Below are 72,089 nucleotides of genomic sequence, written 5' to 3'. Positions count from 1 at the left end.
ATTTTGTGATCATTTTGCTATCGATTGTTGTCTATCTCAATTATGTCAATTTGGATCAATTTGTCATTGTTCCTTGTCAATTGGCGCATTTATCAATCAAATCATTTATCACATTGGTCCTTTATCAATTCAAAATCATGATGGACATTAATTATCTTCAATCAGGACCTAATTGTCATCCTCGCATTGCTAATTCATCTTCTAGGGTTTCATGATTTAATCATTTAACCTTATTTGTCATTTTCTTCCTTTAGTATTAATAAATTACTTATTTATCCTAAGTCTTTTCATTACAATTAAATCTTTATTTAATTGGCTAATTATTCCTCTTTTGTGAATTAATTAATAAGTGACAAATTATTAATTAATTTACCTAGTTTCTCCTAATTCCTATTTTCCTAATTTTCATCAATTTTCTAATCCCTAAATTCCTAATTTTCCATTTTTCTAATTTTCTAATTTTCCAAATTCCAAATTTCAATTCTCTCCTATTTTTCTCCTAATTTCATGGGAATGACATAGAAATTTGTCATAATTTGTCATAATTGACAATCAATCAATTCTTGACATAGAAATGTGTCATAATTTGTCATAAATTATCATCAATCAATCAAATTTTGCATAGAAGGTGCATAATTTGTCATAATTTGTCATAATTGACATGTTTGATTTGCAATTTCCATTCAAATTGAATCATGCTAATTTGGTCTTTTTCTCCAATTTCTCTATAAATTGGATGAATTTCTTCAATCAAATCCCTAGCCGCTAATGAGATTATCGAATTTCTAGTCAATCACGCTTCGAGTACTTTTGAGCAATTTTCTTACCTACTTGCTTTCAATCATGTATGTGCACTTGTAGGTGAGATCCACAACCAAACTATTTGAAGAGGAAAGAAGAACAACGGAGCCGCATGAAGAAGCATTCAAATCAACATCTGGTTTGCACAATCTTTAATTTTGTATGCTTTGTTTTTATGTCTCTATTGAATGTGTTTAGGATAGATCATTGCAATTTGCTTTCGTGATTGAGCTAATGTCTAGTATTTTATCTTGCTTATGATGATTTTCGAATTCCTAACGTACATTAATTGGTGAACCCGATGTGAACACTAACCATCTAATCCCTTTATTGTGTTTTTTAGTGCTTTTGAGTTGATTCGCAGGCCAAAAAACCCAAAAACAGGGTCGTGCAGGGTTTTCTGGAGACTTTTGTGCCTGTGTAAGACAACTTGCGCCTGTGTTGAGCATTCTGTGCTTGTGTTAATGACATTCTGCACCTGTGTCATGGGTTTTGTGCCTGTGTCATGACTTCTGTGCCTGTGTCAAGTCCAGAACAAAGGTAAAAATGTAGTGTTTTACTTGAAAATTGTCTTGTTTTTGCATTCTGTTTTCATTTTTTTGGTTTTTGGTACTAATTATCTATGCAGAATCTTGGCATATGCATGGAAAAGACAACAAATCAAAATACTAACATGTTTTATGCAGAATAGATAGTCAAAGAATGAACACCTCAAACTTCTAACTTGGGTTTTGCAGGTTGCCTTGGAGAAACAACGAAACTTTGTGTTTGCAATTAATTTTTAGGCACCTAGTGATTTCTAAATAGGTTGGAATGAACATCTGTTTGCTTTGATTGTTGAGTGTGACATTGGAGTAGGAGAGTATGCTCTCATCCTTCTTAGGGTGATCAGAAATCTAGATCTTCGATACCATGCTCGTGTTTTTGATTGTGTGTCACCTTTAGAGGGCCTGCCTTCCCGACCACTTTGCTTTTGCAAGCAAGTGATAATCGTGAGAAGGGAATGACCCAAAGTGAGTATGGCTAGAATACCTTGGCATTCTAACTCACTATAAAAAAATACCTGATGGGCAAAAGCTTTGAAGGAAGTGTTACGTGGGAATTGCAGTTACTTGGGAAGTGATGACCCTTGAACTCTTTCTCATATCAACATCTAAGTAGGGCCTCTTGGTCTAAATCATGCTTGCACAACTACATTTGTTTGGTATCTTGATGGGCTTAATGTCTCAATCACACTTGCGTGACATCAAGGAGTAACACTTAACAGAAATCCTTACTAAACACCTTGTTTTTAGAGGCCAAAAACCCTTCTAGTTTCTTGAGATGGACAAGTTCGGATACTTGGAAGAGATACTAAGTTCGCCATGGGGAGATTTCCATGGGGACTGATGCTTGGCTGCCTTGAGAAGTGAGTGTCGTGGAGGGGAGCCCATGGGGTCAAGCATCTATGTATTCTCCTTGAATCCCATAATGAGTCTACCTCTCAAGTACCTAATGTCCTTGCCTACCATAAGAAATGTGGGAATGCGCATGATTGTCTTGAGTCTAAGTTGAACTATCTTGTATTCTTTGCTTGTCAAAAGTTGAATTGTATCTCATTTTAAAAACAAGGCAAATTGATTTAAAACAGTGTCAAACATAAGAGCATTTCATCCAAAAAAATTCAAAAACACCTTCAAACATGGTTGTCAAATATTTTTCAAAGTCTTGTCTCAACATTCATGTCACTTAGATTTAGGTTCATCTTAGGTTTGCATTTTGCAAAGTCATTGTTAACTATCAAGGTTAAGTTTCATCTGAGTCATACTCCTTTGCATATCAATAAGAGTCATCCATTTGCATGTGTCCTCTTGCATTAAAGTCATACCATTGTCATACTTTGCATACCTTAAGTCTCTTCATTAAGCTTAAGTCATTATCGTATCATATTAGGATCACTTGCATAGTAATTGTCCCTTTGCATATAGTGTCAAAACTAGGTTTTGTCATACTTGAGCAATCCAAATCTTTGATAAACCCTAAGTCATTGTTAAGAAGTCTAGACCTTGTCAAACCTTTTGTCTTTTTGTCATCAATGTCATTTCATCAAACCTAGATTAGTATCCAAGCATATAGGGGAGACATTGTCATTTTGTCCTTTTGTCACTTGGTCCTTTTGTCCTTTGAGGTCTAGACATCATTTCAATTTCCTAAGGGTCTCTTTTTAGATTTGCATTCCAAAAAGTTTGTCAAAATCTCAAAAAACAACCAAAAACATAGATTGCATTCTCATTTATTTAGTTTGCATTTAGTTGCATATCATATATTATCCTTGAAAAATTCCAAAAAAAAAAATATTGCATTTGCATAGTGACATGTCTATTGAAACAAGGTTCCAAGCACCAATGATGCAACAAAGTTTGACATATCAACCGACAATGCAATCACACTTCTATCCAACCCAACAACAAGGCAATATCGATCAAACTTTTTATGATGAAACAAGTCTCCAAATACAAAATTTAGAGGAGAAACTAGCTCAAGAAAATGAGATATTGGAACAAAGAGTGAAAAACATTCAGAAGAATAGATCACAAACGTCCAAAATGTTTCAAAAATTTCCAGGTCAAAATCCAAATATTGAGCAAATTGATGTAAGATCTCTTATTGAACGATTAGACATACTAGCTCTCCTCTCACAAATAGAGATGATGAAACAATTTCAAGAAAAGAGACAACATCAATTTCAACATTATGTGCCTCCACAACAAGAACAAGAAGGTGTTTACTATCAATCAGATTTTCAACCAACACAATCAATGGTCCAATTTCAACAATATGTCCAACCAACTATACAATGTCAACAAATAGTTCAACCAATGGTGGAATATCAACAAGTTCAATCAACATATCAATATCAACAACCAAAACCAAACATTCAAAAACAAAGGTTGCAGCCCACACCAAGCCAAGTTTCAAACATGTCGGAACAATTGAACCAAGTCCAATATCAAAACATGACATCAAACCAAAAACAAGTTCAAATTCCAGATACAACTATGTCAAAACCTCAAAAGAAAGGTGGCTTTATTGCAAGGCTCTTAAGGAACCTACCAAGTGAGTTCTTTGAAGAAGATAAAGATAATACACTTATGTCTAGCAATGCCTCATTCCCCCACAAACAAATTGACTCTCCAGTGGCATCTATCCCTACACCTTTAGAAGTTTCACAAGAACCTTCCATATTGTCCTCATCAAACAATACACCCAAGGATGCAATTACCCAAGGGCTATCCATAATTGATTGCCAAGATAATACAATTCATGATGCACATCCTTGTCATGTTTCAGAAATACAAGACCCAATGCCACCATGCACTTTATTGCCATTACCTATTTTAGAGGACCCCATTCGAAGTCCCTCTTCCTCATGTTCAAGCATTGATTCCCTCCCAGAATCCATCACAAATGTTCAAAGTGCATTTCCTTCATGCCAAAATATTGATTCCTTGTCAGAATCCTCCATGCATATCCAAAGTCCAACCCCATGTCAAGAGGATAATTTAGAGCATGAAGAAATGTGTCTTAAAATAGATCAAGATCTTGAAACCTTATCATCTCATCCAATTGTTGACCAGGATCCCATTTCCCTAGACACTCACAATGATTCCCCTATTCTTGTCCATCCTATCCAAAGTCCTATTGACACTCCATTCCTCGAGCAAGATCGAGATATCCCAATCCATCTAATCCCAAATGATCCCCTTCCATTTCAAGAACACAATATCCTTTCAAATCCCATTGACATTCCACTTCCTGAGAAAGATCAAGATATCCTTTCCATCCTTTATGATGATCCCATCGAAAGTCAAGAGCAAAGAACCTTTAAAGAGGATTCCAATGATCTTCCTCCTTGTAAAGATCAAATTATTCCTTCAGATCCTCCACAAGATCCACTTGTTCCACCATCTCCTTGTCCTAATGCTCCATATACACTCCAAGATCCCATTTCTTTGGATGATCCTGTTATTCCTCCCACTCCATCTTATGAGGAGCTTGTCATTGATCCATGTCCACTACACAATCCTAGTCCCCCTCATGATCCTAATCTCCCTCATGATTCTAACATGTCAATGCAACATGTTCATGAACCCTCGACATGTAGAATGGGTTCTTCCACTTTGGTGCAATCTGATCCACTTCAAGATCTCATTATTTCCATCATATCACCTCCGTCTCAAAATGGGCTCGCATCTTCTTGCCAAAGCAAAGAGTATCTTATTAGTCAAAATATTGATAAAGGCAGAGGGGTAGACCTTCACAAGCAAGAACCCCTTCATATAAAAGAGTTTACTAATGGTCATGGCTACAGAGCTCACACTCAAGGCGTTGGTATCCCTTCAAAGTCAAAATCCAAATGTCCACCTTCCCCATCATCGCTTCCATCCATTCTAGGTCCCTATATCCCTCCATCTCCTATGCAACGTTAGCAAAGGCACACATCCTTGAGTAAATTTCATCAATCCAAAAGAACTCCATTTCATTCCCATCCACACCAACATTCATTCCCTCTTCCAAGCAATTTGGATGCCAAGCATAAAAGTCATAAGTCTAGAAATCCACATGTATTCAAGGATCAACATGTCCAATATAATCGACATGTCAAAACAAAGAACAATATGATTTATAAAGAAAAATATATATTCAAAAGGCCACAAAGGCCCACTGAGCAAAATAAAGCAAAGTCAAAATATATATGGGTTCCTAAATCCCTTGTGCAAGCAATGCACTCCAAGGAACCACAAAAGCATGAAAAATCAAAAACCATGTGGATCCCCAAGAAGCTCCTTGAAGCACAAAAAGAACAATCCAAATTGGCATCTAAAATTGCTATTCCTCCTTCCAAACCTCTTAAATTTGTTCCTCCATCACCTTCTTCATCTATTTTGGGCCCTTATGTCCCAAAATCCATAGCCTTTCCTTCCTCAAAATCTCATTATTCAAAATACACCTTTCCTCCATCAGTCCATCACCCCTCAAGGTGTGTGCCAATGTCGATCTTGCCAACATTTCTATCCACTCAAGCCCAATTCTTCCAATACCCTATCCATTATCCAATGTATATTTTCCATCCTTCCATCCCTTTGGTCCAATCCTTTACATAAATCCTTGCCTTAGTTTCATCTTATTTTCCATGTCCTTATCCTACCAATGTCTTTGAGTATGCTTTTAAAGTTCATGGTCTATTTTTTTCAAGGCTACTATCCAAACAAAAAGACGCTTGAGTCCTTCTTCCATCCCCTATCATATGTCCATCTTCTATTGAAAATGTCAAAAAAAATTCAAAAAAAAAAAAAAAAAAAGTGAAAAAAAAAGACAAAAAAAGAAAAAAAAAGTAAAGCAAAAATAATTTGTCCACTGGTGAAAACCTGGCAAATAGGCACTTTGGGCAAGTACCATGATGAAAACTTGGCAAACAGGCATCATGTGTAATCTATGAACTTCTTGCACACCACACTTGGGGGCAGGTTTCCTCCTTCATATCCTATTGCCCTTCATTATCTTATCATACCCTGTCATTACCCTTCATATCCTATTGTCTCTCATGTCCATTTTCCCTTTCCACCTTTGATCTTGACAAGGCTGAGGATCATCATGAGCATCATGCATCTTGTTTGCAGCTTTTAGTCCATCATAGCTTTTGGTCATTTATCCATTTGCTTATTATAACCTTTCATCCATATTCCCTAGCTTATTGCAACTTTTTGCCACTATCCCGTATCCTACCCCGACTTTCAGTCCATGTCCCTTATCCATTCTTGGTCTTGCTTATCCTATCCATATCTTATCACTATCCATACACTTTTTCTGTCCCTTGATCTTGATCTGACATAAAGACGCAAAAATTTAAACATGGTTTCAAACACCTCTTGACATGTCCCTCATGCCATGTTCCTGCTTTACATTATCATATCCAGTCTCTTGTCCCATCACACAATAGCCCTTGAAAATTGCATCCGTATTGTCTCCATGATAAAAGGCCTTTGTCTTCCTTCTATCCACCATCATTTCAGCAAGCCTATTTATTCACCTGTCATATTCCTTGCCTTGCTAGGCACTGGGGGCAAAATCATAAAAATTCAAAAATGTCCTTAAAAAATCATAAAAATAAAAAAAAAGTCTTGAAAAAAATTAAAAAAATGTCCTGAAAAAATTCCAAAAAAATAAAAAAATGTCTTGAAAAAATCTAAAAAAATCAAATAAAGTCTTGAAAAAATGAACACAAAAAAAATTTCAAAACATTAAAATCCAAAAAAACAAGCATTTTGCAATAAATCATCCCTTTGTGCATAGACAGATCACTGAGCATCCCTCCAATGACACTTGCAATCATACATTGTGTTTTACTGAAATCATGTGTTAACAGATGAACTTTTTCGATCAAACCAGACATTCAAACTGATCAAAATTGTCATATCAATCAATCAACATCAATATCGTTCATCCTTGGCACGCTATCATGGGTCTTCTACAGGGTGTGGTATACTCGAAACCAGACTGTGTCCTATCTTAGACGGGGTACCACATGTCCTGAAACCAGATAGCATGATTGTCCTATCAGCACTTTCAACTTTTGACAATGAAGATCAAGATGTTTGTTTGATTTGTTTGAATTTGTGCATCTTATCATTTATTGATTTATCTTTGATCATGTTCCTATGTTGCTCGATGATGTCACTGAGTGATTTAGAGTGATCGGGATGGTTCACGGTCTCCTTTCTTTTTTGTTGTGATTGTTGTTTGTCTACAATGTGTTTGTCTTCTGCAAAAAGGGTTGCATTTCAGCTCTGGCCTTCAATGCCATGATGCTACACATCCATTTTGCTAAATAAAAATAAAGGTTCTCACCTACAAAGTGCATTACTGAAAGAAAGTTTTTCGTCTCTAATTGTCCTCTATCTCTTTTCTTCTTACTAACGTTTCTTCCATCAGTTCGGATAGTCAGTTCGGTCTAGTGCTCCGATCTCCATACATATGCTGCATCCTGCATTCATTGGTTAGTACATTTGCATTTATATCAAACATCATCTCATGCATTACATCAAGCATTTTATTCATTTCATATTATAAATGCATCAAAAACACATAAAAATATATCCATACATGTTCATACACAGTGCATAACTCATCCATACATGAAAAATAACTATAAGTCATAACACATTGCATCCCATCCTATCGATGCATATCATATCACATATCACACTAATATCAGAGTACAAAATTAGACTGTCTGTCCTAAGGAGCACGTGCCTCTGTCACTGGGTGCTCCCTCTGTCCTCCTCATCCCTGCCATGTCTCATGGATGATGTCCCTCCTGTCCCAAGTCCTGGCTGTGGTGGTCTCATAGGTCCACTCACCCCCATGCTGCTCAATGACCTCCGAGAGCATGCCCTACTTTCTGTCCTCGATCGTGCCTGATATGAAGGTGCTCTCTACTCTGGTGGAACTGCACTCTCATATAGTGTCCTCCAATATAGTCTCTCCTCTCCGGTCTCTACTGGCATCTGTGCCATCTCCCGTGCACTGGCATCCCTAATCGACCTAATGAACTCAGTGACTCTGTTCCGCTCACTGTGCCTGAGCTATTGCTGTATCTCGCTCTGTCCTCAAGATGGCATTCTGTCTCTCCAATGTCGCAATGTGATCTAGCTGACTAGCTATGGTAGCCTTACACATCTCCATCTCCTCTGTCCTAGCTATATCCGGCTCTATAGGTATATCCTGCAATGCCTCTTGCTCAGCTGAGTTTGGCTCGTCATCATCATCCTCCTCCTCATCTCTGTCCTCATCATCCCCCTCATCCTCCTCACCATCCTCATCCTCCTCATCCTCATCCTCTCCCTCCTCCTCTCCTGTGAGTGGGAAGTCCTCCTGTCTCCTAGGTACTGGAATGTCTGGATCTGTCAATGGCACTGGCCGTCATTGTGCAAACCATCTCTCATACTCCTCTGTCATCTCGACGTCCACCACATCTGACCTCCAATCCCACTATCTCTGCTGTAGCTGTGCAAATTTGGCATATGCTATGTGTGGCTGAATCATACTTCCCCACTGACTCGTCTCTCTGTGAGATCGAGCAAATTGTGCCATCCTCCTGGGTACATCCTGCCTCTTTCCAAACTGTCGTCTGACTCTCTCTGGTAGGTACATCTCAATCACTCTCTGGCGATTCACTGGTTGCCCAATCAGGTACCTCTCCTGTCTACAATACGGTAGCTCCTCATGATCATCTGACCATCCAGGGCAATCAAGATATGGCCTCCATGTGAACTCTCTCAGTCTGTCTAGCTCATGTCGCCAGTACAATATGTATCCAAATGGACCCTGTCTCAGTGCTCCCCCATAGCAATATATATATGGTCGGTGTGGGACAACCTGTCTCTCTGTAATCGGTTGACATATGGCTATGTACTCGAATGCCCATACCTAAAGCAATGTGACTCCACAGCTTAGAGTCTGAACTCCCTGATATGCTATCTAATGTAGCTGAAAATATAGCATAGCAAGCACACATGGTCCCCATGCATACACCGTCCCCTCTGTCGCCATCCACTCTAGCACTCTTCCCCATCCAATAGGGAATCCATGTCCTCATCTGTCCCCTACTAGTAGACATGCTATCACAACTGCTATCACCACACATCGCTGATCATACTCTACTGCCATAGTCTCCCAGCGGATCTCTCTCTGGACAATGTCCAGATCATTTGCGTCACACTCAAATAGCCTGCACAATGAGTCTCTACCTGTCACTGGGTCATACTCTACCATCTCCCCATGTATCGGAATGCGGAGGATATGCCATACATCCTCCAGTGTCACCGTCGCCTCTCCAGTCGCCAGATGGAAAGAGGAAGTCTCTGAATGCCATCGCTCTGCCAATGCGGTAAGCAGTCCTGTGTTTTCCCTAATCTCGGGCATGAATGTGATGTAATATATCCCAAGTCCTGCTAAGATATCTCTGTCCATGCTCCTGAGTCTATGTCGTAGCATGAAACAGTCTAGTCGATTCTCCCGCATGATCAACGGATACTGTCGACTCTGCATCACAATTGGGGCACATTTTTGTTAGTTTTAGGGTTTTCTCCTATGGGTTGCCTTTCCTCATTTTCATGTCCCATCAGGGTGTTTTTCATCTCATCTGACCTATCCTACCCTTATCCCCCCTTTTCGGATCATTTGCATGTCATTTTGACCAAAATTAGGGTTTTCATTGCACACTTGCACCTGTGTCAAGGAACCTGTGCCTGTGTCAGGTAACCTACGCCTGTGTCTCCCTACACAAGCGCAGAAGACCCTACACAAGCGCAGGATTCACCCTACACAAGCGCAAGAGTCCTTTTCGGCATCCCCTGTGGGCCCCGCAATGTCCCGCAAGCAATCAAAATTCATAGAATTGAAAACATGGGTTTTTGAGATCCATACCGCTGCTCCTGCATTGTTCAATTGTCTGAATGTGCATACATGTTCCCCTAAGTGATCCGCCACTGGAATGTTCATCATCTATCTGCAAGTGTCCTTGTTTAGAGCAACAAATCCTCCTCTTCGTCTCGTGCAAATGAGCTCTTTTCACTTTCTTGGTCCCATTTATAGCTCTTTGTCAGTGCATAGAGGGACATACACCCTCTCCATCTTCTGTTGGTCGTAGTCTTTTGTACCTTCAATTGCTTGTCCTTCAGGCATCCGATCTCTGATTGTCAGTTCATTTGATCCTATCATTTTTATCGATCAATTGGCCTCTTTTCTGCATGTTTCCGGCCAATTCCTCGAGGGGGCATGCATATGTCATTATTATTGTATGGGACATTTTCATTATTGTTCTTTGAAACAACGCTTAAAATTGCATTTTCTTAAAGAGGGGCAAAATGTAGACACTTAAAAATGGTCAACGCTTGCGGAATCATACTTTAACATTTTGCGCATTGCCTCATTTTATGTTTTTGCGTTGCATTAACATTTCTCCTATGATTTGCACTTGGTCTTCATCATTTGCGAACATCGAGTCATTCTTCTACATTCTTCATTCATCTCACTCTCAAATTTGGTCTTGTCGACAACACTATCCAGTCATGATTTTGATCAATTTTATCTTGTCGCATCAATGTGCGTGTTAATTTGTCATCATTTTGGACATCATCAATCCTAATTAGGGTTTTGTCCTCTTTTTAATCTTGTCATCTTGTCATCGATCCTTATCATTTTCAATCTTGTCGTTTTGCGATCAATTTGTCATCGATCATTGTCATGTTCGATCTTGTCATTTTGCGATCGATTTGTCATCGATCATGGTCATTTTCAATATTGTTGTCTTGCAATCTATTTTGTTATCGATCCTTGTCCGCTTGTCAATTTTGTCATTTTGCTATCGATTGTTGTCTATCTCAATTATGTCAATTTGGATCAATTTGTCATTGTTCCTCGTCAATTGGCGCATTTATCAATCAAATCATTTATCACATTGGTCCTTTATCAATTCAAAATCATGATCGACATTAATTATCTTCAATTAGGACCTAATTGTCATCCTCGCATTGCTAATTCATCTTCTAGGGTTTCATGATTTATTCATTTAACCTTATTTGTCATTTTCTTCCTTTAGGATTAATAAATTACTTATTTATCCTAAGTCTTTTCATTACAATTAAATCTTTATTTAATTGGCTAATTATTCCTCTTTTGTGAATTAATTAATAAATGACAAATTATTAATTAATTTACCTAATTTCTCCTAATTCCTATTTTCCTAATTTTCATCAATTTTCTAATTCCTAAATTCCTAATTTTCCATTTTTCTAATTTTCTAATTTTCCAAATTCCAAATTTCAATTCTCTCCTATTTTTCTCCTATTTTCATGGGAATGACATAGAAATTTGTCATAATTGATAATCAATCAATTCTTGACATAGAAATGTGTCATAATTTGTCATAAATTATCATCAATCAATCAAATTTTGCATAGAAGGTGCATAATTTGTCATAATTGACATGTTTGATTTGCAACTTCCATTCGAATTGAATCATGCTAATTTGGTCTTTTTCTCCAATTTCTCTATAAATTGGATGAATTTCTTCAATAAAATCCCTAGCCGCTAATGAGATTATCGAATTTCTAGTCAATCACGCTTCGAGTACTTTTGAGCAATTTTCTTACCTACTTGTTTTCAATCATGTATGTGCACTTGTAGGTGAGATCCACAACCAAACTATTTGAAGAGGAAAGAAGAACAATGGAGCCGCATGAAGAAGCATTCAAATCGACATCTGGTTTGCACAATCTTTAATTTTGTATGCTTTGTTTTTATGTCTCTATTGAATGTGTTTAGGATAGATCATTGCAATTTGCTTTCGTGATTGAGCTAATGTCTAGTATTTTATCTTGCTTATGATGATTTTCGAATTCCTAATGTACAAATATAAAGAATATTAATGGTAGGGTTAGTGTAGGATCAAGGGAGGCCAAAAAGTGGCGATGTGAAAAAAATAGGCTTCTTCACTTGCCTAAAAATGCGAAAATCCGTGTTGACTTTTTGCTTGGCCTGGGTGTTAGTACACCTTGGCTTTGTAATTACCTATGCAAATTGGATATCGGATAAAATCGGATATCGGATTTTATCCGATATCTGATTTTTATTTGTAATTTTAATTTAAAAAATATATTATATGTTACGTATTATATAATACAATATTATATTATAATACAATATAATATAATATTATATTATATTGTCAGTAATGGAAGCATCTAAGTCATGAGCTGAGCCAGCACCACCAACAGCATAGGCATAGGTAACATATGTAGTAGTAGTAGTTGATCCAGTAGATTCAGTAGATGAACCAGTACCCATATCTTCAGTTTAACAAGCAGCTTAGCCGATAGTTTATTGACCCAAATCTCGTAACAGCCGTAAACAAGTCGATGAAGCAGAAGATCGAGATCCAAACCCCCGTTCGCATATACAGTAGCTCCTATCGTAGATCGAGACCCAGTATCAGTAGCAAGGTAAGCACCAGTAGTAACAGCAGTTCTAGGTCCAGGTTCAGCAGCTGTTGAAGCAGTTGACTCCGCAGCTATTGAATACCCCATAGCGTATTCAGTAGCATGGGCACAGGCATCTCTCGAAACTAGAAAATAGCGGGTAGCAGAGGCAAAGGCATAGACAGTTTACTCGGTAGATTCAGTCAACTAAGCAGGAGATTCTGCTGATTAACCATATCCAGTGCTTGATCCAGCACCGGCAGCATATATAGCTTATCCACCAGCAGCATACGTACCAGTTGTTGATTCTATTGAAGCAGCACTCGCAGTTGTTTATCCAGCACCGAATAGACGTCTATAAGATCGATACCCAGGCCCAGGTGCATAAGCATATCCATTAGCATATTCAGTAGATGAAGCACCAGTACTATCAGTTTACCTATAGAGCATATACATAAGCAGATCCAATAGCATATCCAGTACCAGTAGCAGCATCTGAGCTAATTAATAAGGACCTCCAACTATATACCTCCCGGGGGGTCCGGAACTCTAGTTTGCCCCTACAATTCTATGGTAGCTCCGAATTCTAGTACGGCTATAGATTGGCAAATGTGACGTATAGATTAAAGAGTTTCCCTCGTGTGAAAGTAGGGGGGCGGTCTCCCTACCCCTATCCCCTACCCCTACCCCCTACCCCTGGTTATGGTCACCCCCAAGAATAGAGGATCCTTCCTTCACCCCCTACCCCTACTTTAGCTTGTACCCTACCTTTATTGGTTCTACCCATTCCACCTAATGGCCCACCCCACCCTACCTTTATGGTTGACGCTAATAGGGTAGATATCGAGCCCATAGAATAGTAGGGGGGGTAGGAAACTCAAGATCGATCGCCTCTGTGAGGATGGGTGGGCGGTTGACGTTGGGTCCAAGCTCAATTACCGGAAATTCTAGTAGGGGTAGGGGACAGTAGGTGGGGTAAAGGAGAGTTGGGGTGGGGGGTGAAGTTGTAGGGCAGATCTGAAAGCTAACCTACAACTATATAGAGGGGCGGGGGGGCATGTTACGTATAGAATCGAGTTTGGCAACTATTCCTCCATAGAATAGTAGGGGCCCACCCTGCATTTTGAGAAGCTTTCCCGGGCCCCTACTATTCTAAAGGGCTTGATAGGGGGCCCCGGAACAACTACTTTTCTCCCGGAATGAATGCCTGCAATGGCATCGGAGGACTTATCCAACTAATCTACCTCCCGGGGGGGCCACCCACCCACCCCTGCAACCTGCTAATCTACTAACGTAATACATTGTCCTGTCCATCCATCCATTCAAATATCTCCTCGGAGCGTATTAGTTATTAGTAGAAGGGTGGGATATTATATATTATATATTATTGTATTATATTATATATTATAATATAATATAATATAATATTATATTATATATAATATAATATAATATGTATTATATTATATATGTTATTTAAAAATAATTTAAGTGTTGAAATCAAGTATCCGAGAAAATCGGATATCCGATTTTCTGAGACTTTTATATTTCGACAATGACAGTCCCATGAGTCATTTTTAACTCATGGGTCGTGCGAATTCATCAAAATCCGATATCCGCTCCATCCGATATCCGGTGTTTTGACAAAAAATTGCTAAAAAATAGATTTAGAGGTAAGAATTTTGTCGTTTTTAATCATTTTCATTCATTTTTTGTATTTTTTGTGAATGTTTATTTGATTTTCATTGAAAATATGGTTTTTTTTCATGAAAACTAGGTTTTTTTTAAATCAAATACCTGATTGTTTAAATTTGTTAACTAAATTTAATTGTTTACATTCAATTAGGTTAAAAATGGGGGATAACAATGAAAACACTGACCAAACACAACTGCAACAACCAAACCCTCATTTGCCAAACCCCCCCTCAATTCAAGATTTGATTGCACAAAATTTGAATGAATTGAGGGGGATTGCAGAAGTATATCGTAGGATCCCTCATCTAAACCCATTGTTTGATCCTCTCACGTCGATCATAAAAAGTATGGAAACCATGACTGAGGTGCACGATGCCGCCCTTTTGTGGCGAGATTCTATGAAGAAAAAATATGTAGATGGCTTGTCATATAAGGATATCAAGGATCTTGAGATATCCAAAGCCAAATCGCCTCATTGTTTGTCAATCCCCGTACTGGTCAGCCCGTAGATCCCAAAAAAACAAAACTTTCTATCAAATGGTGCACAAATGATGGGATTGTGAAAAACTTTTGGGATCATTGGTGGATGGTTTTCAACAAACCACCCAACAACAATCTTGATATCCCGTTCTATTTCATAAAAAAATTGTATGTTGAGTTTGTTTTACACAAACATGTGAACTACTTTGACATCCAACCTTTCCAGGGTGTGGGTTTAGGTATGCCCCAAAATAGACCTAGGGCAATCAGAGTAGTCCAGGGCCCATATGTCCCCCCTCCTCCTGTTGATCCCCCACCTGCAGTTCAACATCCTGATATCATTTGTGAGGTGGCTTCATGGACCATATTAGCTATTCACTCTTTGAGTAGCCTTTTGGTTTCTCAGGTTGCGTCAATAGCTTAGCCTACTCTTGATGGTAGTGGTGCATCTAGTGCTGGTGACACATCATCCTCAGCTCCACACATATGCATGCCCCATAGTTGTGTCATGTGTGGGCACGTATGCTTGGGTCCAGTTGGACAGCCCGTTGATCCTGCTGTGGACATTGCAGATTACGAGGTGCATGAGATGCATGATGCACCAGAGGTTATTACACAGAATGGAGGATACCCTGGGGAGTCCTCACATGCTAGAGGCGAGGAGGCACCATCATCATACATTGATGATGTACTGGTAAGATTTGTGTTTTCACAGTTCATGTTATATTTTAATTAAATATTTATAAATTAGATAATATTAAGTGCTAATTTTTATTTACATGGTCTATTTAATAGTTGATGACCGAGGATGAGTTGAGACAGATTCAGGAGGGCACCTTGTCAACCATTTCATTTGGCCTCAATAGCTTGATGGTACATATATTATTGCACCTAGTCATTTGTATTTTATTGTACATACATGCTCATCATTTATATTTGTATTAATTAGACTATGTAGTAACTTGCATGTATATCTTATTTTACTCTTGTAGGGGACAAGCAGCATGAGTGCAATGCAGTGTGATCTAGGATCTGGTTGTGTAATTGGAGACAAGGGAAAGGTAATTGAATGCAAATATGATTGAATGAATAGTTTAAATAACTTATAGTGATTATACATGTCTAGACATAGATTGATAGTTTCATATACTTGTTGTGTATATATACAGAGAACTCTTGGCTTCACATCCTTGATGACTACACCCAATATACCTGAAGAAGAAGAAGAGATGCCTTGAGTAGATGTGTGTTTATTTTATTATTTGATTAGTAGATATAATTTGTTATTATGAGTGACAATTATATGCTAACTTGTATCAATCTCATGTTTCTGAACATATGTAGGTTGTGTATCAAAATATTCAAAACATACCTCCTCTACCAAAGACATACATCAAGAGTCCTACAAAGCTGAAGAGAAAACGTGGAGATGAGGTAAACATGAATAGTTCAATTAAATAGTTCATTTTTATGTTAACTTTTTGAATGTGAATTATATAATATAACTAATATTAATCGTGGTTTGTTTTTCTTGTGCAGGATCCTTCAGAGCTAACCAGTGTGGCGAAGAGGATCGATTTTGATGATCCATCAGTAGCTTAGGATGTTATAGATAGTTTTGGGATGCTTACATTTCTAGTTGGCATGTATATTTTGTATATGGACATACATTCACGTATCTAGACATACATTTTGTTTCAGTTGGCGTTTATACCATATTTGTGTATGGACATACATTTGTAATCATTCGACATTTTTATATATACAGAAGTTGATATTCGATCATATAAATTGTTGCTCATCTATGTGTGGTGTTATCATGGAAATATTTAATCTTCATTCCAATAATTAACAATGGTTAATAATGGCTATTTAATGAACAATACAATTCATTTCATTTCATCGTAAGTGTTGTTTTTATAATGAACAATATAATTCATTTAATGAACAATACAATACAATTTATTTAATGAACAATACAATTCATTTAATCAACAATACAATAAAGTTAATTCAATGAACAATACAATTCATTTAATGAACAATACCGTACACATGCTCCTATTTTGTCCCCCCACTCAATCGAACGCTCAGGGTCATACCCTATTGGCGTCGTCCCTTGAGCGCCCTAAGTGGTCAAAATTGTCAAACTTTGATGGGCCCTCACTTAGAATCCATGGCACCTGTGAATGATCCATTTGAACCTACAGGGCCATGAGAGGGGTCCCTACAAAAGCCTATCTCGGTATTTCAAGTTTCCCTATGATTTTATTAGGGTAACAATTTTTCGGTTGGCGAAAAAATCGTCATTCTCACTAAATGGAATGTTGTCGCATGGTCGATTTCTCGTTCAGCTCATCGCAATGACAAACCGTCAGCTCCAACATGTCTAGTTAGGCATTATTACCCTACGCATGCTCCTATTTTTCCCCCCCACTCAATCGAATGCTCAGGGTCATACCCTACCGGCGTCGTCCCTTGAGTGCCCTAAGTGCTCAAAATTGTCAAACTTTGATGGGCCTTAACTTGGAATCCATGGAACCTACGAATGATCCATTTGAACCTACGGAGCCACGAGAGAGGTCCCTACAAAAGCCTATCTCTATTTTTAAAGTTTCCCTACGGTTTTATTAGGGCAGCAATTTTTCAATTGGTGAAAAAATCATCAATCTCACTCAATGGAATGTTGTCGCGTGGTTGATTTCTCATTTAGCTCATCGCGATGATGAACTGTTGGCTCCAACATGTCTAGTTAGGCATTATTACCCTACGCATGCTCCTATTTTTCCCCCCCACTCGATCGAATGCTCGGGGTCATACCCTATCGGCTTCATCCCTTGAGCGCCCTAAGTGCTCAAAATTGTCAAACTTTGATGGGCCCTAACTCAGAATCCATGGCACCTGTGAATGATCTGTTTGAACCTATGGGGCCATGAGAGAGGTCCCTGCAAAAGCCTATCTCGGTATTTCAGGTTGCCCTACAGTTTTATAAGGGCAGCAATTTTTTGGTTGGCTTAAAAATCGTCAATCTCACTCAATGGAATGTTGTCGCATGGTTGATTTCTCGTTCAACTTGTCGCGATGATGAACCGTTGGCTCTGACATGTCCAGTTAGGCATTATTACCCTATGCATGCTCCTATTTTTCCCCCCCACTCGATCGAACGCTCGGGATCATACCCTACCGGCGTCGTCCCTTGAGTGCCCTAAGTGCTCAAAATTGTCAAACTTTGACAGGCCCTAACTTAGAATCCGTGGCACTTGTGAATGATCCATTTGAACCTATGGGGCCACGAGAGAGGTCCCTACAAAATCCTATCTCAGTTTTTCAAGTTGCCCTATGGTTTTATTAGGGTAGCAATTTTTCAGTTGGCGAAACAATCATCAGTCTCACTCAATGGAATGTTGTCGTGTGGCTTTATTGTTCTTCTTGTCACGATGATGAACCATCAGCTCTGACATGTCCATTTAGGCATTATTACCCTACACATGCTCCTGTTTTACCCCCCCACTTTATCGAACGCTCGGGGTCATACCCTATAAGTGTCGTCCCTTGAGTGCCCTAAGTGCTCAAAATTGTCAAACTTTGATGGGCCCTAACTCGAAATCTATGGCACATGCGAATGATCCATTTGAACCAACCGGGCCACGAGAGGGGTCCCTACAAAAGCCTATCTCAGTATTTCAATTTTCCCTACGGTTTTATTAGGGCAGCAATTTTTTGGTTGGCAAAAAAATCGTCAGTCTCACTCAATGAAATGTTGTCGCATGGTCGATTTCTCGTTCAGCTCGTCGCGATGATGAACCATCGACTCTGACATGTCCAATTAGGCATTATTACCCTACGCATGCTCCTGTTTTGCCCCCCCACTCGATCGAACACTTGGGGTCATACCCTACTAGTGTCGTCCCTTGAGCGCCCTAAGTGCTCAAAATTGTCAAACTTTGACGGGCCCTAACTCAGAATTCATGGCTTCTACGAATAATCTGTTTGAACCTACGGGGCCAGGAGAGAGGTTCCTACAAAAGCCTATCTCGGTTTTTCAAGTTGCCCTATGGTTTTATTAGGGCAGCAATTTTTCTAATGGCAAAAAAATCGTCAGTCTCACTCAATGGAATGTTGTCGCGTGGCCGATTTCTCGTTCTTCTTGTCACGATGATGAACCGTTGGCTCTGACATGTCCAGTTAGGCATTATTACCCTACGCATGCTCTTGTTTTGCCCCCCCACTCGATCGAACGCTTGGGGTCATACCCTACCGACGTCATCCCTTGAGCGCCCTAAGTGCTCAAAATTGTCAAACTTTGACGAGCCCTAACTTGGAATCCGTGGCACCTACAAATGATCCATTTGAACCTACGGGGCCACAAGAGAGGTACCTACAAAATCCTATCTCAGTATTTCAAGTTTCCCTATGGTTTTATTAGGGCAGCAATTTTTTGGTTAGCAAAAAAATCATCAGTCTCACTCAATGGAATGTTATCGCATGGCCGATTTCTTGATCTGCTTGTCGCGATGACGAACCGTCGGCTTTGACATGTCTATTTAGGCATTATTACCCTACTAATGCTCCTATTTTGCCCCCCCACTCGATCAAACGCTCGGGGTCATACCCTACTGGTGTCATCCCTTGAGCGCCCTAAGTGCTCAAAATTATCAAACTTTGACGGGCCCTAACTCAGAATCTGTGGCACCTGCAAATGATCCATTTGAACCTACACGGCCAGGAGAGAGGTCCCTACAAAAGCCTATCTCATTTTTTCAAGTTCCCTACAGTTTTATTAGGGCAACAATTTTTCAGTTGGTGAAAAAATCATCAGTCTCACTCAATGGAATGTTGTCGCGTAGCCGATTTCTTATTCAGCTCATCGCGATGATGAACTGTCAGCTCTGACATGTCCAATTAGGCATTATTACCCTACGCATGCTCCTGTTTTGCCCCCCCACTTGATCAAACGATTGGGGTCATACCCTACCGACGTCGTCCCTTGAGTGCCCTAAGTGCTTAAACTTGTCAAACTTTGACGACCCCTAATTCAGAATCTGTGGCACCTACAAATAATCCGATTGAACCTACAGGGCCATGAGAGAGGTCCCTACAAAAGCCTATCTTGGTTTTTCAAGTTGCCCTACGGTTTTATTAGGACAGCAATTTTTTGGTTGGCAAAAAAATTGTCAATCTCACTCAATGGAATGTTGTCGCGTGGCCGATTTCTCGTTCTTCTCATCGTGATGATGAACCCTTGGCTTTGACATGTCTAGTTAGGCATTATTACCCTACGCATGCTCCTATTTTGCACCCCCACTCGATCGAACGCTTGGGGTCATACCCTACCGGCATCGTCCCTTGAGTGCCCTAATTGCTCAAAATTATCAAACTTTGACAAGCCCTAACTCAAAGTCTGTGGCACCTACGAACGATCCATTTGAACCTATGGGGCCATGAGATAGGTCCCTACAAAAGCCTATCTCGGTTTTTCAAGTTGCCCTACAGTTTTATTAGGGCAGCAATTTTTTGGTTGGCAAAAAACTCATAAGTCTCACTCAATGGAATGTTGTCACATGGCCGATTTCTCATTCTGCTTGTCGCGATGACAAACCGTCAGCTCCAACATGTCCAGTTAGGCATTATTACCCTACGCATGCTCCTGTTTTGCACCCCCACTTGATCGAACACTCGGGGTCATACCCTACGTATGTGACATCCATGAGAGAAAAGCTTCATATGAGAGAAAAGATTCATTTTATCTCAATACACTTGTACTTATTTCATTATTAGAAAAAATAAATATACAAAGATTTGTTATTAGTATCCTCTATATTATGGATTTGAATTGATGTTCTCAATTAGTTATTATCTGTTCAACTTTTCTTCATAAGGCACAACCATGTGGTGGTTATCATATCAGGACAACCATCCATGACTTTCAAAGTAATTGATATTTATTCCTACACCTCACACTCACAAGATTAATAATGAAATGACATTTATGATTCATCAAATGTTGACAAAGTCTAATCAAATTTCAACTTCAAGATGTATACAACATATCATATTCAACTTCAAGATGCATACAACTTACCATATTCAAGCTCATGCCAACCACCACTTGGATATTGTTATATGTCGATTAAAGTACAATATATGTTATAAAACCATATAGTCTTACAAAAAAGCCATCATAGACCATCTATGTCGATTAAAGTACAATTCATTTGTAACAGGGGCACACTCACAATTTGAAGTTGCAAAGCCTTGTGGGAAGCATCAAATTAGAAATTTACTAATCTGACTCATACTACTGTCAAAAGCATCATAGATGCTACTGCTAGAGAACACCATGCTCCATTGTGGAGAGAATATTAGGTGCATCTGATGTCAGTGTCTGAAAATGAAACAATGTTATTCAATTGCCAAAATCTAACTGACTTTATTTTATAAACCATTAATGAATAAAAATAGACAAGGTTACCTGAGTGAAAGTTCGATGACCACCTTGACTAGTAGGTGTTGATGTTGAAGGCCCAACATTAACAAATGTCAAATGTCAAATGTCAAATGTTTGATTCAACAGATCACCTTGACCATCAAAGTCAAATGTTTGATTCAATAGATCATCTGTCATGACAATTTGATCCACTACAGATGTGTCCTAGCCACATGCATTTGAATCATCTTCATGATAATAAACACAACAAGACCCACAATTTAATCTCATTAATGCACAAAGGAATATGTACCATCACCAAGAGAGGGTCTTGTCAATGACGAATGATCTAGCATGAACCTGTATTTTTAAGAATTGTTAGTCTACACATAAAATGCATGGATGAACATAAAGGATTTATGACAATCACTTCAACTGAAATGCATGATAATAAATGAAAAGGTGGGATTATATACCAAAAAAATACGTCCCTTCGAATTATATCAATAGAACCCACTATGTTGATGCAAAAATCGTAATGTGATATTGTTGTATATCATCAAAAAAGATCTTCATGAGCATAAAGGTTATACGATAATTATATCATAAAAAATTATCAAATAGTGTTGTCTAATAACAAAAATTGTAAAGCTCATCAAATGCATGATAATAAGTCATGTTGCAAAAATACGTCCCTTCCAATTATATAGAGTGTACTCGCTATGTGCATGCAAAAACCGTATTGCCAAAAAAAAATGTTCATCAATAGACCTGCATTTTGAACACATCCTTAATATACACATAACAAACTTGAACATTAAGGTTTAATGATCATTGTTTGAAATGAAATGCATGATAAAAAAATAAGGCACCATTAAAGACCTACTACTCAAGTGTGCCTGAAGGGTCATCTCTTTGTTTAAGAGTATCCAATATTGCTTCATGATCAGCAGTAGTCACTGTCCATAGCTCTTTGGTCTTTGGTTTTTCTTGATGCTTCAACAACTTGACATTTATAGCTATAATAAGGTGTGAATACATTATAATGGTTTCGTGTCTCTCATAGTCTTCAAATGCAGGTATGCCATTCTTTCTAATCATGTATGTTCGCAACCAAGTTCCCATAACAACAACTGAACCTGTAGGATATGTGAACCCATCATCATCTATCACTAGTTGTGTTAGCTTTTATTTTCCCTGTACACATCATTCCAACCAATATTCTGATCTCTCCTCATTCCCTTGTGGTGCAACAACTGCAAAAACATGTCCTAGCTGTACAAGATCTGATAGACGATCATACTCAAGTGAACTTTCCATGTCATCGTTTGACAAGGATATTGTTTGAGATAAAGGAGTTAGATAGTGGGGAACCCATGTATAAACCCACTCACTTGAATCGCACTGATCCCAATCGCACCGAACACAACTCTGACAAAAACAAGCCAACGCTCGTGTCCAAATGGTCCATGTACTTGCATCTGAGCTGAGAAATGAATGCATCTTTGAAGAATCTTTAATTGTTTGACAATCCAATCTATCTCCCATTGTTCCCTCCTCAACCAACCAAAAGAATCTGCTCACTGCTGAATCAAGAGTACCTCCATGTGACAATGTTGAACTACACCAATCAACAATAGAACATGCATTAGAGAAATTTGCACCTGAAATCCTCAATTTCTCCTTAACTAGAGCTCTCTTCAAACATGCACTTGCTCCATCATGCTCTCCCTTCCCATGCCCCGCCTCAAAAAAAAACCAAATATGAGGTATATGCCTCTCCACATGCATTCTACTCAACCAATAAAACATACGGGCATTCTTGGATTGACCCATACAGTTGTCTGACCATATTATATGTTGGTCAATTGCAATATCTTTCTCATGCAAGAACTCAAAAAAATTCTCGAAAGAATGTTGCACATACTCGGAGGAGTGTGATCTATCATCACTCATATAAAAATGATACTCCTTGATTATCTTCCTATCCTCTTCTGTACTATCAGGAGCATGTCTATATGTAATGTGAACAAAAATAGCAATCTAGACTGAATTGTAGTACTGGGACTGTACCTCATTCTATGGTTGCAATGTATAGTTCTGTACAAAATCAACCACCGATACAATAGTGCCAATCGAGAAAGAGTTCTTACACATCCTGAACTATTGATCCAACCACTGAGACCTATGGGTGTGCCTTGCATACTTGTAGAAAATATTTTCCTTAAAATCAAAAATAAAATCAACAATACTCACTTCTCTTGAGACTAATTCGTATCTAGAACCTTCACCTCCACTCTTCAAAGTATATTTCACTGTCTTGTATCTTTTTTTCTCAACATAATTATTTCCAAACTTGTGTTCGCTGCCCTCATGAAAACATGAAACAAACTTTGACAACCCACCACATTCTGAGCACTTCTCATTCAAACAATCATTTCTATAGAAATAGCAGCCACCATCTCTAGGGCATAAAAATAGATCTTGCAAGTCTCTTGCTGATCTCAGAAATAGCATTGCACCACACTCTTGCAACATCTCATTAGTATGCATCGTAGAACGAATACGACATAAAAGTTCATGGTACATTGAAAACTCCACATGGTACTTACAACAACAGGTATTGCGAATCTTAAGAGGAACACAATAAAATGGTTTCAAAGATTCAAAGGCCCTTTGTGATATTTGCAAAGTTGGATGTAATTCACAAAAAATTTTGTACAACATTGTTTGGCTTGATTCCAAGAAATGTTTGGGATGCGGTGTGCAGTCTTGATTGCCGATTCTTAATTTCAAAAAATCCTTTACATTGGGTGACACTCTCGAATTAGAGTGCCAAAATTATTGAATCTCTTCCTTCACATTTCAGTCAACTTTCTATCAACACGTGGAAGCCTCCCACCAGATACCCATGTATCTTGTTGAAGTGGATTGTCAAGTCTTTGTCTTCGTGCAAGTGCTCTATCCAAAGTTTTATGGTTTATGTTAAAATCAACACAAGTTAGTCTCATTTCACGAGCCTTCCTCAATTGATGGCTTACTAAGGAGGTTGTAATCACTCTTTGAGTGGCTCTCTTATCTCTTTCTTTGGAATTCTTTCCAATAGAATTGAGAGCATCAAATAGATTTTTTGCAATAATAGAATTTCTCTCCGTCTTCTTGTTCATACGAATCTTCAATTTCTTTAGCAATGGTCTCATCTTTATCATCTTTAGCAATTGAAAAAAGAGTTGGCATTGCTCGGTCAATGTCTTATTGCTAAAATTTTGGTTGAAAAGTTTTGTAGCCCACAACCGAATGGTTCTTGTTGACCTCTTGCCTTCAAGATTCGCAATAATGTTCTCATCAATTTCAAATAACTATTTTGGGGTTCTTGAAGGTCTTGGATTTGGAATTTGTCTTTCATCCATGAGAGGGTCTTCATTTCTAAAGTAATTAGGTGTTACATATGGTTCACTTGGTGAGGTGATTCCACCTTCAATGTTAAAGTTTTCCACATTTTCACCTCCTATGTCAAAATTTTCCACATTTTGAGCATTTTCATTATCACTTTCATCATTTTCAAACTTTTCAATATTTTCACTTTCAAAATTTACATTTTCATTTTCAATAACTTGTGGCACATTTTTAATTTCAATTTCCTCTTCAGTTGAAGTAACATTAGCAATATTTAACATACCTTGTCTTCTCCTCCTATGACAATCTCTATCTCTTTCTCTATACACTTCAACTTGGTCATTTGAAAGTTTTCTTTTGCGTTTAGACTTTGGATGACTACTACTCCCCATTTCTCTCCACACATATGCTCCTTCATGATTGATAATGTAAGTTTTAACTTTAAGAATCTTCCAAAAGCACAAATTTGTCTCTAGCTGTCTGAAACCCCGTGATCCTCGACAGAAAACATAGGACCCAGACTGTCGGCCGTTGGAATCTATAGAATGGCCCACAAACCCTTTTTTTTTTGGTTTTTAGTACTAAAATTGGATATCGGATTTTATCCGATATCCGATTTTTGTACAAAAATATGTGATCCCCCCAAAAAATTCCCATTGATGCCATTGATGAACTGTTGCCGCCATTTATGAACTATTGCTTATGTGTGTGTGTGTGTGTGTGTGTGTGTGTGTGTGTGTGAGAGAGAGAGAGAGAGAGAGAGAGAGAGAGAGAGAGAGAGAGAGAGAGAGAGAGAGAAAGACACCATATGAACCCTAACGACACCATAGGACCCTTAAGACACCAAATCATGTCATTAGGGATCATATTGTGTCTTACGGAGTCGTAGGACATAATATGATCCCTAACGACATGATTTGGTGTCGTTAGGGGTCATATGGTGTCCATAGGGGTCATATGGTGTCTTGGGACACCATAGGACCCCTTAAGACACAATATGACCCCTAATGACACAATATGACCCAAAGCAATCCAATATGGTGTCACTAGGGGTCATATGGTATCCTAAGAGGTCATAAGGGTTCATGGGACACCATATGACACCATAGGACCCCTTAAGACACCAAATCATAACATTAGGGGTCATATTGTGTCTTATGGGGTTGTAGGACACAATATGACCTCTAACGATATGATTTGGTGTCTTAAGGGGTCCTATGGTGTTGTTAGGGGTCATATGGTGTCCCATGAACCCTTATGACCTCTTAAGACACCATATGACCCCTAATGACACCATATTGTTGTGTCCTAAGGGGTCATATTGTGTCTTAAGGGGTCCTATGATGTAAATATGACCCCTAACGACATGATTTGGTGTCTTAAGGTGTCCTATGGTGTCACAAGACACCATATGACCCCTTAAGATACCAAATCATGTCATTAGGGGTCATATTGTGTCTTACGGGGTCATAGGACACAATATGAGGGGTCATATGGTGTCTTGGGACACCATAGGACCCCTTAAGAAACAATATGACCCCTTAGGACACAATATGACCCAAAGCAACCCAATATGGTGTCACTGGGGGTCATAGGGTGTCCTAAGAGGTCATAAGGGTTCATGGGACACCATATGACACCATAGGACCCCTTAAGACACCAAATCATAACATTAGTGTTCATATTCTATCTTACGGGGTCGTAGGACACAATATGACCCCTAACGACATGATTTGGTGTCTTACGGGGTCCTATGGTGTCATTAGGGGTCATATGGTGTCCATAGGGGTCATATGGTGTCCCATGAACCCTTATGACCTCTTAGGACACCATATGACCCCTAATGACACCATATTGTTGTATCCTAAGGGGTCATATTGTGTCTTAAGGGGTTCTATGGTGTAAATATGACCCCTAACGACATGATTTGGTGTCTTAAGGGGTCCTATGGTGTCACAAGACACCATATGACCCCTAACGACACCATAGGACCCCTTAAGACACCAAATCATAACAATATGTCTTACATGGTCATAGGACACAATATGACCCCTAACAACACAATTTGGTGTCTTAAGGGGTCTTATGGTGTCACAAGACACCATATGACCCCTAACGACACCAATCGACCCCTTAAGACACCAAATCATAACATTAGGGGTCATATTGTGTCTTACGGGGTCGTAGGACACAATATGACCCCTAATGACATGATTTGGTGTCTTAAGGGGTCCGATGATGTCGTTAGGGGTCATATGCTATTCATAGGGGTCATATGGTGTCCCATGAACCCTTATGACCTCTTAGGACATCATATGACCCCTAATGACACCATATTGGGTCGCTTTGGGTCATATTGTGTCCTAAGGGGTCATATTATGTCCTAAGGGGTCCTATGGTCTCTCTCTCTCTCTCTCTCTCTCTCTCTCCTTCCTTCTCTCTCTCTCTCCTTCCTTCTCTCTCTCTCTCTCTCCCCTTCCTTCTCTCTCTCTCTCCCTCGCTCCCTCTCCTCCTCCTCCTCCTCCTCCTCTCTCTCTCTCTGTCTCTCTATCTCTCTCTCTGTCTCTATCTCTCTCTCTTACTCCCTCTCTCCCTCTCCTCCCTCTACCTCTCTCCCTCCCCCTCTCTCTCTCTCCCTCTCTCCCTCTCCTCTCTCTTTCTCTCTCTCTCTCTCTCTCTCTCTCTCTCTCTCCTTCTCTCTCTCTCTCTAAAATATGATCAATAAAATCCGATATCCGATTTAATCGGATATCAGATTTCTGCCATGTGGCAGTTTACTTCATAAATGGCAGCAAAGGGAAATTCTTTGGGGATTGCAAATTTTTGTACAAAAATTGGATATCGGATAAAATCTGATATCCGATTTTATCCGATATCCGATTTTTGTACTCAAATTTTCAAATTTCAAATTTCAGCTCGGGAATGCTTTGGTATTAGGCTTGGAAGTGACAAGCCTGGAAAGTCAACTGAAAAAAAGTGTTTTTCAGTATTCCTTGATTTTCTAGACTTTACATTGGTGGCTGACGACTTTTTTTGTAGCCAAAATTGATAAAACGAAAAGGGTTTTTTAAGGATGTTCCCAGGTTTCCAACAATATAAGGCTTGTCTTATTTTGACTTTAGTAAATAATTATTATTTATTTTCTAATTGAATTTTGACAATAGTCCTGATTGATATACTGATTGAAAAACACTCATAACTTTCAAACGGTATAACATTTTTTGAAACCGAAACATGCGTCACATACTATGCTTCGTCTACTATAGGGAAAAATTTAAAAAAAAAATTCATAAGGTTTTGACCAAGTTAAGGTGGTTAGACGTAGGAGTTTCTGAATTTCTGAAAAGCTGTAGTAAAAAAATCATAAATAATTATTTAATTCATAAAAAATTAAAAAAAAATATGTGTCACATTTGGACATGAGTCTAATACTTATATTATAAATATTATAAAAAAATATTAAGATTTAATTGTGATTAGGGTGGTCAGACATACGTCTACTTCTTATTTTTTTCCTGAAATTTTAGTACCACTGCATTGAAATTTGAAATTTTCATCAAATAGGATTTTTTTTTTCCAAAAAACAACTAGTAGCTTAGAAACTAAATTCAATTTTCTATATATTCTCTTCTTACATATTTTAAAAATAATGTTCACAACTTATTCAAATTTTCATGTCAAGTTGCATAACTTTGATTTTTTTGAAATTTCATTGCCACTTAAGGGCGTGTTTTGGCACAGCATGATCCTGCACATACTCGGTACATGATTCACCATTTATTAACTATAATGACATGTATGACACACCTTAACATATGTGAGATTGTTATGTTGGATAAACCATTCATAACCTTCAAGTTCACCAACAACAATACAACAGAGAGAAGAGTTGTTTGGGAGCCTTTGTAAAGGGGCTCATATGCCTTCTCAAGAAGAGGTAAATCATGAACATCAAGGTCATCCTGATCATCATGATCAGCTATGCCAGTACTAAATGTGTCATGGATCAATTTATTTGTACCATCATCTTTAATTGTGTTTTTTGGTGCATGATCGTCATCTTCCATGGGATCATTATCTTCAACTTCGATATTCACACCTCCATGTTCCTCCACTTCAAAATCCATATTCTTCAGGTTGTGTTGGTCCATATCATGTGCCCTGGGGTGCTCGACCTATATAAAAATGATCAACATAAATAAACCATGATCATGATCTCATTATCAAGTGATTTCTTATGTATATAAATTGTTAAAACGATATAATGACAACTTACCAGTGGATGATAATCATGTCCCCCTTCAATGTGATGATGTTGCCTAGAATGTTTCTTAGTTGTTTTGATTAGAAGTCTTCTAGTCTTGAAGCCCTTACAAATTTTGCAGGGACAATAACATTTCCCATCACCTTTTCTTTTCAAGTTAGACCATAATCTAGCAATTGTCTCCTTATTTTGTTCTTCGCTGATATTATCTGATATGGTCTTCCTTCAGAGGCAAAAAAATCAGGCTATGGAAACTCCAGTGCAAAAGCTTCACACAAATTACAAATCGAACCAAAACCATTTAACTCTTCTTTTTCATCTTAAAACATTGAACTTGATAGAGAACATATTTAATGTAGCTGATTGTGTGAATTTCTGAGCATTGTGTCTGCAAATTCTTACTAAAAGTTTGCCTGTTGCAGACTTCTGAGAGACATTTTTGAGTATTCTAAGCCTTGGTTCTTGTATTTTCACTGGTGATAAGTTGGAAACTTTATGGCAGACCTATAGCCAATCGATCTAATTTTGACAAGTTATACTCCAAGCAAACAGGCATCTAGAACTAGCATTGTTTGCAGGTCACCCCTACCTTATGCCATGGGTATATGACTACCCAGAACTCCAGTTTAAGCATCAATCCTAGAAATGATCAGTATATGACTACTCAAAACTCTAGTTTAAGCATTAAGTTACATCATTATTGACCTTACTTTGGGATGCTATGTATGAGATTGGAACCTTTTGTAAGGTGTGATCAATGTGCTATCATAAATGCAAAGCCAAAACCATTTTGATGAGATCATGATCCCACTAATACTATTTTGCCTTGTTAATTTTGCACCCACAAAAATGATAGAACCATATATAATATGCCATCAATGGCCATATACCGACAATGCTCAAGATGAGCCACTTAGAGGTAGAGTTTAACCACTTTCCATATAGGTAGATTATCTCTAACCTCATTTTCCCTATAGGTAACTGATTAGGTTCATTTTAGAGTTTTATTTCCAAATATGTACCTCTATGTTAGCTTTTGGCTTTATTATTTGCCTGTTTATGCTTAATCTTGTCAATTTTGCATAATTTTACTTAGTTCTTGCATCTTCAATGAAATTATATCTAATCATATCCAATCACATCAAAATGGAAGAATTAATCATATTGCTGGTCTCTCCTAGAGGAATTAAATTGAACCAAATTGACTATTCCCCAATAAAATGTTTTGAAATGGTGAATGTATAAGTTTGTAGTTTACTTTCCAGCTGAATTTAGCCGAATTTACCCTATATTTAGTTGAATTTACCCTTTTAGCTGAATTTACCCTATATTTAGGTGAATCTACCCTTGTATCATTCCCTGATCTAGTATGTCATTCCACCAATCAATAATTTTTCCATATTCTTGGGAGAATACACTATCCCTTAGGTGAATATGCCATATCCTTAAATGAATCCTCCTTGTCATCATCCTAAGTCCTCTTTTGTTAAGTCTTATCCCTTCATCTTTAGGAAAATCCACCTATCCTTATGTGAATCTACTTTCTCTTAGGTGAATCTATTTCACATAAATCATTTATCTTATCCATCTTTCTTATGCAAATGGTGAATTTTTCCTATCCTTAGATGACTACACTCCCATTTAGGTGAATCTATCTTGTTTTAGTCTCCTTCCATTATTTTGTCCAAATTTGTATCCTCTAGTTTACATGAATCTACTTGTTCTTAGGAAAATCAACCCTATCATTCTAAGGAAACTTCACCTTGTCATCATCCTTAATCATCTACCTTTCAAGTGTATAGTCCATCCATCCTTGGGAGAATCTAACATATTATTGGGAAAATCCACTCCCTCTTAGGTGAATCCACCTTTTCCACCTTCTCATTAATCTATTATTTGTTCTAAGAAGGACACAAAAGTGGATAGAAAACAATAGGGGAGATAGTACTCAAACAAGTACTAAGGAATTGCATTAGTGACATGTCACAAATGTGAGTTATACATGTTCCAAATTGATTGATTCTCATGAGGGAACTAAGTTATCTACAATAAATAGCCACCCAAGAAACCCATTTGCTTTAGGCAAACTATCTTCTTAGCAGTAGCTTAATTCTTGAGACACTTGATTTAGATATGATCTTGTAAATGGTGTTAAAAAGAGTAATTAGTCACCAACCAACCACACTCTTCATTTGTATATTTAAGAATTAGTTTGGTCAAACCTTGATTGTAACAAGCATAACCAAATCCTCCACGATAAAGTTAACAACAAATATATTATTGCATAACCAAATCTTTGTGGTGGGTGTGTTCAACAAATATATTATTGTGTCAATTGCTTTTGCCCAAAATGTAGGAACTTGATCTACATATCCATGAAGGCATGATTAGGTCTCTATACAACACTGTTTTGTTGATGCATATATGTAGTGGTTAGTTGTTTTCTTTTAGTTGTGGATAAACCATTTTGAGTGAATTTCTCATTTACTTGAGCATTTTGCATTTAGAGAACAACTGGATGACCATTCAACAAGGGGTTTAAACTCTTTGAACTTCACAAATGCTTGAGCTTTTCTTGTCAAGCAATGTACCCACATCTTAAAGACATCAAATTATGAAAGATGATAGTCCCAAATCTGCAAATGACTGTCACAACATAGTGAATAAGGGAAATCCATAGATACATTAATGAGTATCCCTAGATCAATACAAAGAGAGAACATGCATGCTAAGGGAGCATTGAACAAGCCTTTTTCAGGATAATATAATGGTAGTAAAAGAAATCAATAAAGAGCATAAGTTCATCAAGAACAATTCTTAGCCACAAAGATCTAAGGTAATCATAGAGGAGCTGATAATAAGTGAGTTCAAGAAGACACACTCAAGCCTTCATCACATTCCATAAAAAGAAAATCATTATTCCATATAATTGGAAGGAAATGATATATTGCAAAGATTACTATGAAGGTCTAAAATAGTAAAAGAGATGAGACTAATCTTTTATTTCTACTTACAATAGTGAATTGGTTGAGATATACTCATAGACAAAGTGAATGACATGTATGAGAACAACCTCAATAAAGGTAAAAAGGACAATAAATAGTAGTGATAGATGACAATGCATTGAATATGCCAAGAAAAAGACAGTGGAAGCCATGGAGAAATCACTATCAAAACAAAGCCATTAAATAAAACTATGTTGGTGCAGCTTGAGAAGCACAGTAGAACAATGAAAAAAGAACACTACTTGGTCCTTGAAAAGTATGTAGTCGCAATGATTGAAAACCACAATGACAACATAGAGGGCATGAATGTTTGGAGTATTTCCATTCTTAAGAATCTCATGATAGTCCATTATTAGGACAGGTGAAGTGCACTATGAAAGTGTCTTAAAAAGCTAATATAGCCATAAGTGATAGTGCCAATGCTTTGAGTTCAAATCCTTATGAAATATAGCCATGTTTATCTCAATGCAACATTTGCCAGCATCCTCCCTGCATGTGCCAAAATAGGAGCTTTGGAACAAGGTATGGACATCCATCAAAGCATAATTGAAGGGGGTTTTTTGTCAGAAATTAGTTGCAAATGCTCCAATAGCAAAAATCACAAAATGGGGTAGCATACACATGACATGTGAACTATATGATGGAATACCTCAAAGAGATGTCATTTCATGGAATTTTAAGATCACAGGATATGCACAAAATGGATTAATTCACAAAAAAAATCCAGTTGCCCTTGATTGCAAAAAAAAATTAGTTACCCTTCATTGAAAAACAAAGAGTTCCTTTGATTGCAAAAAAAACCTTACCTTGCTTGTGTAGAGATCGCTCCGGTGAGGGGGGGGGGGGGGGGGGGGGTAGGGAGGCAAGACGCGGGTCGCCACTTGCTTCGGTTTGCTTTCAAAATGAAAATGCGTTGTTTTTTTTTTTTAATAAAATGCTCGAGGTCGTCAGAATTCCGACGAACACGGGCAATTTTTTAAAAAAATTCAAATTTTCACACAATGTTCCTTGTCCATCGGAAACCTCCATCGGAATTTGACCCCAAATGTATTAGTGTCAATATGTCTATAAGATGTATGAAATATTGAAGGGGGTATTTTTTTTAGGTTTGAAGGGAGATAGCTCAAAATTGTGTACATGTTATGTGCAATTGTTGATAAGTTATATCATTCATAAATAGGGTTTTTTTAATTGAATATCTACTTTATATATTCTGTATATACAACCATCAATATTAGACTAATAAAAATTTATTATGAGAAAATACATTAAAAATTACATTTAATAAGGATGAGGTGTAGGTCTAGTTGATCTAAGTACTTCTCCATAGTATGACACTTGTTGGGCAACACACAAACCTATTCCTCTAATAGATCCTACAATTTTGAATGTTTCTCAGATGGGTTGGTGAATGAGACAATAGTAGGCTATGTAGGGAGATGATGAGGGAGATGGAGGTGGTGGTGATAGAGGTGATAGAGGGGGAGGAGATTTGGTTACACTAGTGGACAGTTAGGGCAAGGTGGGAGAAAAGGGAGAGTTCGTAGGGTTGGTTGTATGGTGGTAGTTATAGAAGAGGAGGAGGAGATGGATGTATGTTATAGTGATGGGACTTTTTTTGATTCCTTGACGTTTGATGGAGATGAAGGAGATGATGCTGATGATGACAATGATGATGATGATGATGACGATGGCAATGACAACGACAACGACGACAATGATGAAAATGATGCTGACGATGATGATGATGACGATAACAATGACGACGATGACAATGATGAAAATGATGACGATGATGACGACGATGACGACAACGATTATGATGGTGATGACGACGATGATGATGACGACGATGATGATGATGATGATGATGATGATGATGACGATGATGATGATGATGATGATGATGATGATGATGATGATGATGATGATGATGATGATGATGATGATGATGATGATGATGATATGGGAGGGGACCAAATGATAGTAGGAGGAGGGAGACCACCAAGTGGAGTGGAGGATATTTGTGGGATAGTCGAAAGTTAAGTGGAGGGAGGTGGAGATCAGTATGATTAGATGCTTGAGCCTGAGGATGTGTCAGTAGGTAAGGAAGTTTTACAAATATGAGATCATCATGCTATTAGGGGTCAAATTTAAGCTTTATAGAATCATGTAAGGGATGCGCAAGTGACATTTTTTATTGAGCATCATCATAGAGTAGAGGATAGGGACAAGTATATGACTAATGAGGAGGCATGGCATCAAGAGCATGATGCTCTTATTGCTGAGAGACACAGGCTTCTGATTGAGGGAGACCTTGTGGTTTCAGAGAAAGATCTATTTCATCAAGAAGGGGGCAATGCTGCCAAGAGGACACAATATTGTACTGATTCATATCAATGGCATTTTGCTTCGAGCTTACAGGATCATTAGATTGTTGACCACTAATTTTGGGCAAGATATGGGACATCATACTGGCAACAACATTGTAAGGTAGTAGTTCCTGGCTTGAGGGCCAAAGTGTTCCCAATTATCAAGCTTATAGATCAGAGAGTTGGTCACTATCATAAAATTGAGGTTCCAATAGTGGTGGTGTCATGGGTCCACCTCCACCACTTCGGGGTCATCCAAATGTAGGTTCTAGTGGTCAGACACCTAGGGGTGATGTTAAGGATAGGGGCAGTGTTGGTTGATTTTTGTTAGACACAGTACTTTGAGATACCTAACCATTTGTATCATTGATATACTAGTTTTGATATATATGAGATGTAGTTTGGTGGTGTCTTATGTGATGCTATTACTTTTATATGCATGATGATATGATGTGATGTGATGGCTTATGGTCTTTGTGTGCATTTCTTATATGTGTTGTATCATGTATGGATTTATAGATATCTTATGATGATATTATGCCCTACATGATCTTATGATTCTAAATGTATTACTAACTTACATTATGTGATTATTATGTGGAATGCAATTTATGAATGTCTTTTTCATGTATGCAACTATATGGTTTATATACACATCTATGTGATAACGTGCGATTTAAAATGCTTTGTTATAAATGTTATGCTATGTGTATTGACATGATCTTATATGCATAACAATGCATTTCTTATGTTCATCATGAGATGCAGATAATAATTCTAGCATGAATGTAGATATGCTTATGTTCTAACATGATTGCATGACGTGTTTTAATTTTGTGTGCCAAAGTACTTTATATTTCACGTCCAAAATAAAAAATGGGCAAGTGCCCCAGACATGATAAACAATGCTCAAATTTATTGCACAAATTGAAGTGTGATCTAACCTAGAAATCATAGACAATCTCCTAAGATACCTTGGAAAACACAAAAAGTTAGTATTTTTGTCCATTTATTGTCTTTGACCAATCATATGTTTTCCACTTTAAAAATTTTCTCACCACCTGTTGAAAATGCAATATTAGTAACAAAAGAAATAATAGAAATTAAAATTACAGTCAGAAACAAAAATCAAAACTTTTATTTCCAACCAAGTGTGTAAAAGAATACTGGTGAATGCAAAATGAAATAATAACAAATGCAAAAAATTTGGCATACACATGTGAAACAAAAAGTAGGAAAATGTAAAATAGTATATAAATGAATGCCAAACAATTACTTGTTGAATCGAAACACCACATAGTCTGAGAGTTAGATTTGTAAAACAAAAAATCAAATGATTCTATTGAAAAGAAAATATGATTAGAACATTAAAATTGGTCCTGGGTGCATGCTGTATCTCTATGTATATGATAGAATGCACATTTTTGGATATGGTGAGTTTGATATTTTCTTCTAGCTCATTAAGTAACCTTTTTTCTAGTAGGATTCGTCGAAATTGATTGCTCAACCTTCTTTGTTATACTCTTTTTGTTGGAATCAAGGAAACACTGAGAGGGGAGGTGTGAATCAATGCTCAACAAAAATAACTTCAATAACCAAATATTTCAGCCACTTTATGAAAGTGAAGAAAAGTAAGTGTAGAAACACAAAGCCAAGATCAACAACACCATAACACCAAATTTTTACGTGGAAAACTGGTTAAGGAAAAAACCACAATGGGATTCAAACCCACAATATTAATATACTCTATTAGAAGTATAAGAATATTGCAAGAAGGGGAATGCACATGCATTCAAGCACACTGCCTAGAGCTCCTTGCTCAATTACAAGAGAGAGGGCTACAATCCCTGGAGGACTCGTTGTCCCATAAATTATTACAAATAATAAATGATTGTCTAAAATGATGAATAGAATCTAAAAATGAAAAAATGTAGTTCAGATTAAGCACAAAAGGTCTTCTTCCACTGTTCTAATACACTACTCTGGTCTGCTCTTCTCTGTCATATACCAAATCACAAATCTCTCAATCACACACATAAAACTGCACACAATCACTTATACATGCTTCTTACATTACCAACAACATGCCAAATGATCATAAAAATTGAACTAATAAATATACATCATCGAATTAAATCAATTCCATGTCGACCCAAAAACTGCATAAAACACAACATGAAACGTGTTACCTTAGTTAGCTCAATATGATCTAAAAACAACTAATAGGACCAAAATAAGATGTCCACATACTTTCCATATATTGGGTCATCGACCTCAAACACGTAAAAAAAACCACCATAATTACTCCACATGATCCGCACAACAAATCTTCACATGCTACTACACCAAAACACTATTCTTCTAGAAAAATTGGCTACCAAATCTTCCAACCAATACCAAACTTAACATCGGAGGTCACAATCCTGGAATAAGGTAAATTGCATATCCAAAATACATCTCATATATCCGTAAAGAAAAATACTCAACCAAAATAATCCTCTGACCACCAAACTATACACTCTGTCGGATACACTATTCTTCTTACCGAACCTCACTGAACCTCAATCAATCTTTTAGAATGAATGAATCATGAATTGTAGATTGGATATCTAACTCAAGTTGACAATTTCCATTAATGAAAACATCCATTTGATCATCAATGTAGTGTCTTTTGCGAACAATATCCCCCTTTGGCATTGATTGTAAAACTTAGTGAGAAATGACTAAGTGTCAAATCAAAACCAAAATCAAACTATTGGACTCAAAAGAACAAAAGAGTCAAGAATCTCCCCCTAAGATCAAATTTTTTCTCATATATTCCCCCCCTTTAACATCAATGACAAAGGTAGAGTTCGGTAAATAAAAAATGATATCTACACATGTACATAGTCCTTATGGACTCACAAAAATTTGAAGATATCAGCATACAAATTTTTCAATGAGTCCAAGTCGTTGTCCCAGTGGTTGTCCCAACCTTTTTACAAATTCTCCAAAATGGTTATGAACCCACTAAGAAAATAAGATTGTGCCTCTACTATCTTTACATCAATCGAATCACCACTAGCCAGAGAATCTTGAGCATCTTTGAAGGCACTCTGCATAATGTCCAACTTAGGAGTAAGAAGACTCCTAACTTCACTAACTCTCCCAATTATTTTCTCTCGGTCATGGTTCAGGCATCTGATTTTATCAAGTAGAGATATTATCTGATTCTTATGACTACTCAATGATGTTGTTAGGGAATCAACTGACTGAGATATGAGTTCAAGCTCCTTCTTATGCACCTTAGACTCCTCAATATCTACAATGAGCCTACTCAAGGATAGACATGATTTGTACAAGTTCTCACCTATAGACAATGCATCTTGCATGCTCTTTGCACATTCTCCTAATGTCGCTTTATCTTTGGCAATCATTATTTTCAAGTTTCAAAGCCTTTTTACATTAAATTTATTTTGGACTTTTTCTTCAACCAACCTTTCAAAAGACTCAAAATATTTGTCTACAGAATTAATCAAACTCTTGAATCTCTCGGATGGAGTATCTAAAGCATATTTCTGAACTGAGGGCAACAACTTTTCAAGAACACCAATTGTCAAATTTAGCAACATACTATCCTCAGTATGGCACTTTAAAAGATCTTCGTTGGCTTTGTCTTCTTCAACAGATGCAAGTTGAAGCTTTTGAATCAAGGACAAAGAAGTGAGATTGATTCAACCTTGAATGAATTCCAGATCATCAATGACTATCTTTCCATTTACTTTCTCTGTACTATCTTCTGCTTTAGTCTTAATTTCAACTTTGACCTCCACTTTTCCTTTTTCTGCATTCTTCTTAGGAATCAAAGGATCAATTGCAACAGTCAGAGAATTCACAACCTTTTCCTTTCCTTCCTCTTCTTTCCTTGTGTCCTCTTCTCCAACTTATTACACACCGACCTCTACAGGCTCAAAAGTGTCATCTACTATCTGCTCGGCTTCCAGATTGACTTGAGATGTTCTTTCCTATTATTTTGGATGAAGTTCTTCTTGCAATATAGTCTTATTTACCTCATACTAATTAGCCAACAAATTTTTTGTCAAAATCTTTTCAATCTCCTTGGCAACTTCATCAATCTTCCCTAACATGATTTTGTTTACCCTGTGTTTTCTCCTGAATTCGTGCTTTGCTAGTTTAACTACTCTATCCATCTCTCATAGTTCTGATACTTAATATAAGTATAGATCCAATAGCCAACAAGATGAGAGGGGGGGGGGTGAATCATACAAACTTAACCATCCATAAAAACATCAGATTCAACCTCGGTAACATATATATCAGTCATATATCCAAAACTATCAAACATGCAAACTCAAAAGCATATGAACAATATAAACCTCATAACACCAGATTTAACATGGAAACGCAAATAGGGAAAAACCACTGTGGTATTTCAGACCCACTAAGAAATATACTCTTCTAGAGTATGCTCAGTTAAAAGAAAATCCTGATAAAGATTACAAACACATTGCTAGATGTGACCCAGTTAAGGGATTTCCCTCAGATCTGTTAGGATCTTCACTTTGTTAGAAGTGACCTTGTCAAAGGATTTCAAACACTCAACCAGAATGTCACCTTGCAAGAGGATTTACATATAAGACTGTTAAGTCCACTCGGTTAAGAGACTTTCTGTCACTTTCACAAAATTACAGTAATAAAAATCTATCTGAAACTTCACATCTAAAATGCTAAAGCAGATCTTATTTGTTCAATACAATCTTGACATAGAACTAATCTTGTCTATCTGTTGGGCTTCTATACTCTGTTATTCTAACGGGTCTTCAAGCTTTTGTGCTCGGTAATCACTATGTAGCATCCCTATGCATACACTTGCCCGCATACATTGTTTATCAACAGTTTCCTATTTATAAACAATTAGGTAACCACTTAATCTCCTTGATCACATTTCCCATGATCAATCATAGCCATTAGATCTTCAATCTTGTTCAGGTTCAATGCATCTTTCGATCTGAAAACATTTTACCCCGCCTTGGAACTTGCATAATAGTCTTGGAACTTGTGCCAAGGTATTGTAGTTCAATCTGAGCTATAGATCTTCATGCCGACTTTCCATTACCTTAGATTCGTTAACAAACTTCTTCCATGGCTTACCAATCATTGATCCGCTCCAGCTCATTAGCTTCTTTCATTAAATACTGCATGTAAACATTTAATGCTTTCTGTTATAGCTTGGTTACAACTCAGTAACAACTTGGTGAATACTAAACTTCACTCGGTAGACATTCTGCCTTCATTAACCGATAGCGATAACCTTAGGGTTTACCGACTAGGTTCTTTGGTTGATAACATAGTATAGTATTAGCCTTTACATTTTACAACATGTGTATGATGTTAAAACAATCCAAAATATCATGATCTCATCATTGTCTGACTCGGTAGTAGTTGCCCATTGAATACCTTATTCATCCCTTTATTCATCATATTCTTTCCTCTGTCTTTTATTGACTTCTTCATAATCTTCATATCATACTTCTCAAAATATGGCAACATCATACTGAATTAGAAAATCAATTTCTTGACATCAATGACAAAATAATAATATCAAGATAGTAAAACATCTTTAATCAGTTATATCCATAATCATCAACAACCTTCTCAATATCCTTATTGAAATGCCAACAATCTTTCATTGTCTGTTATAATGCAATATTGCCAACAATCTCCTCTATAGAAATGATTAAACATAGGATGACCAACACATATTCATTAAGTCTCTCATCTTCCTTATTAGTTGTTTATCTTCTAGCATAAAAAATGTCATACAAGCTCTTGGGTATGACTGTCATTAGTGCAATCAATGCTTTGCTATATAGATTTAGGTATTGTATAGTAGCCTCTTTGAGGGTTCTCTTACCGAATTCATCAAAATTTTCATATCAATCAGATAGTGGTTTCAAGTTACCGTTCTTAACAACTTCATTAACAATTTGTTCTAGTGTTATAGGAGGAATAATAGTAATTTTTCCTTGTCTAAAAGCTTCATCAAACTCAGATTCCTTAGATTTCTTACTAGATCATGTTCTACCAAAGGCTTCTCTTGTGAAATCTTGATATTTTTGGAGTTTGGGCCTTCACTTTCTTCACGACTTCATCAGATTCAGTCTCTTCTTCATCCACTATCACAAATTTTACTGTCTTTCTCTTCTTTTCACCACCAAATGTCTTGATTGAAGATTTAGGTTTTCTTATTGACTTTGCAGGATTGGAGGAGGGATCTGAGCTTCTAACTTGCCTTGTCTTAAGCTTAGGTACTTCTAGTTGAGCTTCCTTCTTCACAGACTTCCCCTCAAAGAATATTTTCTTCTTTAGCCTTTCACACAACTTCTTTCATTATCCCCATACTTTCAACAAAAAGCCTCTACTTCTTTTTGAATCTTCTTCTAAATCATCGATTTCTTAAACTATTGATGAAGTTTTAAACTTTTCTCCTTTTATATTCTGAATATTTCATCATTGGGGTCTATCAATTTTCTCAACATATGTTGTGCATATAGTTCCAAGATTTGTTCTTTGACCTCATAGCCCATAGGCATGATCCATATGGTCTAGGGCTTTACAGATTCCATCAAACATTGATCAGTGTTTACCATGAGGCAAATTGAGTCTTGATACTTCTATAATATAGACTTAGGTATCCTTTCCCTATCATTCATTTCATTCTGGAAGTTATTGAAGTAACCCCATAGATTCTTTCTTTAGACCTTGGAGTCACTTAAATTATACAGGTGTTCCCAGATTTGAACTCCTACAAGTCTATCAAATTTCCATAGCACTGGGCCAAGACCTAGAACCTCTCCCACAAAGTAGAAAAATAAACATAAAAGTAATGTTCCAAATTTGAAAGGATGTTTCTTGTTTTCCTTGATCTTCTATATATTATTGATAAGCTCAGTATGAAGCAATTCATAGAGATCATATTTCTTGTTCTTTCTCATCATCTCACATGTAGTATAAATGGCAGTATTGGAAATAGAATTTTCTCTTATAGAAAAATAGATTTTTGTACCCAATGACCATAGATGTAAACCTAATATCATGTTCCAAAATATTGTTGATTATCATCATTCATTTGTCAAATTTTGATCCTGTTGCATTGATCACAATTTTATTCTTCACAGCTTTCAGGGATGGCAGTTCTCCGGATGCACACAATCCTATTATGGCCTAAATGACTGGCTTGGTGATTTTGTGGGGCTTATCCAACAAGATAAATTTGTCATGAACTCATCTCAAGATGAATTGTATCCACTCTTTTTCATAGAACATCAAAAATCTAACAAACTGCGCAAAACCCTTGCTCTCCAATTCTTGAAATTTTGGTTTCAATACTAAATTCTTGTCTACCAACTGATTGTTATATAGATTCAACATTTGCGTTCTGCCCAATTCCTCGATGGGATAGTGCATATATACCCTAATATCTTCAATATGCATTACTTCATAGGGCACCGATGAAAATGCACTCTCAAGATCATCTTCCATCAAAATGAATGGATGGTTCTTGAATTTTGGCTACACACGCTCAGTGATTTCAACAACCAAAGGAGTTGCAGTATTAGAAGCAGCCATCTTATCAAATTCAAATTTCAAACTTCAATCGAAAAATGATTTCATTGTTAAATACCTTCCAACCCAAAAACATATCGCACACCAATTCTGGATATCACATTGCAATCTCTGCAAGTTCTCCTTTATTATGGTCTTCTTATCTTTTGCTTTAAATGCAAGGTGAGAAATGAATGGTTAATTTTCCTTTTATCCTTCGCATACCTAACTTTTCACTACAATAAATGCACTTAACCCTAATACTTCTGGATACTCTCCATTTCACAAATATCTTCTACGAACCTTCAGATTATTTCAGAAATCCATCATAATTATCTGCAATCATCATACATACCTCTATAACCTTCCATAATTAGGTACAGATCTCAGACAGAGGGGTTTGAAAGATTTTTATGAAAGCTTCCCCCGAGGCCAGATGCCTTAGCTTAGTTGTTGAATGAGGTTCTAGCATCAATCAGGTGTAGACCCATTTCTTGAATCTGAATCACTCTTTTTGACACATTGCTTCTTGTACTATATGATTTCTTCAACCTTCTCTTTTCCCTTATCATTGTATTTGTTCTTGTCTGCCGAAGAATTCCTATTTACATTCTTACTTCTACAGAATTTAGCAATGTGATCGGATTTGTTGCAAGCATAGAAAACAATGTTGTTTCTCTGATTAGGCTTGGAATTATTTTGATTTCCCTTTGTTCTGCATTGTTTAGCAATATTTCCAAATCTTCCACAAGAATAACATGTTATATTTCTTTTATTTACATTACTTTTGCATTCAACTGACTTATGACCATATTTATTGTGATTGAAACATTATTTGGAGAATGATGAATTAATTTGATTTTCTCTATTTCTACATTGGCAAGCCATATGACCAAATTTGTTGCAAACAAACCATTTACCATTGAATTTATAAGCATTAGGTTGTCTTACTGGAGATCTTTTGTCCTTTTGAGATTTAGCATTGCTTTGACCATATTTGGAGCTTTCTCCTTTCTCAAATCTAAGTCCTCCCATATCACCTTTATTCTTCTAACTTTGTAGCATTTCATCCATCTTAGCTAAGCTAGTATTGAATTTTTCTTTATACTCATTAGCAGTAGTAAGTTCATCTCTCAGATTATGATCTGTCTTTCAAGCTCTTGCTCATTATTTTTGAATTGTATCAATTCAAGCTTTAGTAGGTCATTTTCATGATTTAGTCTATAATATTCATCAGATCTATCATTTAGTGACTGAGTCAAGCTTTTCTCATTCTTCTTCCTATCTTCAATCTACTTTGTCAATTTCATCACAATGGCTTCCATCTTATTTTTCTCAAGTGCATTAACTCTAGCAAGTCTTTTACATTCTTCCATGTTTTCTTTTAGGGCTTCTTCATCAATGCTTTGACTTTCTTTCTCCTAAACCTGATCAACAAGCTCCTTTCTCTTTTACTTGGACTTATTTAGTTGCTCCTTTAATGTCTAACTGAAATTTTCAGCATCCTTGATATTTGTTTTCAATTCCTAGACTTCGCCTTTGGATTGATTAAGATTGTCAAGTGCAACAAGATGCTATTGTCTAAGGCCACTGGAATCCATTAAGACACCTTCATGGATCACCCTCAAGTTGTTGGGCTCCTTTAGAGGAAATAGTCTTTGATACCAATTGTTGGAATCAAGGAAACACTAAGAGGGGGGGGTGAATCAGTGTTCAACAAAATTAACTTTAATAACCAAATATTTTAGCCACTTTATGCAAGTAAAGAAAAGTAAGTACAAAAACACAAATCCAAGATTAGAAACACCATAACACGAGATTTTTACATGGAAACCTGATTAAGGGAAAGACCACAGTGAGATTTAAATCCACAATATTAATATACTTTGTTATAAGTATAAGTATATTGTAAAAAGGGGAATGCACATGCATTCAGACACACTACCGAGAGATCACTGCTCAATTACAAGGGAGAGGGCTACAACCCTCAGAGGATTCACTGTCCTACAAATGATTACAAATGATAACTAATTTTTTGGATTGATGAATAACATCTACAAATGCCAAAATGAAGTTCCAGTTAAGCACAAAAGGTCTTCTTCCACTATTCTAATACACTACTCTGGTCTACTCTACTCTGTCATATACCAGAGCACAAATTTCTTAATCACACACATAAAACTGTGTACAATCGCTCATACACGCTTCTTATATTACCAACAATATACCAAATGATCATAAAAATCAAACTAATATATCCGCATCATCGAATTAAACCAATTCCATGTCAGCCTAAAAACTGCATAACACGCAACATGAAATGTGTTACCCAAGTCAGCTCAATCCAATCCAAAAAAACGTAACCAGACCAAAACAAGATGTCCACATACTTCCCATATGTTTCCATATCGACCTTGAACACACAAACAACCACCAAAATTACTTCGCACGATCCACACAACAAATATTCACATGCTACTACACCAAAACATTGTTCTTCCAGAAAGACCGTCTACCAGTCTACCAGATCTTCCCACCAATACCAAGCTTAACACTGGAGTCTACAATCCCAGAATAAGGTAAATTGCATATCTAAAATACATCTCCCAGATTTGTAAAGAAAATAACTCAACCAAAATAATCCATTGACCACCAAACTGTACACTTTGCCAAATACATCGTTCTTCTTACCAGACCTCACCGAACCTTGATCAATCTTCCGGAATGAATGAATCATGAACTATGGATTGAATATCTTACTCAAGTTGACAATTGCCATCAATGACAACATCGATTTGATCATCAATGCAGTGTCTTTTGCCAACACTTTTATGATGACCTGAAAGCTTCATTTTTATCTTATGAGGCATAAGACTGAAATCATTCCCAATCTTAGATCTATTTTCTTCCAAGTCAAAGGCTGAATTCAAAGAGACAAAAATCATATAGGTAAACTAAAATCCTGTGCAACTAGATTTATACCTTTTATTTTATTTTATTTTACCTAACTAGTGCAAGAAATGTGAAAAATTCATGGGGTGAATGTGGAATGCTTTATGAGTGAATATAAAATCCTATTTGAGCAAATGTAGAATTCTTTTGAGCATATGCAAATTTTTGGACACTAATGTAGAATTCCGTACCTATAACCTACAAAACATAGAAAATAATAAAACAAAATCAAAATTCTTGTTCACATTAGGTTCACCATTTTATTTATGGGTAAAATTCATCAAATTAAGCTAATTAAAAATTAACAGGAAAGCATAAATCCTTATCTAAGAAACTAAATTTTGTAACATCAATGAAAGTGTGCAATTGAAATTCAATAAGAGAATGAAATAAACTAATTAAAACTTTGTTACTAGATCATTGCACATTACTTCCATTTCTCTTTTACTTCATGTGGTATGTGGCTCTTAGAGTCTCAGTATGAAAACCCTACAAAATAATGACCCAAGAATTCAAAGATCGTCATTTTCAGAAAAAGAGAATTGATCTTGAATTTATAGATTCTAGAAGAAGGATTCAAACAATCAAGATTGATTGAGATTTCTTGAGACAAAAATTAATTGGATTGATTTTCAATCATTGGTTGAGATGATTACGATGTGATTTCATTGAATCATTGTAATGATTGAGATAGAACTGACTTTATTAATCAGTTCAACAAAATTGATGGATTAGTCAGAATTCTTGATTGATTTGTTAGCTAGATTGATTGATTAGATAGAAAAGGTGATTGAAAGTTAAGTGGATTGACTGATTAGTTTAATTGATTTGATTGAGTTGTTAAACTGGTTTAATTGACTAGTTAGAAAAAGCCGATTGATAGTTAGACTTAGAGTCAGTGGTAGTTAGAATTTTAGTATATGATGTAGGAAATTGGCATGAAATTCAATTTAATTTAAATTTGGATTTTCAAAAATGTTAAATGAAATGCAAATTAATGAGAAAATAAATGTAAGTGATAAAAAATTAGAAGAAATTTGAATTTGGAGAAATCTGAATTATTAGATTAAATAAATTTAAGAAATTTATTTAATGTGGAGGACATAATTAGCTAATTAAATAATTTTAAAAAATTGTTTAATTAGGGGCAAATAGAAATTGAACTTAATTAAATAATAAAAAATCATTTAATTAAAGTAAATAAATTGAATTAATTAAATAACAAATTATTTAATTAATTTTAGAGAATTTTTTTTGAAGTGCCTACAATTTTAATTATTCAATTTAATTTCATTGACACTCAAAACACACCAAATTAAATGCCTTTAATTTTTATTAACAAATGTTTTAACATATATGTGTGAATGTAATATACCTGTCCACATTATGAACCATTCAATTACATTTAGTTAATACAAAAGAACAATTAGTAATGTCACTAACAAGATATTTTTAAGTGTCTACAATTTTAATTATTTAATTTAATTTCATTGACATTCAAAAACACATCAAATTAAATATCGTTATTTTTTATTAACAAACGCTTTAACATCTAGGGTAATACACCTCTCCATGCAATGACTTGTTCAAATAAATTTTTGAGAAGAAAAAAAATTTAACAAGGCATTTCAATTTAGTAAAACTTAATTAGTTGATAGGCTATCTCTTATGGAGGAAACCTCCATCAGAAATGTGTCTCGCACAATGCCGGTCATTTTTCTGTTGTAGAAAATAATTTCTTTTTTTGGTTGGTTACCTCAAGCAATCAATTAAAATAACGCATAGTACCAAGTTTTAAAACCGTTTCATTTCAAATGAAAAGCGCGAAGTTAGGGTGCACAACTACTGGATCCTTTCCCCTATTTCATTTCAAATAAGAAAACGCCTTTGCCGAAAAACGAAACACAAAAATACCACCAAAAGCGTAATGTGAATTGATGAAGGAATGATGGACAGCGAGTGATGGGGAGGCCTGGAATTTGACGGTCTATTTGGCCGTTTTTCTACTTTTAGACCGTATATGACAACCAATAAAATTATTAAACCGTATGCATTGACAGGTTATTTTTTCTAAAAAACGTAAATATGACACTTCAAATTATTAATAAACCGTAAAAAATCATAATAGGTAATATTGATATATATTATTTTAGAAGGTTTATTATAAAAATATAAATTTATTTAGAATATTTTGAAATGATACAATTAAGATATAATTGTTTCTAATTTTTTTAAATTTTTTATATGAATTTTTAGTATGTTTTTTGTTATAGAAATTTAGAAATTTTGTCAATTTAGTTTTAAAATATTTTTTTATAAGATTGTCTTAGTCTTTAGATATCAATTTAGAAACTTCTCATAATTGAAATGATAAGGCATAATCATTTCCAAATTTTAAAAATATCAATTTAGAAACTTCCCATAATTGAAATGATAAGGCATGATCATTTCTAAATTTTAAAATATTGTAATGAAAAAAATTAGAATAGCTTCTATTTTAACTATAAACAAGATTTTTAGGTGTGAATTTAGAAACTTAGTAAATTTAAGATTTTTGTGTGTTTTAAATTTTTACATTCTTTTTATTGGATTTTTATTTCTTTTCACATCAATTGAATTTTATTGTAGCCTCTATGAAGCCATGAAGCTTTTGTGAAGCATGAACATTAAAGGATTTATTTTACTGTAGCTTCAATCTATGAAGCTTAAGATATTAATTTTGTAAGTGCATAAACTGTTTTTATTTTATTCATTTTATTGTAGCTTCAATTTCAATGTGTGAAATCTTGAAAGTATTTATTTTACTGTAGCTTCAATATGTGAAGCTTAAAGTAATTATTTTAGTAGATTGAAGCTTAAGGTATTTATGTTGTAAGTATTTTTTTGATGCAGGTGAGAAGCTCTTTTTAGTTATCGTATTTCCTTGAATTATTTTACTCTAGAGAAAAATTCTTCTTTTTGGTGCCCTCCAATTTTTGTAAGTTTGTCTTTCTTTCTGTAAAAATTAAGTGCATATTTTTTTCAAAACATTGTAAGTCTATAATATAATTATTTTATTCATAATTTTTTTTTTTTGTTTAGGTTCTTCAAAAATATGTCTTCAAAGAGAAAGAAACAAGCTACCATTGGAGAAATGTATAGGTGGACCAGAGAGAAGGATTCTGGAACTTCTGGTAATTTAGTGTTAAATGAACAATATCATAATAAGGATCTGAGAGAAACTTATAAGGAAATTTTTGGGTCTTCTTTTGAGGATGATTCAAATGAAGAAATATTTCAATCTGGGGAAGGGGATAGTATTAATGTTGAAATTGGGGAGGGATCAAATATTAATCAAGGGAAGGAAAAAGTAAAAAGAAAATTTCGAATGGAATGGCTAGAGAAATTTGTGTGGTTAAACTATTTGAAGCATGATGGTAAGATAGTAATGAAATGCAAATATTGTGAGAAATATAAGTTGCCAGGACCATGGGGGATAGGGAGTGGATGTATTAATTTACAACGTGATGCTCTTGTCACTCATGAAAAATCTGTGATACATAAAGATGCTCAAACAAGATGGATTAATGCGTCAGAAAAAAAGATAAAGTCTATTCCTGATCATATTTTAGAGGTTGAAGATGTCAATAGGGAAAGAGTAATTACCACATTGAAAACAACCTATTTTGTTTGTCAGGAAGATTTATCTTTATCTAAGTATGAGAAGATATGTAAATTTCTCATGGATTTAAGAACTCCTAATATGCCAAAATATCAAGACTATTCAGCTTACACAAATCATAAGGGTGCAAATGATTTTCCTTTTTGCATATCAAAATATCTTGAGCAAATTCAAACAGATGAGATGCTGAAAAGTCCTTTTTTTTCAATAATGATTGATGAAAGTACTGATCGAAGCTTAGAGAAACATCTTGTTGTTTATGCAATATATTTGACATTAGAGGGTCATGGGGCACCTATATCTATGTTTATGAAAATGATGTCTGTGTCAGATGGAAAAGGGAAAACCATATATGATACTATCAATCAATTGATGAATGATAGAGGTCTTTCACTAACAAAACTAATAGTTGTCTCAACAGATGGTGCTTCTGCAATGGTTGGGCGTGAAAATGGGTTTGTTTCTCTTATGAAACAAAATATTCCAAATCTTATTTCAATCCATTGCATAGCTCATCGTGAGTCACTAGCAGTAGCAGATGCTTCTAAAAAGATACCTGAATTATTATTTGTTGAAAAAATAGCAAATAAAGTGCATTCATGGATCCAAAATTCACCAAAGAGAAATAATGAGTTGAATGAATTACTTAGAGTTATGGAAATTGATGTTTTGAATGTTTTGCAAATCCACACAATCAGATGGTTATCCAGAGGAGAAGTCATAATAAGGCTTGTGAAGCTTATGCCAGCCATTTTAACTTTGTGGAAAAAAGATAAGAAGTGTTCAACATTATATGAAAAGACAAGGATTTATTCTGTTCAATTTTGTTTGCATATTCTTGCTGATGTTTTGGGTGAACTAGATAAATTGAATAAGATTTTTCAAGAAGAAAATGTAGACATTACTGTTATTGGTTTGGCTCTTGATGAAGCAATAGGAAATTTATATAGATGGTTTTTGAGGAAAGGTACATTTGCAGAAGGTACAACTTATCTTTCAAAATTCTTGATTGATTCTCAATTTGGGTGTATTGAAGTCAAAGAAGATGGTGTCACTGATAAACATGAATTTCTATACATCCCTATTCCAATTGAGGGATTTCAGTCTGGTGATTTAGGGAAGCATTCCATGCAACCTCGTATTGAAGGAACAAAACAAAGTTGTCAACGCTTGACAGAAGGCTATATCCAATCTCTCATTGATTCTTTAAATGAAAGATTTCCAGATCTTCCTCTATTTAATGCAGCAAAACTTTTCAGCCCTTCTTATTATCCATTAGATCATCAAACTCGAGATAATGTCTCAGAGCGTTGGCTTGATAAGCTTCTCCAACATTTACAACACACTACAAATAATGTATCCATATTTGATGTGAATGGTTGCAAAAGAGAGTTAAACTCTTTTGTTGGCTCATTGCATTCAAGTTGTGAGGGTTTTAAGATGAAAGATGCATGGAGTGTCTTTCGTAACACAGAATATTGGCATAGAAGCTATCCTCATATGATGAAGTTATGGCAAGTTGTTCTTACTATTCTTGCAAGTACTGTTGATTGTGAAAGAGGGTTTTCAAAACAAAACATCATCAAAGATGTTAGAAAGTCAAAGCTAGCTTTGGATACATTGGATGCATTAATGAGGGTATCCTTAAATAGGTCTGAAATAAATGATGTAAATTGGAATGAAGTATATCATATATGGAAGAATACAAAGTCAAGAAGAGTTCTTGACCTTTGATATCATTTGTTTGTATTTCTCAATTTCAAATTAATAAAATAAAAAAATTTCTCTCTTTCATTTTAGATTATTACATGTTTTACTTGTTAGTAGCATTTTTTAAGTTATAATCTCTATTAAAAATAATTAACTAATTTCAATAATATATAATAATATACTTTAAATTAATAGCAAAATTATTTGCACATTGATTTATTAAAAAAATATATATATTTTTCCAATTTTAGTATGTATCATTGATTAAATTGATTAAAAAATTTAAATATAAAAAATTAATATTTAATTATTAACAATTTTTTTTTAAATTGACACTTAATATTTTTCTTAAAACGTAAAATGAAAGACATTACAATGACTAAACCGTCATAAAAAACTATATGACAGGCAGGAGTGACCGTCAAATTCCAGGCCTGCTCCCCACCAATATTAAACAACAGATCCGTTCTCTTTGCAAGCGAAATAAACAAACAATAAGATTGCAATAGATTTAGATACTTAAACAAAATAAATTCCGTCGTAAGCAATAGACAAAATAATTAATTCCGTCATTCAATTATCATGGCCTGGTCAAAAATGTTTAGCGGGCACAGAAACGAATTAACAAGGCATTTTATTCAATAAAGTTTAATTAATCAGCCGGCCACTGCACTCATTCAACGCTGAGTCAGAGACCACTAGGTGTCAATCAATCTTAAAAATCTTATTTACTGGAATCCATCCCATTTAAATCTTGTTCGGACTTAGTCTTTTATTTATTTTAGTTTTCCATGGTTGTTACAACGCCGAGATATCACGAATCTTTCGACTTATTTTTAATATTATAATATTTGTCTTGATGCTTATTGACAATGAAGATATCAGTGTCCACCAATTTTAAAGAACTACAACACCCCCTTACAAGCGAAATAAACAACAATAAGATGACAGTATATTTAGATAATGTTTTGACCGAGTATTTCATTTAATCTTAGCTCGCGTATGCCGGCCATTGGAGATAACGATAAGTTTGAACGAAATTTTAAATTGTAGGAGGAAGATGACGAATTGAAAGGAAGATTGAGTTTCAAGAAAATTCAGCGTCAATTCATAAGATCACATTAATCCTGCTTCGACTGCCTTACTTTCTTCATCGCCTTTCACTGCGACCCGATTCCATGGCGTCTACTTCTGCAAGCGGGAGTAAAGGAAAGGAGAAGGTTATGGACGCTTTTGATGAGCTAGCACCATCTCCACATATCCCTGCCTCAATACCCATGAAAAGACCTTCCTACCATGTTTTCATCAATCATCATGGACAAGACGTCAAATCCACCGTAGCTAGCGTTCTCTATGGCATGCTCACCGAAAGGCAACTCTCAGTTTTTTTGGATAAACCAGAGTTGGAATATGGTGATTACTTTCCCCAAACAATACAAGCAGCAATGAGCAGTGCTCTGGTGCATATAGCTATTTTTTCCCAGAGGTATGCAGAATCAACCTGGTGTTTGGCAGAGTTGTCGTTTATGCTGAAAACTGGCGCTACAGTTATTCTTGTGTTCTACCATGTAGATCCTAGTGATCTCAGACGGGTAGATCAAGGAAAGTATGTTAATGCCTTTCAGAAGCATAAACAGGAGGGCAGATACAGCCTAGAAAAACTTGAGGCGTGGAAGAAGGCACTCCACCAAGTCTCATTTTACACCGGCCAAAAAATTGAAGCTGAAGAGTAAGTAATACATATTAGGCCTGTCCATCCTAAAAATTCAAAGATTCTTTCTCTCATTTATGTAATGAACTTTGGAGTGGGCTAGTAATCTGACAATATTGTGATTTTTCAATGTTTTGACTTGTTCAGAGATGAGAATAGGCAGCTGAAGGATACTGTGGATATTGTATTGAAAAAAATAAATGAGCCATTAAAGGTTGCAGACCATCCAGTAGGTATGAAAGAAATAGTGGAAGACTTTGAGAGGAGTTCAACCCATTCTGATGAGGGTGTACAGATTATTGGAATTTGGGGCATGGGTGGTGCTGGCAAGACCACTCTTGCAAAAGAGTTATATAACAGAAGATCGTCTTCAATTGGAAGGTCCAGTTTTGTGTATAGTGTTCGAGATGCTTCAGACAACGGCTTATTGTGTGAGATGCAGAAAAAATCCTCCGAGACTTTGATGTCCAAGATTTAAGATTTCACAATATTGTGGAAGGTAAGAGAACTCTTTCAAATCATTTGAGATCAGCTAGGGTGTTGCTTGTTCTTGATGATGTAGATCATGTCGACCAATTCGATGCTTTATTGCCTGAAAAAGACAGACTTGCAACAGGTAGTCTCATCATTATTACCACAAGGGAATATGATGTCCTTAAATCTTGGGGCATCACTTCTGTATATTAAATGAAAGCACTTGAACAATTATATGCTCAGAAACTTTTTTGTTGGCATGCATTTAAACAGCCTATTCCTATGAATGGATTTCAGGTGCTTGTTAGACAGTTATTAGAGGCTTGTCATGGATTACCTCTAGCTCTTAAAGTAATTGGAGCACAAGTCTTTGGAGAGTATAGTAAAGAATGTTGGGAGTCTTTGTTGGATAAGATTACAAGGATTTTGCCTATTGATATCCAAAGAATACTCAAAATAAGTTATGACACTCTTGATGATGAAGAAAAAGAGATGTTTCTTGATGCTGCATGTTTCTTTATTGACGAAAACTGCACTTTGCTCATTGAAGTATGGAATGGATTGGGGAGGAGTGGTGTACACACTTGAAAAAGGCTTTTGAATAAGTGTTTGGTTGAGTGTGATGAGTACAATTATATAAGAATTCATGACCACATAAGAGATTTGGGAAGGGAGATTGCAGGGAAACAATCACCTTGTCGTTTTTGGCTTGGCCAACCATTAATTAAGCTCCAAAATCAAAAAGAGGTAAGATTAATATTTTTCCTAATACTCTAATAGAAGTGAAATTAATTATTTCTTTTATTTTATAGTGAGCCAATGCAATGCAAAACATTCTGCTGCACACAAAAACATTGTCCACAAAGTTTTATTGATTTTACAATTAAATAGCTATTTATGGAGTGAAAGCGTACTTGTCACAAACAAATATTTTGTCAACTAAGTTTTATTAATTTTACAATTAAATAGCTATCTAACAAATGAAGGCATTAATGGTTAAAATAGTCATTGCATCACCTTTTCTACCACGTTTTTCCTCCAGCCCAATTATGTTTGTTAGTTGTTATTTTAGCTATCCCTTATACAAGGCATTTTTATTAACCTTTTTGACACCTATGACATGTGTTGGCATTTACTAAAAAAATACTATTCTAGATCTCCATAGTATCCATTATTAATTGTGAATTATTTTGTTTTTGATTGTGTTATATATTCTTGTTTTACGAAGGCTGTTCATTTTATAGGCAATTCAATCTGGAGGCTAGTAGGGTCAAATTCTCCTTGCCTAATGTTTGTTTTGAACAACCTCCATAAAAGAAAAAACATAACCAAAAAGGCAAATATTAGTGTTTCTGGATAAACCAGAGTTAGAATATGGTGATTTCTTTCCCCAAATAATAGAAGCAACAATGAGGAGTGCTTTGATCCTCATTTAGCTTTGGCATGAGAAAATGACTTGTCATTTTTTTATTTTTGCATTGTTATACATGCTCATTAATGAGATGAGACTACAAGAGAGAATTGCGAGATATGTTGTCCAAGAAATAAAATAACCATTAAAGTTTGCAGAACATCCAGTAGGTCTAGAAGAATCAGTGAAAGACTTCAAGATGAATACACTCCAATCTCTTTAGGATGGATGGTGTCTAGAACATATTAGAATTAGGGGTATGGGTGGTTTCAGTGAGACCACCCTCACAAAAGAGTTATACAATAAAAAATCTTCATTGTTTAAGTTGTCCAGTTTTGTGTCTAACATTCAAGATGCCTTAGTGAAAGGTCTATTGTATAAGAGGTAGAAGAAAATCCTCAAAAACCTTGGTATTCAAATCGTAGGACTTGACAATATAGAGGAAGGTATGGAAACACTTTTCAAGCATTTGAGGTTTGTTATGGAGTTGATTATTCTCGATGATGTGGACGATTTGGTTACTCTAATGTCTAAAAAAGATAGACTTGAAAGTGGAAGTCTTATCACTATTACCACAAGGGAATATGATATTCTTAAATATTAGGGAATCCCTTTCATATATAAAATAAAATCATTGATCCATGTTTGATGCTGAGAAACATTTTTGTTGCCATGCTTTTGTATGATCTTTTTCTCAGGATGGATTCCAAGAACTTGTGAATTTTTTTTTTAAAGGCTTGTGATAGATTACCTCTTATCTCTCAAGGTAATTGGAGTACATTTCTATGGAGAGTCCCATATAGATGTTGGAAGTCTCTGTTGCATAAGATCACAAGAATATTGTCTATTGATATCCAACTGATACTCAAAATAAGTTATGATGTGCTTTATTATGGAGAAAAAGTGATGTTCCTTTATGTTGCATATTTCTTCATTAGAGAAAAGACACTTTTCCAATTGAAGTATGGAATGGGTTGGGGTGTAGTAGTCTACAAACTTGGAAAAGGCTTTTGAATAAGTGTTTGGTTGACTATGATCACAATTCTAGTTTCATAAATGTGCATAATCATATAAGAGATTTTGGAAGATAAATCACAATAAAACAATCACCCATAGCGTTTAGCTCCACCCAAAACTTATTAATGTCCAAAGACAAGGTGTGGTAAGATTCATATTTTCTATTATTAATAAAAAAAAATGAGAGAGATTGTGGCAATATTTTTTATTAAGTTAGTAGGGGCCAAGTTGATTAGTTTTTATTATATTACTAACTAATGCAAAGTGCCCTTTTTGTTACACACAAATTTTGGTTCTCGCTTAAGTTTTGTTAATTTTATGGTTAAATAGTTGTCTAAAAAGGGAATGCATTAATGCCTAAAAATCCATAGCATCAGTTTTGCTTGTCATGTTCTCTCAACTGCCCGCTTCATCACTGCTAAATTTTGTTGCTAGTTGTTAATATTAATTGTCTTTCAAATATACGATTTCTTTTAATATTTTTTATACGGAATGTATTGACATTTGTTATAAACATATTGTTTTGATATTCACGTGGTTCTATAGAGTGTATCCATTATTCTTTTTCACAACAAAATAGAGATCTATTGTTCTGTCATTTTCTTATGTTAGTTCAATCGGACTTACATTCTCTAATGTTGTTAAGCTATTTGAGACATAACATTTGTTAGAGCAGCAATACACTCTTTATTTGTGCAATTCTAATAAGGAGGTTTTTCTTTGCAAAACTTACATATTTAAAATATATACATAAATTAACGTTAACAAATAAAAAAATATTGCAGCAATATTGTTTCAATTTAAAATATTTGCCTTTATTTCTTTAGCCTGCCATTTTCTGAATAGATTTCAGAATCTTTGATGACATTCTTACATGCAATTCAATTCTGAAGTTATGGTGTGAATTATTTCAATTTCTATGAATCTTCATTTAATTTACAATTTTTCTCTTCCAAAACCAATAAAAAGATAGTCTTACTAGGTAATTATTAATTTATTCAATAATCAATTCAAGTAGTATGTGTTTAAAATTTAGGTCACCTGTTGAATGAAAGACATATATTAGATTAAACATTAATGTTCATCCCATAACTCTATTCAACACACCAACCTGTTTGTGTAAATCTCCTCATAAGCACATTATTCTAATCATTCCCAATATCCTCCCCTTGAATATTGGGCAAGAGGAGTATTATTGCCACTCCTTGTTTAAAATCTCCTTTCTTAAAAGTAAATTAGAGTCTCTTCCAGTAATCTGATAATTAAAAATAAATCCTAGTATTTTTGTTTAGAATAAAATCGTATATATAAGTTTTACAGCTTTGTGAACAAGCCCACCACACGAATTGTACAAATAGGCCCAACAATAAGAAAATTAGGGAAAAATAAAAATAATTAACCAAAAACTTATATTTATCTAGTTTGTATTGCATTCAATCAAATTGACAAAAGTAAATCAACTTGAACACTTTGACAATAATCTAGGTTTGATTTTTTATAGTAATATTTTATTTAAATTTTATTTTGTAAATCCATTTGCAGCCTATAGTATTCTTATATTTGGTGGTGGCCATAAGCTCTCATGCTTTTCTCTTTAGAACTACTTCATACACATCTTTCGTGACTTGCTGTCATTCTTTGTTCCTTCTAACTTTTGCATATGAGATTGAGTCATTAATCTAAAGTATGTTCCCATGAAAACACTAATATTTCTTCACTAGATCTTTATTGCTTGATTATTTATTTCTTCAATACTCCTTGTCTTTTTCTAGCTAAAATGTCAACCTTTTGATCAACATTACCTAAAGAAAGGGCCTGGTCACAAATATTAGTTGTTCTATTTGAAATAGTATTATCATTATTTATTATAGTGCACACCTCAACATCATCAATGTAATCACCATTTTTTTTGTTTTTTTTAAATATATGAACATGGGAAGCATTCATTGTTGTAGAGTAAGAAGAATTGGTTTAGGTTGTAAACACTTATCAAACATTATATCTTTATAAACAAAGACTTTTTTTGTCAAATTATATAATATGTAAGCCTTTGATACTTGACTATAACTCATAATAAACAAATAATATGACCTTTTGGTTCCAACTTTTTTCTTTGTTCATAAGGAATGGGTGACCAATCAATAGACCTGAATTCTTTAAAATGGACATTGTGAGGCTTTCTACCACTCCATGCTTCTTTAGGTGTGATGTTTAAATGATAACTTTGGTTGGTGGGATTTTATTCACAATATGTTAAAAAAAAAAAGCCCCAAACTTTATAATGCAATTATAATGGACAAAATATGACTCTTTAAAAAGGATACAAATATTCCTTTGAAAGTGAATTTTGCTTCATACATTCAAATATCTCCAGCTAGCTGAACTAGTCAAGATATCTAACTGTAGGCAAAAAAATGAAGATTCAAGATACAAAACTAGAAAGAGAAGACAAGAGAGAATTTTCAATCCAAATCTGAGCATCTCATGCAAAAATGCAAATGCGACATACAGATGTTTCCATGAAGTATTGTAGTCTTATACAAACTGAAGAAGAAAAAATCACAGAGAACACAGAAACCTAAATCTACACTTTAGTCTAGTTGAATGTTTTCAAGAAGCCTACACACAAGAGGAAGAGGGAAAGTGTTTGGAGCTATTTGAAGGCTTTCCTCAATCAAGTCCCTATTTTGGTCTTTACAACTCCACAACAACCAAATAGATATATAGATAAAAAACAAATAGACATAATGATAAACATTTTAATAGAAAAGGGATGTGATAAACCCCAAGATTCTTAAAGACATAACAAAATGGAAAGATGTTACCATATAGGCTTAAGAAGGCCATGAGAGATTGTTGTAGCAAGTTGTAGAGAGTTGTGTGCGCGCGCGCGCGCGCGCGAGCGGAGAGAGAGAGAGAGAGAGAGAGAGAGAGAGAGAGAGAGAGAGAGAGAGAGAGAGAGAGAGAGAGAGAGAGAGAGAGAGAGAGAGAGAGAGAGAGAGAGAGAGAGAGAGAGAGAATTTTTGTGGACCTAGAGAGATTGCATGTATTGAAAAGATAGATTTAAAATGATAGAGTAGGAGGGAAAAAAGAGTTTGCCAAGTTATTTTGGAAGATTCTCAGATGTTTCCACTGACATAAAGGTAGGTGAAAAGTGACAAAAGCCCTCATAACCTCTAGTCTCATTGTGTTAGTCATGGACGATGACCTCATTCAATCTAAGCTTGATAGTTGCAATGATTTCAAAAATTATAACACAAAGATATGGTTGAAAGAGGTTAAGGGAAACCTTGCAAACTATATGGAATGGATGCAAGATTTTGAACTAACCCTCTCTAAAAATTTGTCTAGTCATGGGAGAAAGGCAAGGTGAAAATTAGGGGACTGGCCTTTATGGTCTCTATGGAGACTATTGTCGGTGTACTAGGTTAACTTTGGATGGTGTGAATTTTTCCAAAAAAGACAAAGGGGTCCTACAAAGATGAATTCAAGAGGTTCTTTAAGCCAAGAGAAGGTTTCAAGATTGTGGAGTGGGTATAATAGAGAAGACCTTCCTTGACTTTGGAAGGATGTGACATAATGAATTACTTCACGATTGCTGATAGATTCAAAAGATTCCACACCCAACTCTTTCCCATGCTGAGTCATCTAAGGTATGACATAAAAATAAATTTCATGTTCTAGGATTGTTTCTTTTTATCCTAGTCAGTTGCTAGGGATAAGTCTAAGATTTATCTCCCCCTACACCAAGGATTAATTTTGAGGCTATACAATTTTCACTTGGCTTTGATTCTATCTAGTGGGACCCCCTTGATTTCCTTTGGCCCCTTGCCAGATTCTAACCTAGTTATGGAGATTTTTGGTGCCCCTATGTCAAAAGTTGGCCCTAATTTGGCTTCCTCATCCAAGACAAAACTTTTCCCTACTTCGTTTAACCCTACTCAAGTGGCCAAATAGTAAAACACCTTATTCCCCTTCTAAGGATGTTGAGTTGGTGGAATTTTAAGAGGATCTAAAGTTGGAGGACTCAGATTCCTCCTCGATCATGAGTTTTGATTGGTCTCTTGCCAATTCTAAGGAGAAATCCTCCTTCACCCCCCGTTTGGGTGCTCTTCTCTAACCCATGGTATTTCTTCCCCTAGCCCCAACTCCCTTGCTTTGGCTGAGAAAGTATCCAAGCTAGATGGGGTGGTTGATAGATAGGATACGGTCACTCATTATCTCCTCTCCTAGCTGAGTGTGGTCAAGAAGAAGATTAATAGGCTTGAAGAGGTTGCTAAAGAAAAGGTTCATCGTGATGGTTGACTATTAGATGAAAAGGATGAGAGTGTTTGCAAGGTCACTAATGATATGGCTAGGAAATTGGAAAAATAGTAGACATGGAGACTATCGAGTATGGAGGAAAATCTCAAGGAACTTAATGCTTAAATTTTGTAGAAGGATGAGAGGAGAGATGTGGTGGAGCTCAAGGAAGATCATGAGGGTCTAAAAAGAAAGGTTAAGGAAATGAATACTCTAAGTCATGATATAACAATGAAGAATTCAGTCTATTTGCATGCTATTAAAGAGTAGATTGAATTAAATAAAAGAGGAAGAGACACCTAGAATCTCCCTCTACGATGACATACCCTCTCACCTTTATTGTCAAGGCTACTCTAAAATTGGTCACGATGGCCTCTAGGAAAGATTCTAACAAAAAGTCTTTTTTTTGATGAAAACTTTAAAGTTCTTTGCCATGAATGATAGGGTGATAATGCCCCTGCTAAATAGACCATTACTTCTATCTTTGGTGGGAGGTTGGATATTGTTTATTTTTTTCTCTATGTTGAGTGGTTATTTCTTGATCATCTGTTGGGTTTTAGAGTGTTTTGGTCTTTTTTTTTTTGGTTGGGTGTGCACTCTTCATGCACCCCAAGTAGTTTCCCTTTAGCGGATATGTAAAGGTTTTCACCTATCATGCTTTAATTAATCAAAACATTAAGTTTGTTATCTAAATCTAACTTATGTTGTCATTGGTGCCAAACTTAGTTTTCAGATCGAGTTTAATCCAAATATGATCTTGTACTTTTATAGGTTTCTTTGTCCTGTTGTTTGTGGTGTTGCTTTTGAGTTTGATGCATTTGTGTTGGTCAAGTATCTTTGGAAAGTTATAGTTGTGGCAACTTGAATATGAATGAAAGAGTATTTAATGTCTCAGTTGTAGAATGTTGTGTATTCCTCCAAGTGGTGAATAATATGTTATGTGGTTTTGAATATATAGTGTATGTGTTCAGTGTGTGTTGCATCGATGGTTTTCTAGTTCGTGGATTGTAGAAGTTTTTTGTTACTGTTCTCTAACAGTAAAGGCATCTATCAAATTGGTCCAAAAGGTGCTTGGTGGCCTTGATATATGTTGAATCTTGTGTTGTGGTTTTGTAGATAATTTTATTTGATTCGCCTAGTATTTTAGTTTAATTCTCTAGTGGTGTTTTCTATTCAGCAAGCGAGCTATGTGAATTGACTCGATGCTCTATTACATTCAAAATATAAACTTGCAAGGAGTAGTCTTGTCATTATTACCATAGAGGAATATGTTCTTAGTTCTTGGGGCATCACCTTCATATATAAAATGAAAGCACTTGAACCAATTTATGTTGAGAATCTTTATTGTTGGCATGCTTTTACACAATCTTTCCTCTTGGATGGATTAGACGACCTTGCTAAAAATTTCTTAGAGGCTTGTCATGGATTACCTTTAACTCTTGAGGTAATCAGAGTACAACTCCATGGGAAGTCCGATGAAAAATTCTAGGAGTCTTTATTGCATAAGTTTATGAGAATATTACTTAATGATATTTAGTAGATACTCAAAATAAGTTATGACACCCTTGATGATGAAGAAACAGAGATGTTCCTTGATGTTGCATGTTTTTTCATTGTAGAAAAGAAAATTTTTACCAATTCAAATATGAGATGGATTATGGTTCAATGGTTGGTTGGAAAAGACTTTGAATAAGTGTTTAATTAAGTTTGTTGATTACAATTATGTAAGTTTACATGATCATATAAGAAATTTGGTTAGGGGCACTGCAAAGAAACAATCACTTTAAAACCTTTGACTCCCCCAACTAATTATTAATGTTTAAAATTAAAAAAAAAAGACTAATAGATTTTTTATATCTTCAAAAGAGTGAAATTAATTAATTCTTTTATTATATAACTAACTGATGCAAAACAAACCCTTTTTTTTTTTACAAAGATATTGGTGTCCATAAAGTTTTATTAATTGTACGGTTAAATAGTGTCTAAGAATAGTACTAGCTAGACCAATTTTATTAAAAAAAACTAATTAATGATTTACTCAATAGTATGTGAGCCCCGAAAAAAAAAAAAAAAACCAAAAAATCAAACTAACTAACTAACTATCGTTCTTAGTAGTGGCTGTCTATTTTTAAGTAGTGGCTGTCTATTTTAGCCACTACTAGCTAGACCAATTTTATTAAAAAAAACTAATTAATGATTTACTCAATAGTATGTGAACCCCGAAAAAAAAAAAAAAAACCAAAAAATCAAACTAACTAACTAACTATCGTTCTTAGTAGTGGCTGTCTATTTTTAAGTTTTTGATATTTAATTTTTTTCCCTTTTCTTCAGAAAAGTATTAGCATTCAAGGAATAAAGGCGAGCTCAATTCAAATAATGTGGGGCGATTACATGGTTTGTTTACCCACGTCTTTTGTTGCTCTATTCCTTATAGTAATTATAATTGTTTGTACAAGTTTCTACCTCTATATTTATATTATGTATTTTGCTTTCTGAATATTTTTTGTTATTTTTGTTCAGAAAGAAGAGGAGCGCTTGCCAGAGACGGTAGGAAAAACTGGCAAGGATGACGAGTCTCGTGTTAGCTGCATGGACGGGAAACTAATGGTCAAGACAAATGGAGGAATTTGGCAGCTCTCACCCTCTTTAGTTGGACTTAAATATTTAATAACTAGTGGAAATTCTTTTTGTGAAGTAATGGTTGAAGTATCAAGAGAGCTGGTCTGGCTTCGCTGGTTCCAAATCGGGCAGCGAAATCTTCCTTCTGGGCTTTCATTGAAAAACTTGAGGGTTTTAGAACTATATGAAAAAAATGATATGTTTTTTAAGAAAGCGGAACATCACTTAGAAAAACTGTGGGGAGAGACTGAGGGCGAGGTAAGCAGCGTTCGTTTTACCTATTTTAAATCTATATTTCAATCATTTTATAGTTACTGTATGATTTACGTTTCTCTTCTCGGAATTGTGCTGCAGGCCCCTGTGCAGTTAAGGGAGTTGATTATTTCTCATTGCCGAAACTTTCAAGGTTTTCCAAAATCTATAGGGCATCTCAAACATTTGAAAAAGATAGTAATCATTGCAAGCTGGAATGTTAGGAGTCTGCCAAATGAGTTTTGCCTTCTGCAATCGCTGGAACACCTGGTTTTCCATTGCCCATTGCTATCACTACCCAACAATTTCGGCAATCCGAGCAATCTGCGGTATCTAAATTTGGCCGATTGTAGCTTTGAGAGATTGCCCGTTTCTTTGAAAAACCTGATGCTCCTGGAATATCTAAATTTAGAGTTCTGTTCATTACTCGAATTCACGTCAGAGGACTTGAACTTTATGGAAAATATGACGAAGCTCGAGTTTTTGAGTCTTTCCGGGTGCGAGGAATTGGAGGACTTGCCTCGTCACATAACAACTCAGGCATCTTTGAGAGAGCTCTATTTCAGCGATACCAGTTTAAGGGAGCTACCAAATAACATCGGTCAACTCAGCAAGATGAGAAAGATGGACGTTACAGTGATGTCGACAAGCTTGCCGACCTCTTTTGGAGGTTTGTCTTCCTTGACGCAACTTGCAATTAAATCTTGTCCTAAGCTGGAGCGTCTACCTGACTCTTTTGGAGGTCTTCCTTCCTTAACAATTCTTTCAATTGAAGATTGTTCTAAGCTGGAGGGTCTACCCGACTCTTTTGGAGATCTGTCTTCCCTGACGAATCTTGATATTAAGCGGTGTCCTCAGCTGGAAATTCTACCAGAATCAATTGGTCAACTGAATAATCCTCTGAAGCTGTCGATATGCAGTTGTCCAATTAGCGAATTGAATTTTGGGACGGCATCATTAACTTTTGGACCGAGCAAAGTGAAGGATATACAACTAATTGAAACAAAAGTGTGCATGATTTCATTTTCTGAAGACTGTTGTCCCCACTTGAAGAGTCTTTCTATTTCTGACAATCATCATTTAAAGGAGATCGAAGCTCTGCCGAGGAATCTCGAGTCAATAACTTTGAAAGACTGTGAAATGCTGAAGAACATTCCAAGTTTCGCACAATTAACTTCTCTCAGAAAATTTCAGTTATTTGGCTGCTACGGGATTGAGAAAATCGAAGGTATAGAAAATTGCACAGGATTGACAGAGCTGAGAGTTGACACGTGCTGGGAGGTGCCGGGTATAGAAAGCTTGGAACACATGCAGAATTTGAAGGAGCTGGAATTCCGGGCAAACAAGGGATCAGTTATTGAACGTTGTATTCAAACGATACAGGTAATAATAGTTTCTAGGAGTAAAAATCTCTAGTTTTTTTCATATGAATGCGCGCAATGACTGAATGTTGTGAAAGGAATTTACAGAAATGGCCAGATGAAACAATAACAATATTTACGCGGGCACTCCCTCAGGCGGCCTCAGTTTTAGTCTCTTTAGTGTCTCCGAACCTGGTGATTGCTAACTCCATCTCCAACCAGAAAATTAACTCCCACCCACAATTGGTGATGAAGCGTTCCTCCAATTGCGAGGCCTTTATCCTCTGTGTTGTTACAAATTGTCTTTCTTCACAAATGACAATGTACATAGACAATGGGTGGAGTCGGCCTTCTGTAATAAAGCTTGAAAAGGGTAGATGGGCATGGGTAGGTATCTCAATACAACGTTCTCATCATAAAGCTTTCACAGCAGAGGAGTTTCGCATCGGGTAGGAGAACGGCGGAGAAGAGGACAAGGTGGAGCAAGGTTTGGTGATGAGTGGGGAAGAGCAAACAGTAATGGTGGCATTTCGTAGCTTATTGCCTGATGATGGATATCGCACATCATTCGAGTGAGACATTAGTGATGTAAAATCTGGAAGACTTCAGTTAACTGCATTAAAAATTCGAGCGAGACTTTAGTGATGTAAAATCTGGAAGACTTCAGGTAACTCCGGTAAAACTTGTTTTTTCCAAATTTTAATTGCTTTAAATTACGATTTTTTTCATTCCTTTTGAGTTGCGTAAATTGCGAATTCTAATCATTGCAGGTTTTGGTGAAATCAGCTGGAAATTCGTTCTGTGCATGTCGTCCTTCTGAATGGAACCGGCTATCATCGCCGTAAATTACGATTTTGCTTCAAGCTATCAAGCAACTGTTTTTTTCATAGTCCATACCACAAGCTTCTCTTCCTTAAGTGAGTTTGTTTTATTTATAGCCCTTCTAGTAGGTGTCAATCTGATCAGCTATACATTTTTAGTAATAAACTCAAAACAAAAATAGAACTTCCCTCAAAAGATAACCTCAATTACCCATAGCTCATGAAATCCCTTAATTTTATGATCTTCAATACTTTACCCAAACTTTCAGCCTTTCTGAAGCATTGTATGATTATAACACTAAAATAATGGTTTTTTCCATGCTATATTGTTTTATTGCTTCACAAGCATAGAGTATAAATAACTTTGATAAGAGAGGAAAAAATATATTGAACTATAGTTACAATGTCAATATCTATTTCCATCATAGAGTACAATCTGAAAAATCTTGTCAAACATTTATGTTCTTATCTTTGAAATTATTTCAAGTCAATCTTCAATGTGTTTTCTTCTATTACTATCTTCAAAAGAAAAACTTTGTTTCGATGTTCTTACCTTTGATATGCTTTTAGGTCAACCTTCATTATGTTCTCTTCTATTACATCAGAGGATTACCCTCAAAATATGAACTTTGCATTTGGTTACAAGGAGAAAGTATTTGAGGTGTCTAATTTCTAGATTATTATCTATCTCTATTCTTAGATGTTTCATTCATCGTTTAGATTTAGATTTGTGGGTTCGTAATTGACTTATGTGATATCTATTGGCACAACTTTTTAGAGTATTTGTCTAACATTATGGAAGAACACTTTCTCTCATATTTTCCCTTTCTCAAGACTCTTTCTAGTTCAACTTCATCCCCAACTAAGTTAATAATAAATCACAAGTAATTACTTATTACATAAATCTAGTATTTAATTGAAATTATTAATGAGATAAAATGAATGTATCATGATCTAAAAGTTCATTGCTTATCATTTTGCTCATTATTAGACTGGAAGTGTTTATCATAGAAATTCATTTGAATACATATATGTAGAAAATGAACTCTTCTAAATTTCTATATATATGATTTGTAATATATATGGTTTATACTTCATTTGATTGTCAAAAATGGAATTTTTTTGCGTTTTTTTGCTTTTGGAAGTCTTCATTTATCATGCAACATCTCTAAATTGAATTGAAAATACAACAAACACATTTGCATTATCTTACTCTAATGATTGGAATCACAACCTTATAACTTCTATATTATATTTTTATCCTTATTTTGGTGTTAGTTTCTATAATATATCTCAGGTTGACTTATACCTATTGCTAGTCATCTTGGTGATTATAGATTAACTATACAAACTCATTAACTCTTAGCCAAACACCTCTAACCACCTCTAAGAAGTAGAACAAGTCTATAACATGCAAGGTCATCTATGTCTTAAGAAAACCCTTGATCTTGTGGATTCTTCAAACCAAACATGCAAGATCATCTATGTCTTAAGGAATCCCTTGATCTTGTGGGTTCTTTGAACCAAACATGTAAGGTCATCTATGTCTTAAAAGGAAGGTCTTGATCTTGTGGATTCTTCAATCAAATATCCCTTGCATAATTTTCCTTAGCCTAACAATATTTTTTTAGTCATCTATTTTGAAATTTAGTACAAGTCCATATTTAAGCCTCTTTTCATATAACATTTTATTAATTATACCTTATTGTAAAAAAGACCTACTTTACTCCCTCCACTTTCAAAGGCATTTTGTATGCACATTATCAAGGAAATATGGAAACATTCTTGTGACTAAGATTATAAACCAAGGAGTCTCACTTAAGTCCTTGAATTTGGTTAACCTTGTAGAAAATTGTTACATCTCATATCTTAGTGAATTTGAGGAAAGGGTAAAATATATTCAATAGAAGATTAGTTGAAGTAGTCTTGTAAATAACACAACCAATTTTTCTTATCCCAAGATTCAAACACAAAATTCTTATTTGGGAATGCACATAGGTTTATTGCAAGGTAGAAGAAGGTCTTAAAATGCATTAAATTTCACAAAAAAAATGAGTAATATTATGCTAAAGGTTATCTACACTCCTTATTGTAGTAATCATGTGGTACATTAATAAAGATTGTCAATTTTATTTTATATTTCACATACACTCACATAGAATCCACAAAATATGAGCTATTTCTTTTCTATTCATAAATTTACTCCTAATTGGGTTATGTAATTTAATTAGTTTAATTAAATATATAGAACAAGACCACAACTAGATTATATTAAAAAAAAATTATATTCTTTATGATATCCTCATAGTCAGTAGTATGCATTTAGTTCATGGATTGAAGAGAAAAATTAATATAGTTGTTCATAATTATTTTAACAAGATTAGGGACTATAGATCATCTTATTTTTCTTTTTCTTTTTCTCTTTTTTTTTTCCAAAATGGTTTAAAAAAATAAATGGGAATCATCATTGAACCACGTGTGCAAGATTTCCCAACCAAGTAAATCACTTATCAAGTGAGGACCTTTTGAATGGACACCTCTTGAAAGACCTCCTCATTTTGTCATAGGAGAAGGTTTGTTGGATAGTATAGAGACAATATTTATACACAAAATGCATAGAGTACAACTTAAGAAACCCTACAAACAATGCTAACATGTGTTTTATTAATGTATTTTTCCTTAATTTCATAAGTTTATTATTGTGTCAATATCTGGTTTCATTCTTCAAAATTTGAGTTTTAGGTTACACAAATGAGGGGATTTCCTATAGTAGATTTGTATTTTTAATTCATGTAGCTTTATGGAAACACTTGGGTATGATCTATTTTCTTTTATGGAGTCTCGACCCTTAAATCTCAAATGGGTCTTTGTCTATTTTTTATTTCGAGTCTTGGATTTTGTGTTTTTTGCATCACTAGGAGCCTTTGACATACCTGTGCTAACAAAGAATTCAACTTGACAACTACCAATTAATATCACTAATTTGAGTATTATAGTCAATTTGACTTCATATTTTATCTCTGCCTCTTTTGATGCAAAACTATAAGGATTACCAATAACTCCTGCAATACTTGTTTTATAAGTAATTTTATTGAACCAAATTAAATGAAATATTCTACAATATAGTAATCACATCCTCTTAGAAAGTAAAGGATTAAATCTTACCAAATTAATTAAATTTCTAAATATTAAGAAGGAAACTTAAAGCCACGCAAGTCCCATTTTATTAAAGACTTTAAAAAGAGAGAGCCTATTTATTTAAAAATAGTGAGAAAAAGGTTATTATCATTACATTTTTTTATTTATCTATATTTATATTCTAAGAAAAGTCTAATTATATATATGTACAAACATTGCTATGAAAATATTCTTAAAATAATAATAATAATTTAGATTTGAACCTAGTGTGAGGTTAGATGGGACCAATCCAAAACTTCTATAAGAAAATAATATCTTTTATTTAAATTTAGTTTTTTTATTTTAACTTAAAAGTTAGTTAAGGAAAAATATTTGAAATAAAAAAATTAAATAAGAATTAAGGTTAAATACTTAATGGTAGAAATTGAGTATATGTATACAATTATAGTTGATTTCCAAATTATAAAAGAGGTTTTATGTTGAATTAATTTTAGTTTTAGGTTTTAATTGTGTCATGTAACCTTTGATATCTTATGAATTATATGTCATGTGTCATGTCTTGAGTGTTTCTGGGGGTCTAATCCCTATGTTGTGCAGAAGCCTCTGATGAGTCATGTCTTTGGGTTAAGCCAATGAAACATGATGTTTTACCATTGTGTATGTTTATTCACCTATGTTCTTATGAGTCCCAATAGATGTTGAGTGTCAACCTAGGTCTAGTGATGAGTGTGGGGCCTTCTATCATCTCTTAGCACGAGGGGTGGGCCTTTTGGTTCCACATGGTTGGGTGGTTGATGCCTTCTTTTATTGGGATATCTTGGAGTCATGTTTGTGACCATCATGGATGTTTCCTATTCTCTTCAGATTCAGTGGTTGTAATTCTTGATTCATATGTAAACTCTCATTAAGTCAAGCTCGTCTATGAATATATAATTTATATTGTGGCATTCTTGATAAATGGATTGATGTAGTAATGATGTAATATATGTTATAAAGATGATGTAATAATGTTATGTATAGTATTCATGTTGTAAAGATCCAATGATAGGATTTAATCATGTTGCTTACTTATGAGGTGTCGGCACTGGTTATTAAATAGGAGTGAATTTATCTCTCATTTTCATCGTGACATAATATCATAGAAACATTTGGTTTTGGTGTTAAATTGAGCATAGTACTTAGGAGTGTTAATGTATCATACTTCATGATAATTTTCTATGGTATAAATATGAATTCTCTTATGCTATGTTTAATGTAAGATAGTAGACTAGTAAAGAACAATTCTTGTTAACTTATGTGTAAATTATTGTATATATATATATATATGTGGAAGTGTATGTACTATTAGTAGGTTACCCTAGAGATTATAAATCAAGATGATATGAATTATTTCTACTTGTGATTTAATAAATGTATTTAATATGTTATTCTATATGGTTGTGATGTTGTATCTTTTAAAAAAAATTATCTTTGAATGGTTAGGTTAGTCTTTTAGATTTATAATTCTCTAGGGTTTCTTGGTGGGCGTTACATCTGGTATCAGAGCACAAGTTGCAACTCTGGGAACTTTGGTCAAGTATCTTACCCTTAATCTTTTATGGTGTGTTGTCATAGTAAGTCATTAATAGTGTTTGTTGTCTTCCTTGATGCATGTTGGTGAAAGAATATTTTACTTAATACTCTCTTTCTTTTCCCTAAATTAAAGTGTCTAACTTCATGTGTATTAATTCCTCGTGTATACTTTTTTAATATTAGTAATTGATGATTTGATTTGAACTACATAAAGGTTTCTAGGATATACTTAAAGGCAAAAGATGGTACTGATATGATGAATAAATATATTTATAGATTAGAATGAAATTTTATGAACTTCTTTATTGAAAATTCCATTTATATGATTAGGCTTACTATGTTGGGATGATGCATTGCTTTCCTTATGACTAGTTAGAAGAAGTGTGGGTGTGCATGAGAATTTGTATATATCTTATTTGGGTTAAGCTTGACACCTAGGTGAAGAAATTAAATGATATATGTTGTGTGAGTATTACCTTTGTTCCTCGCCTTTCCTTACCTTGATATGCAATAAAAGGATGATGCTTTACGATGTATTTTGTACCAATTAAGAATAATTTCTTATTTTATGAATGGGATCTTGTATTTATAAAATTTTGTTTGTATAGAACTCATCTTTCCATATGGTCCTAAGTTTTCAAGTTATGCTTATTAAATCTTGGAAATTTCATCAAATATTATATCTTTGTTCCTTATACAAATGTAACTATATAACATTTGGTAGGGGTTTCATTGTTTGATAAAGATTGTGTACTTATAGAATTTAATTATCCTTGCATGGCCTTACTTGATTTAGTATGTAAATATTATTTGTTAGAATGGTAGCTCTCTATTTTCCTCCTCTCTGTCTAGATGTTTTATTAATGAATATTCTACTTCAGAATATAAGTAGACTAGTATATGCAATGAGAGTTATTTGATTAGAATAAATCTTGTGTTGGGAAAACAAGTTCTTGTATTGTAATCGTGATCCTTTTTTAATATAAATTATTGGATGGAACGCCTTTTTCTTGATTATATTTTAAAAGTGTGTACGTGAAACTTGAATCATTCTTTCAAGTTCTTATTAACATGGGTAATGGTTGGCTTAAAAATTGAAAGGACCTATATGTTATTGATGAAACATGAATGTTGTGGTTGATAAAGTAAATATGAGAGGCAATGGTGTTACCATTTCCTCTGGAATGGAATTTGGAAAGAATGTGCTCATCTAAGAGATCTAGTACAATAAGTAAATGTATGACATGTTATTTTTTTATGGAAATTTATTGGATGTTGTTGAAATCTTTATGAGGATGGTTGATTAGTGTTATGTATTCTAAAGGGAATTTTAATTAAATTGGGGCACTTGTATCTGGGAGTAATTTCTATATAGTTTATTCATATGGGAAAAATAATGAAGATATTTCTTTGATTAGATGAAAGTGTTAATGAAAGGTACTCCCCATAAATACGAATAAACTAATACTAGTGCTTATGTTGCATGTTGTGAGAAACCAGTGCTTTCTTTGTGTTCCCATGGGATGGTGAAGTAATCAACCATGAAGGATATGTTTTCTTATGGGTATGAAAATATCATATTATCTATGTATTTTTTGCATGTTTGTTACCCTGCTAAGTGTCAACCAACAGGTTGCTTATAACTTAGTATGTGAAGGGGTAGTAGTAGTCACATGTTCCTCGAATAGTATGGACCAGTGTACGAATAATGGTGGCATGAAGAATACTAAACTTATTTAATTCAAGCAAAGATATATAAATAGTGTACTCAATGCTTCTCTTTATGATGGACAAACTTGTATGGTTCATATGTACCACCCTAAGCCCCACAATTCTTGAGCATATTGATGGTATCTCTTGGAGGATCATTTACCTTGTCTTCATGAAAGGTATGTTATTTCCACATGAGTTTCTAGTTGGGGGCCGAGGTCTAGGGTGAGAGCAACTGCTAGGATAACCAAAGTGGGACCATGTGCTCCACGTATATGTATAGTTTTAGGTCCATAATGTGGAGGGAGATTTATTACCCATGTTGAGATAGATCCCATATCTGCACATGTTCTGACATGATGTAATAGGTATGATGCCACACCCCATTAATGTTCTAACACAGTGTTAGGTGATGATTCTATGCTACTGATGATAGCGAGCCAAGCTCAAGAGAATGATGCCACGTACATGGTACATTAAGGCACATATGTATGTTATGTATTTCTACATGATGCAGAGCAATAGGGAGACACTTGTACGTATAATGGGGTGCCCATGGTTGCTCGACTATTATTGTGTCCTAGGCATATGGGTGGGCTCTAGCCATGTATACCTCTAGCTATGGTGATAGCTTGTGTGTGTCTTCTCCATGAGGTATCGCTATGCAGTGTGTGACCTACACATGACTTTTCCACAGGGTACACTACCTTGCAGGATATGTCTATTGCATGCCTTCTCCGCTTGGAGTATCGCCATGGGATGTTGAGACATGATGCAGGATGTTATGGATTGTAATTTTGAATGGAGAATAACTAAGTTGTCTTCTACTACTAGCCCACACTTTTCTGCCTTGAGGAGGAAAACCTCGAACTTGCATGTCTTGAGAAAAACCTACTGGGCGTTCATTCTTAAAATAAATGAATGCAGTAATTAATATGATAATAATAGCATTGCATAATACCAAGCTAGCAACTACATGACCTTGTCTCTTAATTTATTAATTAAATTGCTTTGCTTCATCATTAAGTAAAGCATCCATCATAGAATCTCTTAACACACATACCCAGAAATGAACACTATTTTTCTCTTCATAGACATACGTAATGAAAAGTACTGGTCTTTATAGGTTAATTTATTTGATACAAATATTATATTTGATCATATATTTTTATATTTTTATTTTTTTTCAAAGTGACAAGTGATTTGGATTTTTAATTTTTTTGTCTTTAAAGATTTATTAACTAATCAATAACATTTTTCTTGAGGGAAGTTTTAATTGTCACATGAAGGTGTTACAGTTTTCTTGAGGAAGT

The 72,089-nt window shown here is 35.3% G+C and overlaps 2 protein-coding genes across 2 annotated transcripts; both read left to right on the top strand.

Annotated features, from left to right (window-relative positions):
- Nucleotides 1–48,111: 48,111 nt before the first annotated feature.
- On the top strand, nucleotides 48,112–50,412 carry LOC131046511 (uncharacterized). Its single transcript, XM_057980271.2, has one exon. The coding sequence runs from the start codon at nucleotides 48,112–48,114 to the stop codon at nucleotides 50,410–50,412; it is 2,301 nt and encodes a 766-aa protein (XP_057836254.2).
- A 1,154-nt stretch (nucleotides 50,413–51,566) lies between these two features.
- Nucleotides 51,567–64,380, top strand: LOC131046510 (disease resistance protein RPV1). Its single transcript, XM_059208169.1, has 10 exons — nucleotides 51,567–52,117; nucleotides 52,247–52,530; nucleotides 52,662–52,777; nucleotides 52,871–53,122; nucleotides 61,635–61,697; nucleotides 61,824–62,180; nucleotides 62,277–63,557; nucleotides 63,644–63,730; nucleotides 63,927–64,022; nucleotides 64,306–64,380. Exons 1-10 carry the CDS (start codon nucleotides 51,567–51,569, stop codon nucleotides 64,378–64,380), a joined length of 3,162 nt encoding a protein of 1,053 aa, XP_059064152.1.
- The last annotated feature ends 7,709 nt before the right edge of the window (nucleotides 64,381–72,089 follow it).

The sequence above is a fragment of the Cryptomeria japonica genome, chromosome 7 (assembly GCF_030272615.1).
Source record: "Cryptomeria japonica chromosome 7, Sugi_1.0, whole genome shotgun sequence".
Classification (NCBI taxonomy): domain Eukaryota; kingdom Viridiplantae; phylum Streptophyta; class Pinopsida; order Cupressales; family Cupressaceae; genus Cryptomeria; species Cryptomeria japonica.
The sequence above is the reverse complement of the archived record's forward strand: the minus strand, read 5'-3'. Positions and strand labels throughout refer to the sequence as shown.

What these genes read in the sequence shown, in the direction of transcription:
- LOC131046511 (XM_057980271.2), top strand. Translation starts at nt 48,112, where the DNA reads ATGTCTTCAAAGAGAAAGAAACAAGCTACCATTGGAGAAATGTATAGG.
- LOC131046510 (XM_059208169.1), top strand. Translation starts at nt 51,567, where the DNA reads ATGGCGTCTACTTCTGCAAGCGGGAGTAAAGGAAAGGAGAAGGTTATG. An exon ending in CTTTAGTGTCTCCGAACCTG is followed by an intron (nt 63,731 to 63,926) that starts GTGATTGCTAAC and finishes GGGCATGGGTAG; the next exon opens with GTATCTCAATACAACGTTCT. An exon ending in AGAGGACAAGGTGGAGCAAG is followed by an intron (nt 64,023 to 64,305) that starts GTTTGGTGATGA and finishes TAATCATTGCAG; the next exon opens with GTTTTGGTGAAATCAGCTGG.